Source organism: Charadrius vociferus, unplaced genomic scaffold, assembly GCF_000708025.1.
Source record: "Charadrius vociferus isolate BGI_N301 unplaced genomic scaffold, ASM70802v2 scaffold62, whole genome shotgun sequence".
NCBI classification, from domain to species: Eukaryota; Metazoa; Chordata; class Aves; order Charadriiformes; family Charadriidae; genus Charadrius; species Charadrius vociferus.
Window position 1 is genome coordinate 4,707,765 of NW_009647419.1, and position 72,089 is coordinate 4,779,853.

The 72,089-nt window shown below is 39.0% G+C and overlaps 1 protein-coding gene across 1 annotated transcript; it reads left to right on the forward strand.

The window, feature by feature from the left end:
- Positions 1–4,320: 4,320 nt before the first annotated feature.
- Positions 4,321–53,874, forward strand: ZFAND3 (zinc finger, AN1-type domain 3). Its single transcript, XM_009880462.1, has 4 exons — positions 4,321–4,528; positions 15,966–16,031; positions 32,685–32,855; positions 51,229–53,874. Exons 1-4 carry the CDS (start codon positions 4,321–4,323, stop codon positions 51,381–51,383), a joined length of 600 nt encoding a protein of 199 aa, XP_009878764.1. The 3' UTR covers positions 51,384–53,874.
- Positions 53,875–72,089: the final 18,215 nt, after the last annotated feature.

Sequence of the window (72,089 nt, forward strand, 5' to 3'; positions counted from 1 at the left end):
ACAAATGTATGAAGGAGTTTTGGTCCTGTGCAGAAGATGTGATTTCATGTGATGCTTCTGGTTTTATGAGTTACATTTGGAAGCTGAAAAAATAATGGCTTTCATTATCAGTGTGATTTTAGGAATACAAATGGACAAAAGATCATCTTTGCAAAAGAACTTGTCTTCTGAAAACCAATCTGGCTTCTTGCCTTTCTTTTAATCTAAACTATTTGAATTCATTGTATATATAGAATATGAAATGTTTGTATCGTGTCTATATATGCACATAGTCATTGTTTTGTTTACAAAGAAATCCTAGGTAATGAAAAAAAAAACCCCAAACACTCTTGCCATTACCATCCAGTGCAGGAGAGCCCTACCTGAGATTTTCTGCTCCTGCTTAGCTTGTTGAGATGCTGGGTCCAACCCTTAAAACTCAACAAAGAAAACAATTTTGGAGCTAGAATACTGGCAGCGTTGCTGCTTATACCTAGCAGCTTCTCTACCACGCAGTAATAGTTTATTGGATGTATTTCATGCATTTTATTGATAGATCTTTCCTTCTATTATTCCCCCACGCAGGAAATGGCTGATTTTCACATCTTACTTTGGTGGTGGTTCCACCTTGTACGTAACACCAGGACACCTTGCACTTTGGTTTGTTTTTTGGGTTTTTTTTTAAACACTACTACTACCACCACCACAAAAAAAAAACCAAACAAAAAATAACCCCAACCCCAAAAAAGAGCAAACAACAAAACCTGAAGGCAGTGGAGAAACGGGAACAGTGTTGAGAAGAAAAAGAAAACATATTTTCTGAAAAATGGAGAAAGAATGGAGAAAGTTTGGTTCCACTGAACCTGCGTATCAGTTGAAGATTCTGTAAAAAGTTAAAGTTGCAATTCATTAACTAGGAAAGGGGAACATGGATTTGATGGATTTTTGGGCAGTCGTCCCGCACTTTGGCATGGATTTTGCTAGCATAGTGAAAGTCCCAGTAAAAATGAAGGAAAAAATTAATTTAAATGAAAGTGGTTTGTATGCATCTCTAGTTAAACAGAAACTTATGGAAATTATTATTAATATCCTGCCAACTCTTGTTCTGTTTTTTCCTCGTTGAGACTACTAGGAGAGGTCATTCTTTTGTCAACAGAATTACATTCTGATTTTAATCAGAATAAAGCGTCCCCTTCAAAACGTGCCAGGGTCTTGCCTGTATTGTGTGTGTATTTTTGTTTCGTTTTATTTGTTAAGCAGTTAAGGCTTAACTGGATTTATTCAGACACAGCTCTCCTGTAATTGTTGCCAGCTTTTATTGTGCTTGGGGGAGATCAAGGTGATCTGCAAGTTATTGGTGTTAATGAGAGTCCTGGTTAACAGAAGCCAAACGCTGTTCACTGATACACAGAAGAAATATAATACAGTTCATCCATTATGTCATTGGATATGTATTTGTACCAGGTAAATACTGGACCACAAATCATAAGGCAATATTTTAGAAATCTGTTGATAATTTAGGTCAAATTGATTATATGAACTGTGTTACTGAATAGGTCCTGTACTGCTGTTGACACCACATTACAAAGGCAATTCTTAACCATTTGCTGTAGTGTAAGTGGTACAACTTCAGTTGCATTTAGTGTGTCTCTGGCACTTGAGTTCGGCAGTCGCCACACTTTCCTCAGGTACTCTTGTCTGCAGTGAAAAAGTGGTTAAAGGGGAAGGGGGAGCAGACGTGTTCTCAGTTTCCACACAACTCAGTAGGCTAAGACTTTTTTTGAAAGTTAATTGATTTGCGGTCTGAGTAAAAGTTAGTTCTGAACATGAGGTCCTGAATTCATGAAGGCAAAGAGAGTTTAACTGCTATGGTGGATTTTGCTGCTGTGTGACAGCTCTGAACTGTTTCACTAGTAAGCTTGTTGGGAAATGCTGTCACTGAATGACCTTTTTTGACAGCCTTTTATGCTCTTTTTGAAGTTGGAGAATTTATCAATAGGTTGCAAAAGTGAATAGCTTTTCAGGAAAAAAAAAACCACAACAAACAAAACACCACCTTGGTCAATGTACTCTTAAACTTGCAACTTTGGGAATCACAGTTTAGCACTAGTACTTACCATACCATCATTAAAGGATTGTTGGGACTTTTATTATATAGACCATTTTGTAAAAATGTTTTACTTTTCTCTGTAAATGCCTTTTGTGGATGACACTGAGATAGTGCAGCCCAAGTAAAGTATTTGCAACTACCCAGCAAAAAAAAGTAATTCACTGGCTGAGAATTTTTTAACTTGCTGAATTTTAATATATTTCATGATATCTATTGCTGTTCTGTGACTCTACACTTCCTTTTTTTAATGTATTTTGTAGATTCTTCATGGTGTATAGTATTGAGCATAACCATTATTTTTGCTCTGCTCCTTGACGACAGAGTTCCTCCTATTTCTGATACATGCACACAACAGCTTTGCTTCTGTGCACTGCCTTGGATACAATCTCACATAAAGCGCAGTCTTTGTAGCCACCTTATATTTGCAGGCAGCATGTAAGATTTTAATTCATTTTTCTGTACTGGCTATTTATAGGCCAGTGTTTTCCCAGAACATCTCCAGCTGTGGGCTCCCCTTCTGTCAGGACTGTGGCCTCAGTAGAGGCCTGAAGAGTTGGGTATCTTCTGGGGTGGTGGCTCCAGTTCTGATTGCTGCAGCTGTCTGATGGTGCAGAATCCCAAGTGCCTGAAGCTTTCTTGATTGCACAAACACACTAATAATATCCAGGAGCCCAACTCGGGTGAAACTTTGTTGATAACTAGTGAGGCCTGAGTAGGACGTCTTCCTGGGTCCAGTAATTCATCCCTGACAAAAAGCATCACACCAGTTTTTCAGAGCTGAGTTGTGGAGGTGGATGATTTCTTCTCTGCCGCCTCCTGGCTGAGTCCTCCACAGCAGAAGTTACAGCTTAGTTTCTCTGGCAAATCACTTAAATCCTAAATCAGCATTTAGGGACTGTTTGACTGTAGTGCTTCCTAATTCCAGTGAGTCATGTTGGGGACTTAAGACATCATCATCTGCAAATATTTATGGACTGCTCTGTATTACTCTCTGTCATGACATAATAATGAACAACCGATACTGATTTATGTATGTGTTTGCGCGATGAATAAATTCTGCCTTTGTATGTCATTTCTTAGAAAGATGTGTTTAGGGATACCAAGAGGTGGTGCACTTTGTCTTCAGCTGTCTCTTCACAAGGAAGAGGTGCCTTTGCATTGTGAGAGTAGCTAGATGTTAAGCAAACCAAAATCCACTTGGCTGGGAGGGATGTTCCCCAAGGGCATCTAGTCGCAGAGCTGTGCTGGACTGAAATCCGGTAGTGTAGCTAGTAGGAACTCAGACTACTGCTGTAATTAATCAGGTATCAGGAATGTGGGTTTGGGAAAGTCCCTGAGGGAGGATTTGCATCTAAAAAGGAAAAGAGTATTCCCCCTCAAACTGAATCTAGTTTGGAGGCAAGGTAAGCCTGAGGATGGCATCTATCAAAACATGGAATTTGGACTATGGGGGAAGTCTGGAGGCTTCACATGGCTTGGCACTGCTGACCAAAAAAAAAACGAAAGGAAAACTTTGAAGCCAAATCATTTGTCCATAGCTTTAATGTATTGTAGTGATTTGCTTCCCATATCTAACTCTATGGTCATAGACCAATGAGCAACTTTTAATACCAGTGCTGGAGTAAGTGAAGGAAGGGGGGGGACGGGGACGACACACGACAGGGACCTCACAACCACCACACACAGACACCCTCCCCCACATGCACCAAACCCCCATCAAACAATTGGTGCAAATCCCTCACCAGCTCCTCCATGCTAACCTGGAACCATAGCTGCCTACACTAGCTTCGCCAAAACTGTTACAGGTGGGATTTCATAAAACAGCAGTGAGAATTACTGTTTTTAGAAAAGTGTAACATTTCCTTATACTTGTATGATGTGCCTTAGTTCTTCCCTCATCCAATGTTTGCTCCTTTATGGCTTTGTATGTGCTTTGTGTGAACTATTTTTAAAATGATGCTATGTGCCGTGTACTGATATGCACAGTTGTGAGCTTTGGATGCTCTTGAACAGCTGTGGAAACAAGAACTTTGTGTAGTTCTGAAATTGTTTGCTGTTCTTCAACAACAAATAACTTTTAAGATACTTTACATCTGAAATAAAAACTTGAAGGCTACTTTAACTTTCTGTTGTATGAGATACAACAACGATCAGAATGATGATACCCTCTGGCAGTGTTCTGGGGTTCTTTTTGTTATGCTTAGGTTTTTTGTGTGACATTAGCAAGTGGGATGACGTATGAAATCTTGGTTTTGATAGATTTCCAGAAGAAGCAGCCAGATGATGACTCTACTCCCAGCACAAGCAACAGCCAGTCAGATTTGTTCTCTGGAGAAACGAACAGTGACAACAGCAATACCTCTCTAACCATGCAGGCCGCTAACTCCAACCAGCAACTTTTGACAGAACTGAATGTAACTTCACCGAGCAAAGAGGAATGTAAGTGCACAAGTCCTAAGTGACAGCAGAGGAGGCATAAACATTTTGTTTCGTTCTCAGACTTCTGTTTCACTGACTTCCTTTGGAAATAAATGGCCTGTGTTTTGGGGCAAAGGGAAAGGTTAGAAGTTATTCACAAAATAGACATTGATGTCGCAGGAGTTTCTGACTAACTTTACAGCTGTTTGAACTGCAGTATACAATTTAATTACAATTTTGAGGCACTCTTATTTTGAGAAACAACTTCTTGCATTACTGGTAAATTAATATATGCATTCTAGGATAAGCACTAATGTCTTGTAAATTTTCACTTTAAAATCTTTTGGTTTTTAATAATTGCAATTGCACATAGCATTGACTGTAATGCGTGTTTGTCTAGACCGCTGCTAGGTTACTTGCATAAAACTTATGTTTCATGTGGTAGTCCATCTCTTCTTTCATGACCCATCTTTCTTCTTCGTTGGACTCTGTAAGGCAAAAATTCTCCCTGAAGGTAAGTTGGTAAGATTAGCAAACACCGTGAGATAAAATAATCTTTTAAGTTATTCTAAACCTATATATATAATCTGCGTCTAATATATGGAGTTTTAAAATCTGTACTCTACAACTTAAGCTCACTAGTGTTACTTGTAGTTTTCATTTCCCTCCAACTAGCTTCTTTTGGAAGATGCTTGATGGAGAGAATCCTTCTTGAGTTGAGTTTGCTTGTGCCTCTTGGCTGGTAGACATGCACATTACAAGAAAACCATGCTGGTTTTTTAGTAGGGAATCTGCTAGAGCTGCTCTGGTTCTTCAACATTGAGGCAACTGCTGTAAATAGCAAGGCTTACAAAGCACTAGGACTAAAAAGTCTTTGCTATGCTACATTTGTTTTCAGTTGTGTTAACTGCTTGCATAGAATAGTTTTGCTGTGTTGCTGAAGTATTTATTCTGTTTACAGGTATGTAGACTTTGCATAGATATTATTTTTACTTTTGCAGATTTGCTGTAGACAACGCACGAAGTGTCATTTTGGGATTGTGGTAGTTTATTAAGTAAAATAAAATTTTTAAATTGAATTATTGCATTCTATCTGTATATGAGAATATTGTCAGAAATACAGCAGGGTTCAAATGTAACGTTCTGATGCCAGTTCTTGAAATAAGAGTGTAACTCTTGTCTGTGCTTCGCATACACAGTTGCTGCTGACCACCCATCATCTCTTCCTTCTGTCCAGCGATTCTTCAGGGGAAACCTGTAGTCTGCTGTAAAAACAAGGCCTTAGAACAACCTTCCTAGAGAATTCAGCAAAACGTTATGCTTCAGCAACACGTTTGCGCCTCCACAGGGTAGGGGGCTTCAGCACCTCTGCTGGCTTATTAGCCAGGTTCTACTCTTTGGTGTTACAGGGTGCTTCTCCAGTGCTTACTGTGTTTTGAAAATGTGTTCAGTTAGGAATTAAATTGCGTTACAACAAAGTGTTTCTGTTGTACTTGGGGGTAAGCGGGGGAAGGTGGTTATAGGGAGGGGAAAGAGCGAAGGAAATGAAATGGTGTCCTTCATCCTGAACTGCTGTAAGCTTGTGAACATATACTGAAGGTGATGGATATTAGGCTGCACAGCCTGCAGAGCATTTGAAAATACTACCCTTAAAAAAAATTCTTTATGACTTCCTGCTGGGGTGATTTTAAATGAAATACAGTGGAGAAATTTATTTACAGCTTGAGCTCTCTCTGTCTTCTCTCACATCCCCACTACCTCTCTAACGAAGCTTAATATCATTTGTCAGAAATAATTATTCGCAGATGGAGCTTTTCTGATGGATAATGGCCTCAGCATGGAAGATTCTTTCCCGTAATGAAGAATGCCCAAACTTTAAATGTCTTTTTGATTTTAATTTGAGGTTGTCTTTTTTTCTGTGCACTATTTATTTTTTTGCAGCAAGTTCTATAAAGCATGCACTGCTCTCATTACAGCTGTGTTCTTCAAAGACTGATATTTTGCAATGCTTTGTGATGATGTACAGCTATGTGCTGGTCTGAATAGAATTGTGATAATTCACCAGAAATCAATGTATGAGATCATTATGGTAATCCCTGTCAAAGTGTGGAAAGATTGGAGCGCTCGGGAAGGATTCTCATGGTGCATTCCACTCCCCTCTCTTCCCTTTAAAGCTTTTGAGAAGAGTCTCGCATCAAGGCATTTGCCATAGTACTTGGGTCCATGGGGTAAACAGATTGGACAGAATTGCAGCAAGTCATTTAGGCAATTAACAAATTCCATTCATGTTACGACAACTGAAGAGAACCATAGAAATGTCATGTGGTAAGAGTCACATTCTGTGTCAGAGAAAGTGAGAGGGATTTTTTTGGTACTTACTTGTAAGTAGCCATTTCCTTTTTTAACACAGAATGAATGATATGGGAGAAAAGTTCCTTGGACTGGATTTTGCAATCTAGTTTGGCAATATGCAAGTATTTCTGCCTTTTTTTTGTTACTGTTTTGATTTTCTGAGAGAGTTACATTTGCATTCCTGAGTGTCTTATATACACAACCAGGTTGTAGTGACTTGCCATCTCCTGACACCCTCAGTTCTGAACAGTCACCTACCCCAGTGGCTGCTTTGCTGATTAATATCTCTCCCCCTAGTAGATAAAAGGTAATTCTCAGTCTTACAGTCAACAAAAATATATTAAAAGATTTATGCCCAGAGACAGTGATGCAAACTTCAGGACTTTTTTCCTCCTTCACATTTGTTTTGTTTTTATGAAGTAATGCTTATCACTGATTTTTAAAAAAATGCTGTTGCAATTTGCAGGGGAGAAACATTCTAAGAATTTCCTTTTTTTTTTTCATCACACGTTTCTTGAGTTGCCTTTTTCTGTACAGAACCTTGAGGTCTTATCAGTTGCAATATGTTTTCTGAAATAAACTTTTGCAGACAAGGAATATATTGATAATGGTATAGCTTTACTAAGTCTAAGTATGGATTTTACTGATCTGTTTCTTAACAAACAGTTGAATCAGTCTAACTTTTGTTCTTCTGCTGCTTTATGTACAGACAAGTTTCTCTGTTCAGGTTCTTATATAGTTTTCATCTATTCTCATTTCTCCCTTTCATCTACTCTCTTCATGTAGGAGGTCTTAAATGGTAGTTATTTCAGTGTCAGTCACCGTATGAGCCGGTTGCTCTGTCAAAGATTTCCTTTTTTTTTTTTATATTGACTGGGCAGGGTCTTTGTTTATTTTAAACAGAGAGGAGAAAAGGGATTTGACAATGTCTCCTTGCTTCTCTCTCTCCCTACCTGTAGCCACCAGCACTCTTGAAAAAAAATTAGCTTATTAAGGAAGGTTCTATGTATTTTGGTAAAGAAAAGGTCACACTGCACTTGGAATAATTTTGCTTAGTTTCAGGCCTTTGTTGCTTTCTTTGGGGCTGTCATATTATTTTTCTGTCACTATATGAGTAGACCTAAAGCTGACACTGTGCAGGTTTAAAACTAACTGTGTTGTTATGTGACAGGAGATGTCAATGTGAACAACTCTGACTCTGGCAGCTGGATCAGATTTGATATTTTAGTAGTCCTCAGCTTTGGTTGACATGATTTTATTTTAATTATGTGCTTAACTCTTCCTGGCCTCCTTGAATTAGCAAGAACCACAATTGAAAAAGGACAAAAGGAATATCTGATGTTTCTAGAATAGTTAAATGCTCTACATTTCTACTTTGAAGACTTTATAAGAAGATACAGAAAGATCTGAGATATTGCTGTAGATGTCAAAAAAAATACCCTGGAGATGTCAGCCCAGAAAGAAGGTGATGATCACTGACTACACCTTACCTCTGCGTGTGCTGAATTTTAGATGGGATTTAGGTGAAAATATGAATTTTCAGGTCTGAATACCTGTAAATTTTGGCTAGTTACTGTTCACCCTCCAGAATTTGAACTGTTGCATGTCAAGCTAAGTGTTTAAAAACATACTTAGTTTATCTCAAACACTTAAATTTGCAAGACAAGTTTGACAAACGCTTTAAAACATTGTTGATTTTATTAAATATTTGCATGTGCTGCAAGCACAGAAATAGCCCTGATTATGAAGTTATTTTGGTGAAGTTACTTTATGTACATAAAGTACGCTACATCTGAGACAGAGATGCACCAGACTTCTCTAAAAGATCTATCACAGAAAGGTGAGAGGTTGTGGTGTTTTTTTTTTTACTACTGCACCTATTGATTGTTTATACTCTGAATTTCATGATTTGTTGACTATGTAAAAAGCCACATAGGCTACAGTACTAGAAAAGTAATGGTTTTTTTTCTGGTTTTGGAATAAAAAAAAAAATCTTAGATCACTTTTTTCAACATAACCTCATGAAAAATGGATAAACAAGCATGTTCATTCTTTTCTTTCTTTTATTGTTGAATGGCCTTCTCTCTGACACTATGCAAAAGGTTTCTACCAATTTATAATGGCTTCACAGTTTTTGCATTTTGCCTGGCTTTGTCAGCAGAGTCAGAGATGACAGCTTTCCTATGTATGCTCTGAAAATACTTCATATTTTGAATTATTATTGTGATATCCTTTTGTGCCTTTTAAATAATGACAGTGTGTTTTAAAATGGCAATTGCTCTTGGATGCTATCTGTTGTATAATTTTCTAAATGCCCTGGCTTTGAGAATTCAGTCACTCATTGCGGTAGGAATCAGTTTTGTGCATCCTGTCTTTTTTTTCCTAATTCTGGCTGTGGGGATCTTTGTTTCCTGGCTCATCTCTGACTGCAAGTTATGTGCATACCCACTTCTATAAAGTATTAGATGTACAAACAGACCAAGCTGGCTGCCTATTTTTGTCTGTCTTGTCATACGTGGTTGTAGACAGTAATTTTCTTTGTTGGTAACCTGATTTATTCTGATACCTATTTGTAGGTTTTTCTCTGATCCAAAAGAATGCAGTAACTGTTAAAATTATGCTGAGTTACAAAGATGGCCTACCTGACCCACATGATTTACTATTGCAATTAAACTTGGACCCAAACGTATCTGAGAAACCTGCAGCTAGGTGATGGTGATGATGAATAATTCTAATTTTCCTTATCAACTCTCAAGATTGTCATGAGTTCTTTCTTCTTGTACTCAATTTGGTGTGTCTTGTGTCAGAGCAAGAGGGGGCACAACTTTAATATAGAATATGCACATGGCTGGTTTTTGATATTACAGTCATCTTTGGATTTCTAGTCCACAGAATAGGAAATAGCTATTTTCTCAGGCTTTTTCTTTTATTAAGTTAGATAATAGGAAGAGGTGCTTTACATCTTAAGGGTTTTTTTTTTAACCTTGTCTTCATCAGATGCTGTGTACAAATAGCCTTTAGGTACTGTTTTTAATGTTAAAATTAACAGTAATTCAGTTTTTCATTTGTATTGTAATGAGATATGGATTTTCTTGAATATTCGTCATAAAATGCATATTTTTTTTTTTGTATTGATGCAGTTTTTCTCTGGGAATTGGCAAGAATGCTTTCAAGTGTAAAACCAGATTGAGTTGTGAGCTATTTGAGTCATCTTTTGAGAAATGCCGCTAGTACTAGGTGCCAGCACAGAACATACAGGCAGTTAGAAATCTGAACAAATCGGTGTCTAGTAGAAGTGTTGCTTTCAACGTCATTTCATGGTGTGAGGATCTTTCTGTAAGTTTCAATCTTATCCCTACAGTCCCAGTTTCATTTAAAGAACGTTTCTGGTTCTTCTAACATCTTAAGCAAAGATCTGGCACACAGATTTATGAAATGAACACTTCTTTCCACGTCTGTGGCATGATAATTTTGAAACATAATGAAGACCAGCAGAACAGTACCACTGTTAATTGTTCCATCTGATTTATAGTCGCTTCACACTGCAGAGTAGACAGTGTATCCCAGGGTCCCATTTATTAAAGTGAAAGCACCCCACAGAACATGAAACAGAAACACAGTCCCATAAGAAAAATGTGGGTTAGAGCAGCACAGCTATCAAGGTTACATAAAAATTATTTATAAAAATATAATTTAACTGCTGGTTTCAAAAGCACATTTTTACACTTCAACTTACCGCTGTAAAGTAGGAAAGTATCATGTCTATTTCACAAATGAGGAAACTAAGGAAAAGCAGGTGACTGTGAGACAATAGCAGGGAAAAAAGTGGAATCTGAATCCGGTCTCCGTTTACCTCGTTATAGTTGTTAAATTTACCAGCCAGCAGCAGCAGCAGCACAGCAGTCCAGTGGTACTTCCATCTTCAAAAGCTGCATGTAAATAAAAATCCGCAAAAGTAAATAATGGCAGATTTGTAAATCTAGAATTTAAAAAGCATGTGTTTGTATGTGATATAATCCTCTCATCTGTTTAGTAATGACATAACTTACATTATCCTGCAGCTTACACATTCTGCAGCAAACAAGCAGTTAAGTGCTGTAAAGTTTCTTTGCTTTTTCCGTTAAAGAGAGCGTATTCTGCCTGTGCAGACTGAATTTAGAGGTTTATGTTCCTGTTTGTTTATGTATTGGTGTTTGTAATCAATGACTCTTTTCAAACTCAATTGTGTAGATTAATTAGATTATGTCTGTACCAATTCAGGAAATGCACAACTAGGTTACTGGTTTGGACAGGTTTCCAAAGGTGGGGTCTTTCCTGTATTGCAAATAGCCATGAAATTCTCCCTGTCCTGGCTACAACACTGCTGTCCAAGGAAATTCGGCTCTTTCCTATTGCTGTCTTCCAGTCCGTTGCATGCAGGGAGTTGGTGTGCTTTTTCTGGGAAGGAATCATCACCACACCACACCGTCAAAGCAGCATTCAGGCATGCTTATGTCAGTCTGATCAAGTGTCACTGAGCTTCAGGCTCCTTCACTTATTTTTCATGTTTGTGCATTATCTGGCTTGCAGGTATTGTGTTCTCTGTAATTGTTTCAGTGTATTATCGTAATCTTAGGCTTTGTGCTTTTGTACAGGCTTGGCTTTACTCCATTCTGTATCTCTTCCTCTGCTCAGTAAGTGCTTCCAAGTGCTGTTCAAGTACACCTGACACATGTACTCTGGGTTCAAACTTAGTACTTCCTTGAACAGCAAAAAGAGGGGGGTTACCCTGGTATTTCACTTTTTCCTGCACAGGAAATTCTGACTGAGTGGAGTCACTTCACTTTACAAAGATTTCAGGAAGGGGAAACAAGAAGTTACCCTGACTCCAGGGTACATCCTGCAGGACAGGTGGTACTTGGCAATTGTTACTGTCTTTCAGGAAGGGAGGTGGACAATGCAGAAAAGCATTCTAAAGGTCAATTTAAATACACAGAAATCGTGATAGTCTATAATAGTAGATAATAACAATATTAACATATGTATAGAAATATACGTAATACATAGAATTTCACTACTTTAGAGAGTTAGCAGAGTAACAGGTTTTGAACCTGTTTTTCCAAATTGATATATTTAGAATACAGTCAACAGTAAGTTACAGAAAGCTGGGGATATCAGAAGCCAAAACCATAGCAGCTATGTTAACAAGACATTTTATTTTAATTATGGTAATGCAGGAGTTACAGGATCTTATTTTGTCCTTTATTAATTCTGTGTTTGAATTTGCAAACTCAGTGATTCTCACAGTTCTCCTGATTTCTTTGGTAGCTTTTAGTATTTTTGCATTTTTAATCATCTTGTCTTGGGATTACATTATTGCTGGGCAGTAGCTGCTTTTGTTTGGAAGAGGAGTTGCAAATGCTGGGAACCATACAGTGGAAAAAAAAAGGAGCAGAAGCTATTGTTTAATCTGTTAATTGGATATAGAGTAGAAAGATGTCTTCATTCTTTAATTTTAATCTCTTGTTTGTGCTGAGGTAAAAAAAAAAAACAGCAGTCTACAGTCCTGTGCGTTATGTTAGAAGCCAGGCATGTGGCCTTTCACTGTGCACTGAAGTATTTTCTGTATCACAGTTAAATTCCCTTGAAACACTTTTTTGGGGGGGATTGAAGGTGCAGATATATCACAGAACCACAGAATGGTAGGGGCTGAAAGGGACCTCTAGGGATCATCTAGTCCACCCCCCCTGCCAGAGCAGGGTCACCTACAGCAGGTTGCACAGGATCATGTCCAGGCGGGGTTTGAGCATCTCCAGAGAAGGAGACTCCACAACCTCTCTGGGCAGCCTGTTCCAGTGCTCCACTACCCTCAAAGTAAAGAAGTTTTTCCTTGTGTTGAGATGGAGTTTCCTGTGTTCCAGTTTGTGCCTGTTGCCATTTGTCCTGTCGTTGGGCGCCACTGAGAAGAGTCTGGCCCCATCCTCTTGACACCTGCCCTTTAGATATTTATAAGCATTGACAAGATCCTCTCTGAGTCTTCTCTTCTCCAGGTGAAACAGACCCAGGTCTCTCAGCCTTTCCTCATAAGAGAGGTGCTCCAGTCCCCCTCTGCTGGACTCTCTCCAGTAGCTCCTTGTCTTTCTTGAACAAGGGAGCCCAAAACTGGACACAGTAAATATCCTGAATCGGGCTGAGTAGTAAGCCTATCTTTGTGCATAGCCAAGAAGGACTGGTGTACTACTGTATCTGACTTCCCTTTTCTTTTCATGCAGAATTTTTATCAAAGCTGTGGGAAATATACTGCTCTGTTTCAAATAATACAAAGATGCCTGTATTAGCCATTATGTATACCAAAAGATTCAACACAATGACTTTCACGTAGAATTGCACGGTCAAGCCCATACTACGTAGTATTGAATTATGCATGACATTTTTAATGGGGGAACAAAAACAGTAGCAGAAGGAGGTTCTGCAAAGGACATGCCGCCTTCGCTGGTTATTAGGCAATGGTGTACGTGCATGCAAATCCCAAGATATTCTTTGTTGAAACTCTGGTACTATGCTATACTAATCAAAGCTATATGAAAGTAATACCTAATGAGGGAAGACTAAATAAAAGAAAAAATTCTTGACACAGGGAAGTGCAGAATATATACCAACTTACTGTACTTTAGAGAGTGAGAAATAAAGATCTTACATTTAGTTGGATGCTGAAATGTAAATGTTTAAATCTGTAAAGTGTAAATATTTACTGTACAATAATTGCAAGGATTAGTCATATTTGATAGTCCACAGTGATGGTGCCTGTCAATGTCTATTCAGTGAAAACTGGAAGAATATAACTAAAATTATTTAAAGAGCTGCTGCTTCTTAAGAGGCAGCTGTGGTCTAAAGCTCATTCACTGAAATTCCATACCCTGTTGTATATATTTTGATATATTCCACATCCCTTTGTATATGTTGTTTACCCAAATTCTATATGGAAACCAAATACTATATACTTGGTCTTTGGAAGTTGAGTCTGACTTAACGGACCTGCTGTGTGGTATTTTTGAATATCCAAAAGTTGCAGTGGAAAATTTGGCAAGGGTTCTGTTGCAGTATTGATTTTCTTCTCAAATGTGCTAAACCCTACACTAGGCATTTTTTTGAGCCTTTTACAATAGTGTTAGTAACGTAGATCAAGATGATATTTTCATTTTTCTAATATTCTAGCCTAGAAAAGGTGATGTCGTAAAAAATGATTTGAGTTTACTTGACCATTTCTGGCTGTTGCAAAGCGGTTGTTGCTTGCCAGTGCTGTCAGGCCTGGAGCGGGTACCGACATGGTGATACCAGGATGCTTGATCCATCCATCTGGGATTCTTCCCTGTTGGCCAGGGAAGGTGTCCAGTCCTCCTCCCTGCAAAAGCCAGCTTAGCTCCTTCTCACATGCAGACTTGTCTCTGCAGAGAGGTCTCCACCGCTCCCTCCGCTTACTTGTGGAGTTCAGCCGTTTCTCACCGGCTCCCTCCTTACCAGCCCGCAAACTCCAGCCGTCCCTCACAGCGCCGTCTGTAGCTTCTTCCAGCTGCTTAGGCTGTTGCCTGTCATCCGCAGCCATTTCGTAGGTCGTGTTCAGTAGCTTCCCCATGTCCCGTTCACGTCACTTAACCTCAGGGCAGGCCCTAACGAATGCCTAGGTGTTTGCCTGCAGGCCAGGCACTGCCTCCTTGGCCTTTGTAACCACCCCTTGCAAGATTACCTGTTGCGTGGTTATGAAATGGTGTACGTTGCCGGAGGGACAGAAAACTCAGGTTTATCAGTCCTCCTCTGGAAAACTGAAAGTGTAAAAACTTGTGACGTCTTTGCTCCCAAGTGCATGCCATTGAAACCAAATGCACCAAAATAATTTACTCACATCTTTCCCTTCCAGTTGCAGAAGTTTCTTTTCTTTTTCTTGTGTTTCAATGCTATGAGTTTTACAGGGTAGACAAAGTTACCCAAGACCTGATATTTACTGAAAAATAGAAATGAAAGAGAAACTTGAAGGGGGAGAATCGCAAAGAGAAGCAAAAAGAAACAGTTTACTACCAGGCCAGACTTGAAGATATTTGAAAAGAGAAAAACATTGCCAAAGCCCTAGTGCTGCTTTCCAGATATGCAAAGAATGAAAAATGAAAATACAGGGGAAAAGTGTTTTTCAGGGCATGAAGACTTATGTTAAAAGTTATCCTGCCATACTAAGCTCTGTTGTATTGCCAGCATGGTACTACTATATTACCAGCAGTCCAGTGCAAAGTTGATTATTGGTATTTTGATAGCCAAACTCTACTAGATCTAACTTAATTTCAGGCTCTCTAGCATCATCCAATTTATAATATCCAATTATCAAAGCTATGATATATTATTGCCACTGGTAATGCTACTGTCGATTTGTCTTGGCCTCACTATGTGGGGGTTTTATTTATTTATTTGTTTATTTTTACCTCATGTCGTTGAGTACACTCAACTGGTTGCTATTTTAACAAGATCTCTGGAGAACTTTTCAGCAATGATGCATGTTAAGAAAAAAGCCAGAAAGCAATTTACTACCAGGCAGATACCAGATGAGTGGGCAAGAGTCCAGAGTTCAACAAAAAAACCTTAAGCATGGAAAGAGTTTGTTAGCATATGCTTGTCCCACACTTTGAAAACTTAATGAGAACAAGATAAGAGGCAAAGTCGTTATCTCACTGGCGTCAGTGACAAGGTTTCTGTTGACATCAGGGAATCGATCACTTCATCCCATGCATAACTTGTGGGTTAGTTAGGTACGTTTCTAGATTTGTTCTGACGTAAGTGGTACCTTTGTCAGTGCTGGAAAAATTGTAATTACAGTGTGTATTTTCCTAAAACTGCCTCTTGAAATATTTATTAAGTCTAACATAACTTGTCTTTTTGTCCCAACTTCTCATCTATTTTTTCAGCGCAAGACATATTCGGATTTGACTGCGAAAGAAATACTGAGAATAGTAGAGTACTTCCATGTGTGCTTTCCAAAGACGAGTCCTCCTCAGCATTTTATATTCCTAAGTATAATCTTGATGAGGTTGTAAATGTTAAATATAGGTCGTGTTTTGAGACCCATGATCTTCTCTGTTTCCAGGTGGGCCATGCACAGATACAGCTCATGCCTCGTTAACCACACCAACCAAAAGATCTTGCGACTCAGGTATGTGTTTTGGGGGGGGTCAAGGAATTAGATTTTGCATGGTAGGTAGCTGTATGGCTATATTTTAATAGTCAAGGGTAATAACTATATCTGGTGAATGCCAAATGAAGATAAATATTGTTGCTTTGGTGTCAGAAATGTATATGTGAAAGGATTTGTATGGCAGACAGTTCATGTCAGAGTCTTCTTAAATGTAATTCCATAAATATACCATGTTTTCAGTTAATCGTTGTAAACGTAAGACATACAGGAGTAATGAGTTTGATTGTGATTGTGTTCTGGAAATTCCCCCTTTAAATGCGAAGTGTTGAGTAGAAAACTGTTTGGACTATATTGACTTCACTTTCCCGGATCAAAGGTGCAGTATATACAGCTGATGTTTGCATTGAGACTAAATTTTACCTGCTTGTGTCCCTTTGATGACTTTATTTCTACGTGTAGGATATAGATGGATAATCTCTCACAGAGCTAGTGTTAGTAGTGACATGGTAGGTCATTGCCAGGCTGAAGTTGCTGCTTCTACAGGTGGGTCTGTCACGAAGAATCGTGTGAGCGCTCATTCAGGCAGGCAGCCAAGTTACCTGCCCTGGCTCAGATCTCTTTCAGACTTTGGTTTTGCATGGATTAAGGAGAGCTCATACGATCCTTTCCACCAGCACCACTGTGGGAAGCCATAACCTCCTGTGGAGTGGCAGCCATCTAGGTAGTGGTAATGTTCTAGCAGTCTGCGTTTCCAAAATAATTTTTGCCTGTATTTGCATTTATATACCAATTGAGCTGTATTGAGCGTGCAGAAAGAAAAGGTATTCCTGTTTGATTAAGGGCTCTTATTCTTTCAGGAGTTCAAGCTAAATTTCCTCTGAAGTCGTTCTTTCAAAAAGTGTTTCAAGTTACTGTATGTTTAGCTGAACATATATTATTCTGTATATGCATGTTAGTTTGCAGTGAATGTGTGATGATGCGAGTTGGCTTGGTCTGCAGCGAAGGAAGGTTAAAGAGAAGCTACATTGCCTTGCACTTGGTGCAGGTGCAGACCTCTCAAGTAATGCATGATAATTTGTGACAATGCTGTGAGTATTGCTTGCCAGAGAACTTTGTTTGGCGCTGGAAGGTACTGGATCCAACTTCTGCAGAATAGGAAGGCTGGATTTTCTTTTCTACGTAGCTATGGAGGTGTACCTAAACACGATGGAATGTTTGCCACTGTATCCCTTGCAAAATAATCTGCTTTGTTCACGGTATTACTAAATTTATTTTCTTTATACGTTAGCTGTTGTAATGTTTAACTGTGGTTTTCATTGCAGGGTAATTCATAAGCTTTCTATGATGCTATAGATACTGAAAACTGAGAGTACTGTATGAGTATTTTAAAAAGTGTGCTTGTGGTTAGCAAAAAGGCAAGTAAGTCTGCTAGCTGAAGTGTCGAATGGCAACAGTAAAAGCTCCTTAGAATAAAGCAGACGAAGCTACAAGATGCGTTGAAAAATACTCATTAAATGGTTGGCTAACTTTGCTCAGTAGTTCTCTGATTTTTGGTTTATGCTAATGTTTGGTCCCTACATGCTTGTATGTTAATCATTTGGTGTGTTTAGCAAGAAAATAAGGATATCTTCTTAATTTGATGCCACAAGTTTCATCTCCAGTCAACTACACCTAATGATTTTATATTACCTCATTTTTCCCCAATGCTTTTTACATTATTTGTTCAGTGATCTGCATATTTTGTTTGTAGTCCCTTGCGTTAATAAACCTGTTACCAGGAGTTACAGTTTTCTTCTCCAGAGCTTGAATTTTGAACAAGCTTTCTTTTTTAAAATAAATTACTACGTTTTCAAAGTCTGCATTAGGGAATCCACATAAATACAGGAATTGACAAGAAGACATTGGCTACAAAATATTACCCAGAAACGGTGTGGCATCTCCAGGCAAAAGCAGCAGACTATGTAGGTGAATATTTCACACTACATTCACTTCAGCGTAGTCTCCTTTCCCAGGAAGCTATTTAAGTGATACAAGCAATATTTGTCAGTACTACACATTGCGTATAAGCTGCTCTTCTGTAAGTATTCTGCATTTCTTCTACTCTGAAGAGCTTTGAAGGAAGAGTGTTTTGGTGGAATTCATCTGTGTAATTTTTCCCCCCCTTCAAGCATAGTTTTTCCCTGCAGGCTGCCATGTGTCAGCATTTGAGACAGAAAATTAGAAATTTGACCTACTTATGTTGTATGCAGGTTCCCATCAGGAGGATATTAAGGAAGACATAAACCTTTCATATTTTATTAGCATTAATGTAACCATTGAAGAAAGATCAAAACAATAAATCTGCCTAGACACAGGAGAAGTTCTCTTACAAAAAAAAGTTTTTACCTCGTGCGCTTGTCAACTTGCATGCTGGAGGAGTTGTTCAGATAAAGAATTGTATTATGACACCGAATAGTGGGTTTTTTCCTCCTCCTCTTTGCCGGAATCATCACTGTGGTAAAAAGTATTTCTATTCCAAAGTATGCCCATAGGACAAGGATTATAATGAAAAGAGTGAATAAAGCCTTGCAATCATTAGTTTGGATGATGCCTCAAAGGTTTTTGAGAGCCAGTGGTCTGAAGATTTTGTAGGAAAAAGGATGGGACTGTGTGGCCTGGCGTATAGCTTCTTATGTATTTTGATTTGTTTCTTAATGGTTAGGTGATGTTATGATCGATGGCAGATACTTTGAGGCTTACTCTAGTCAGTAGGGCATCCAGATCCCATTTATATTGGGTGCTCGTGTCATGAAAGTGCAGTACAAAGTGGCATATTACTCTTTTTTTTTCTGCTGTGCAACTTAAAGAGGATTTAATACGCAATTCCAAACAGACAGACTTTAAAACATTTTCATGCAGCTTAAAGAAAGCTGGAAAAAAATGGGTGGAATTTTGAGTGCGCTCAGTTAATTTTTAATTGTGCGGTAGAGAAGGTAGTAGAAACAGGCAGATAAAATGCAGTAATGATACAATCAATTCACACATTATATCCATAAAGTCAGTGATTTCTGAAGTACTTTATTTCTCAGTAGCCGTTTGAGATACGTGCATCTTTAATATTTTGTATAGTTATATGTGCAGATAGCTCACAGTTTATGAGGATATCTGCCCTAGATGGGTGTGGTAGTGGTTATATTTTACAAGGTTACAGTGTAAGTCTCATTGCTCTATGCCTTTTCTAGTTTAAAATTTGAGTCTAAAAGATGCAAATAATTATTTCACTGGTTGAGCAAAGCAGTTAAGCAGGTGTATGGTCCTTTTTGAATTTTCGGGTTTATTGATGTTCTTACACTAAGGCGTGTGCTTGATTGTAGCAGTGCCAGAAATCTAAACACTTTGAGGCTGAACCTGTACAATCAAGAGAGAGGACAGTCTTTTAGGAGTTACAGAAAGGGCAGGTTGTGGAAATAGAAGTATATAAATTTTCAGCCAGAGCCAAAACCAAGAAATCATTGCTTTTTTAGGATCATTTTTTTTAATCAATGTTTGTGTTGAGTAAGGACAAAAAGACCTGGTACACCACTAATTAGATTTTATTTTTTTTAGTTGCTCTGAAGTGTTAATCTCCCGAGGAAAACAAAACAAAACAAAAGATTATTGAATGGGATTTATAACATTAAGACAACTTTGAGGTATTTTTTTCATTGGTGTTCCAAGGGACTTTTAAGGTGTTCTTTAGTGTTTGACTTCTGGAGGGCATTGTGTTAGAAATCCAACCTTCTTGGAGCTCTCTTACCGACAGGAAAGTGATGATAGAACAGCCTTTGAGCAGCATAATAAATCAGCCAGCCCTGGCAATAATAGTGCCCTTTAGGGACGCGCTCCTTTCCTCCTCCCCCCGCTCAGTTTCCAGCTGTACTAATAGAACAGCGCATCAAGCAAGGCTGTAAATAAAAGTGATAACCTAATAGGTGGGCGCTGAAGCGGAACAGACAGGAGCTGAGGCATGGAGGCCTTATTACTGCTCATCAGCAATTATAAACAGGATAAAGTGTCTGGGACTTGCACTGATGCAGCAAGAGCTAATAGAGGCCGGGAGATGACACTGTACCATGATCAAATGATATATATTGATGGGTTTTTACTATCTCATCTTATTGCCTATTTCTGTGATGTGTTGTATTATCTGTTCTGTGCTCCCATATCTATCTGGATGGACAGATTGGTTTCCTCTTCTGCTCAAAGGAGCTTGAGCACATACACTCAAACTTGCTTTTTTGCACATATACTTTGCATTAGTTGCCACTACTGGTTATCCAGGAGCCTTCTCAAAGTGTTATGATTATTGTAGATTAAAATCCTCCTAATGGTAAGGATCATAGTGGTCATATTTGTAAACAAACTTAAGGACTTGCTGCAATTCTAGGATTTATTTTCACTATCACCATGTGCAACTTCACCAAATCACCCTCATTCATTAAAAATAGTTAATATGGTTACCTGAACTATCTTTTACACTAAATGTATCCCATGCATTTTAGACTAAATGTTTTATAACCGGTGCAGTTGGAGAATCCAAAGAGATGAGTTTGGGCTCAATATATCAAAAAGTTTGTTACAGCTATAGCTGTGATGATCCTTGCCTCTGAGTTATAAAAAGTTCAGCTGTTCCTAGGAAGGTTTTTAAGAGCTTGTTAGCACACAGTAATTGGTAATATTCACAAAAAAGTCTTTCTTGATCTTTTATCTATCACAGTCTAGCACATTTCTGTGCTAGACATCTAAATCATCTCTTTACTAAACCATAGTGAAAAAAATGCCTTGAAATTTAGCCTGTACTTGCTTTAATCTAAAGAGAAGTTTTGCAAGCATCTTCCTAGTTCATACATTAATCACTCATGCTGTTTACTACTGAAGAGAATTTTCTTCCGAGTAGAGGAAAAAATATAACATTCAGAAATGAAAAGGTGTGCAGCAGCATGACAGCATATGAAAACAGTGTCTATTCGATACAGCCGGGATAAAATAAATAGATTATTTTTCTGTCATCTAATGATACAGGAATACTTACATCTGCCTGTGTTAAAGTACACTAAACTGAGATGAATGGAAACTCATCCTTTTCAGAGTCGCTATTTCTTTGAAATTAACTTTCACGCTTACTGGTTCCCCGGTGTCCCTTTCCTTTGCATTGTTCATAAAGTGAGGAAGCTAAGTACTTGAAGTGACCAAAGGGACAAAAAAATATAATGTGACTGTGGAAACCCTATTTCACGTGCTGTATAGGTGAATTAGAAATATTACAGACAATGTTTTCAAAATGTTTATAAAATGTGCTTGTAATTCCTATTTAGGCATAACTCCTTTTTCTAGTTAATCTGTTGAAGCCATTCACTAAAGGATTGCTGGCCTTAAGAAATGAAACAAAATTACTGTTATGGAATAGGATAAGTAGATGAATATGATAATTTACGTGCTTACTAATGTTTCCCATTTTATAACATTGTATTCCCCAAAATTGTACTAACTCAGATTGATTCTCTTAAGAGCATGCAAGGCAGTAGTATATGATCTCCATGTTACTAATGTGTCCTTTCTAAAGACAACAGGAAGACCTCAGAAACAGGATTTCTGCTTTCCATTGTGTGACTTGTCAGTGTATCTCTGCAGTTAGCTACCTTGTGCAGAAAGTGGTATTTGGCGTGTGCTAGTGTGGGTGGCAGAAATATGTACCGATTTATGTAGATTTTGGCTATGCCAGGGGTGCATAGGTTATGAGAAACAAGCTTTTCCTCCCTTGTGAGGAGGAAAAAAACCACCAGTACAAAAGAATTTTTAAAAAAATGTATATGTTAATGAAAATGTATATGTGGATGGGAACCTCCTGGCCTGTATAACCTCCCAGCAGGTGCTGAGACACACACCCCTGTGTACCTCCCAGTACTCCCACTATCTGAGATCAGTTCCACTTGTCAGTTTGTTCAGACTTAAATTTTCAAGTCCAGCGTCCTAATAGAGAATGTCTTCCAGGTACTTAAAACTGTTACTCCTGCTACCTTTATTTAGCCTCTTAAATCACCAAATTAATCATTTTTTATCCTTTTGATGTTCAAATATGCCCTTGAACCTTCCTTTTTCGTTCTTACTTCACCAAATAACCTGTTTAAGACTTCTCTTGATTACTTCTAAGTCTGTTCCTCAGTTTTCACTTGTCTTTACCTCTTTTTCCTGCTTTTGATTCAATTTTTTCATCCAGTTTCATTTTCATATCCTGAATCCTGTTATGAAAAAGACCACATTCAAAGTAGATCAACTTTAAGGAAAATGTGCTTAAGTCAAGAGGACAGGATGATCTCTTGAGAGGCATTCACATTGAATTGTTAGCCAGTAGGAAAATTATTTTGAATGTCAAATTAAAGGTACTACCAGATGATAGGAGAACAGTAAACACAGTCTCTGGATTAGCTGTGTTAGGAAAAGTACAGTCAGCAGATCAAGGGAAGGGTTTTTTCTCCTCTAGTTGGCACTGGAACAGGTACCCACAGAGGCTGTGAAATCTTAGTCCTTGAAAATTTTTGAACGTGGACTGGACCAGGCCCTGAGCACCCTGATCCAGCTTTGATGTTTACTTTGCGTCAAGCGGGAGGCTGGACTGGGTGACCCCCAGAAATCCCTTCCAACCTAATTTTTTCAGTGGCACTAACAAAAAAACAAATATGATCTCAGCGATTAAAGGTATTTAGTCTCACCTCAATAGCATTCATAGCACTTAATGACAGCCAAGGCAGGTAGGCTTCAGAAGTACAGGTGAGTGTGTAGTGCCTCAGGCATTGCAGAGAAGAGCCAGGAGAGAGATGCTTGGGAAGGTGGGAGATTTGGGATGGTCAGGGCAAAGCAAAGAGCCTAGGAGAATGTTCCTTGCAGCAGGGTTCTCAGTGGCCATGAGCAGGACAAGCCAAATGTGCTTTGGTAAGATACTCTCCTGTCCTGAAAAAGTGTGTGCTGCTGCCCTTATCACTGTCTCACCGCTTTTTCTCTATGGTCTGCTTGGTGGTTTTCAGTATGGTTGTCGAAACTCTTGCCCAATACAAAATGGTATGGTTTTAAGTTCACTGTCTTTTAAAATACAGGTATGACCACATCTTTGTATTAGTTTTACGGAATTATGACAAAGGATTTGTCCTCGGATGTTTTCAAACAGAAAAGTAAATATTTTATTCTTTATGTATATTTTGAGTAAAATGAAACAACTTAACCTTCAATATTTTTTTTGGTGGTTTCATGCCATGATTAATTTTCTGAACTATCAGGATCTCTGTGATCAGTTAGCAGACCTTTGACAGTAGATAACATAGCTGTTGGAGAATATGCATCTATTAAGCTTACTTGACTTTATGCTCCCACTAGCTGACATATATTTAAAAAAACATAGCCACTTACTTGCTTTTTAATCTTTTTTTTAACTGTCTTAAATTAAAATGCATGTAGCATGCAGGGAGCTAATCCACAATCCTGTTCCTGCTGTACTTCCATATGTGAGGGCAGTGCCCCAAAGGTTTCATCTGACTCTCGGAGAAGGACTCTATTCTGACTAATGATTTCGGTGACCATCAGAGAGCTTTTTAAGTACAAGTTTTCACTATTTTCTATTTAGAAATTAATTTCACAAGGACATTAAAAAAATGCATCAAAGTTATTTTAGAGTCTCTTGGAAGTATGCTTGAGTCCATTGAGCGTACACAGGGGAAAGTCTATATCTTCCTACAAAGTGAGAGTTTTATCAATATTTCTGTGTTCACTGAATTGTCATGCAAACAAGATATCTCTCGTTCCTATTTCAGCTCCAAATTGTTTTCCGTTACGTAAACTTCAGGGAACAACTAATGAGACCACCACCTTGGTTGAAAAAGAGCTGGATGTAAGATACAAGACAGTGCACGCACTGTTGCATCCTCTGAGTTTCACTGATCTGTTCTACCTCTCCCTCTGGTCTTTAGTTCAGGTTAGTGTAGGTGCTTCCCAAATATCCCCTTTCAAAACAGTAAGAACTGCCCAGGAAACCGGCCTGACTTCTAATGTGTTGCAGACAGCAATGAATTGTACAGATATTGTCTTCTATGCCAGGGTCAGTTGTTCTTTCCCCACAAAGATTGCGAGAAAAAGTAACACAATCAAAATATAAATTGATTTTTAAGCTTTATTTAAAATAACTGAATCAAAACCACGTGGGTTTTGAAGATAGATTAGCTATGCATTTCAGAACCTACTCCTAATGCGTTCAGTAAAATTTTTATCAAAAGACAAGAGCTCTTAGTTTTTTTTCTTAACATTAATCAGTTATAGTCCTTGGAATTATAGTCTCTCACTGCAAGACTTCTGTTGCTAATGGCGTCACTGAGGTTATACAATTAATGACAAATAAGTTTTTTGAAAGATAAATATTGCAAATTTTTTTTTTCACTGCTAGCAGGCGAGACTTCTTTACAATTCCTCTTCTCAATCTGTGTCTTAGCCTTGGAAAACCCTCATTATGCCAATGGGGGGGAAGGGTGCACTTGGAAAAACTCAGTGTATGAATGAAAAATAACAGAGCAAGTGGTTTCTATATAGAACTGGTTTTAGGCTATTAGTTTGAAGAATTACCTTCCTGAATACTGTATACCATCTGATTGATGAGGGCATAGCTGGAGTATACTACTAGGATTTTGAAGCAGAGCAGCACCGCTTATTTATGCACTCTTGAGCTGACTAGCAAATAATGCAATATTTATAGCATTATCTATTCTTGTTAATCCAATATTAGAGAATTTCACAAAGCATAAGAGGGTTCTCATTAAAGTCAGCAAAACCAAAACTACGATATTGCTGAATGCTTTTGAATTTCCCATTTTATCAGAACCAGTGTAACTGTATTTGTGTGTGTTTGCACATACATATTTATATATGTAAATATATGGATTTGAGTACTAGTAAGTAGTCTTCAGGTGCTGTGGAATGGCCAGGATGTTCATGATTTGCCTTCATAACTTTTTCATCATGTATATTCCTGTGTTACAGCTTTTTTCTTCCTTCTTGTGTTTCCATTTAGCTATCTGTATTTGTGCATTATTCCTTCACTTTAATAATCCTGTTCTGATTATTTAGGCCACTTATGTTATCATTTGTTCTCCAGCTTTAACTGTCACCAGAATCTGCCCCTGTCCATCTCCCGACCCTAACTCTACGCTGCTAAAACATGTAATTTAAAAATGAGAAAATAAGTTCAAATTGACACCTGTACACTTAAAAAAAAAAAATAAATAGTGTGTTTAGTGTTGTGGCCTTTTCTCTTTTCTGGCCTTTTTAAGGTTCGTTCTTTATAGTAGTCTGAGTATATGAGGGGCTTGAGATGCTGTGTGTCAGCTATTGATTAAAAAAAAAAAAACAAACCAAAACCACTTCCCTTAACATCCTTAGAATAGTGTGAAGCTTCTACACTGCATAAATCGCCCCCAGTAATCAAGGCAATGGGAATTCAGTCTCGTTCCCGCACACAGTAGCAGTCGCTATCTGCGTTATGATTTTGCTGTCAGCAGCTGTTTTTAAACATGTTCTTCAGCTGTTTACCCTTGTAGCAAGAGATGGGCAGCGAGCACCAGGCTGAGTGCTCAGCAGGACCGTCCCACCGATTCTCTCTTCACAAACTCATCTCATGTTGTGGGCTCCGGAGGTTTACAGGCTTTGCTCTTGTGATCCAGGAAAGGAATCCCATTCGCCTAGTCTTCTAGATAAACAAGGTCCTTCTTTCAGTCAGCAGCAGTAGGATTGGCCGTTGCCTTAGAAAGTGTTTCAACTAATTGAAATGCCCTAAGTAAATCCATCAAAGGAACTGTACAGTTACAGGTGCCTGAATACATTTAAGTATGTACTTGTTTGAGTCAATTTGGTGTATAAGTAAAAATGTTTAGGAAATAAATTAGCACGTCCATTAACTGAAAACATGCTGACATCAGCGAGTGTAGGGGGGAGTAATGCAAGAATTTAACTATAAAACAGATGTAGTGCCAGAGTGTAAATATGAGATGAAAACTAATTAGCTTTTTCCTTAATTTAGCAATTATTAAATTTATTGATAAAAAAGGATAATAAGCATTTTCACACTTTCTCTAATTATAACTTAGGCTACTACATGCATTTTAGCTATGCAGTTCACTATTTGTCTTACAATTTTCAACTTGCATCTCATTCATCTGGGTTACTGGCACTAGATTAGTCTCTTCCGTTTCATTAGAGATGGTAGTTAATAGCCTCATTAAGGTACACTGCAGTACACTATACTTCCTTTTTGATGGATGATAGTACCAACAATACAGGTTTAGAGGAAAAGAAAAATTGTGAGAGGTAGGAAGGAATTAGTATATAATTTGGGGTTTGTTTTTCCCCCCCCATGAATCTCAGAATTACAGAATAGCTGAGGGTAGAAGGTGCCCTGGAGACTGTCTGGTCCAACCTCCTTGCTCAGAACAGGGTCACCTAGAACAGGCTGGGGGCTGTGTCTGGTCAGGTTTTGAGAACCTCTGAGGATGAAGCCTCCACAACCCCCCTGGGCAACCTGTGCAAGTGTCGGGGCTCCCCCACGGTAAAAGGGTGTTTTCTTATGTGTAAGTGGAATGTTACTAGAATTACATGGTTATGTATGGTTATGCTCCCACATTCTTCCATTTTCCTGAAATCATATGCCAGCAGTAATATATGCATTAATACTCATTCACACACCCATATATATATAAAATTTTAACTAGAGTGGTGTTAATTTTTGAAGTTTGGTGATCAGAAACACAAATTAGGTTGATGCGCATAAACCACTGGGGGCAAAGGACAAATGCCTGGTCCCTAAGGAAATAAGGTCCCCATAGTTTGTCCCGCAATAACTTCTGAATATCTTGGATTATTTTAATCGAATTTCACAAAGTTATCAAGATCTTGAGCACACTGATCTCACATGCAGGTTTTGTGAAAACGGGCAGCTCAATACTTGGAGGGGGTACAAGTGTGACACGACACAAATCAGCGTCCGTGTTTGAAGTAACCTGTAGCTGTGGCTGTCAGCCCCTCCACATCAAGCCAGGTTGCTTTCTGGGGGGTGACTGGTGGCCAGGGGACCTACCTTGCCTTGCCTGTGTTTCAGGTTGTCCGGATTCAAGTCAGCTGGAGCCCCTAAGCTGCGTTCGTTGTGTTAGCTCAGCCACAGCCCTATGCTGTTATGCAGCATTTTGCTTAAGCGTAGCACTGTAGTTGTCACTGTAAGACATGCTGTCAGTTAGCCACATACACAAGTTTTGTGATGGGCTGGAGTTTTTTAGTGTTCATTTAAAAAAAAAAAACAACAAACAAACAAAAAAAAACCCCAACACTTTAAGTCACTGTAACAGAAGTCTTTTTCTTAATCTCTATTGCGAAGGGGGAAGGTGAATTTTGCTGGCAGAGTTTGAAGCCCATCAGTAATGTTTTGCATTTGGAATGTCTTGCAGCAGCTCTTTCCATTACATATCTCAAACAGCGGCTAAAAGTTGTTGGGGTTTTTTGTTGTTGTTTGGTTGGTTGTTTTTACTCATTAGGGCTGGAAAAAACTACTGTTGAATGATTTTGGTAATTGATGAGGAGTAATAACTTCTGTAATGCAACTTCTGGGGGTTATTTATAGTCTCCAGAGTGATTTCACAGGAAGCCTCCTGAGGCAAAGAAGCAGCTGACGGGACTTGAGTTCTATAGGGACTATTCCTATGCAGTCTCCCTACTCCCCATTGTATAGGTACAATGAATTGTAGTGCAATTGCTTTAAAGCCTATGGAGGAGGGAAAAAAAAATCGGTGAATTGGTGATGCTAAGGGCGCTGCAATGATACCAGAAAACAGATCGTGTGGTTACATGTTACCAAAGGGTTTATGTAGGAATTTTTAAGACATCAGTCTGCAGTGTTTTAAGAAAAATAGAGGTGAATTCACAAAAGAAATGAGTTTTTTATGAGCACGTGTGCTTAGATTTCTGATGGAGCTCTGAGAGGCAGTCTTGATTGTGTGAGGGGATGAGTTGTTCATCTCAATGGAAGTATCAGAGTTGCAAAATAACCGTTTCCACAGCATTATACAGCAACAGGGAGGAACTGAGGTGGTCACAGTTGTCTATTTTAGCTCATAAGATGTTAATCTTGAATTTCTGTCTCTTCATTAATAGTCAACAAGCAAATGGGATTTGGAACAACTGTGTTAATTTAGGTTCATTTGAAGTAGAGGAGATGATTTTAAATGATGATTCTGGTAAATGTGATAGGAAAGATTTATAAAGAGGCAGTTTCCTCTAGATGAAATTTCTAATGCATAGTCAACATGCCGGGGAATTAAGTAATCCCTCATCTAAAAATGGAATAATGAAGGGGAAAAAAAACCCAACCCAAACCTAGAAACTGGCAACAAGTTACTGCTCAAACTTTAGTTAATCCTTGTTATGTAGTTATTGTCTGTGACCGTGCAAGTTTCTTCGTGGACAGAGGTTTTAACAGCTCAAGCTCCTTTTAAAATAGTTTCAGAGATGGCAGTAATGTTTGAGGGTTCATTAATTATTGCTCTTACTGGCGTTTGCACAGGCAGCTGAGATTGTAAATGTCAGTATGTCAGTCTGTCAGTGTGATGGGTTCTTCATGAAAAAAAAAAAAAAAAAAGAGCGCTTCAAATGCTGTCATCAAACCGGAGACTAAAAAGATGGATCTCATTCATGAAGCAAGCAGCAGCAGAGGAAGGCTCCTCTTTCTCTTACTGCTCTTGCATCTCTTCCTTCCTTTCTCCTTCCCTGTTACTTTTTCTCAGCCCATGTCTCTGCTGCGCTTAGAGCTTCCCACCTTCCCCCCAAAATGTCATGGAAGAGCCAGCATGATTGTTAGTGAAGCCATGTGCACGCAGCCTGCAAACTCCTCCAAGCCAGGAGACTAAAAGAGTAGGATTCAGCTCTGACAGTCAGAACACCATTTAGTTGGAAAACTTTGAGGGGAGAACATGAGTAATGAAGACAACAACATTGACAGTAAAGAAAAAATTTGAGTTTCTGTCCAAGACATAACAGAATTTTTAAGAACACTACTCTGCTTGTTGTTTCCAGTCAAGCCTTCAGTTTCAGTCTGGCTCAGCTAAATTACTTCGTTCTCTCATTTCAAATGGGAGTTTGATAGAGTTAGAAGAGTCTCCGTCATCAGATACAGATTAGAAGAATCCTTATTTGTTAACTCTGAATTAAAATTGCAGTGGAAGAGTGTCAGTGGCAGTTACGGTGCTGAGCAATTACTTTGTGAAATTTTGTGGATGTCTCATCGCTATTGTTTTTCTTCATTTTTACAGAAAAGTTTTATGATTTTGACATCTGCAGATAAAAGTGTTATTTTCTCTCTCTCTCTTTTTTTTCTTTTTTTTTCCCCTGTCTCAGACTGACTATTTGTTGGTTTAGGTGTAATGCTAAAATGCAAGTTGAGTGTGGAAACTGTTTCTTAGAAGCAAGCAAGAAGCAATTCCTGTTGCACAAATCATCCTCCTAAGGAAAGCCACTGTCAGTCACTGGCTGAAAGAATCTTGTTCTCTGTAGCCTTTTTTGATAGTTTAATAGTTTCCCACCGAGAATTTACTCTTAGTTGCAGCACTTTACCCTGTTTGTAGGGTGTTTTTTTCTGAAATCCAGGTAGTAAAGCTATGCATGACAATTTCCTTTTGCTATCAGATCTCCAAAGTTTAATATTGCAAGATTCCAGGTGCTGGAAGATTTATTTTGCATCCTATATTGCTTGTGTCAGTATTGTGGAAGGTGAGGTGATCTGGAAGAAATGCATGCAGGACTGAATCTAAAAGTTCTGATCTCTTATCTGTGCTTTCTCCTCACTCCTTGTACTTGCCTGTAAGAAGACATAAGCATGTGTGCTGTTGGTCCATTTTGTAATGAGTATGAGCTTGTGCTCGTGTGTTCAAGCTGTGCAGTCAGTGATCAGAGAGCTGGTACTGTCCCTGAGAGTCAGGCTAAGTTTACCTCAGTGTTAACACCATTTAATTGATAGCAAATAGATAAAAGTTTTAAAAAATTAGATATCTAAATTTTCTTTTCTATCATATTGACCCTCTCATGTTAATATTCAATTAGTCATCACCAATTAACAGGAAATGTATAATTAAATATTTTAATTATAGGACTACTAGCCTGACTTGGGGTAGCTGTTTTTCTCATTACGGCACATGGCTTCATTAACTGATCAGACACTGTTTGACTGATACACATGAATCCCTTATTTGGACTTTATAATAAGCAGACCACTATGGTTTCCATCGGCTTAATTCAGAATGCCAAATTCATTTCTGAGAAGTACCAGAATGGTTTATGTTTCCAGAAGCACAGATGCGTGGGAGGTAGCTGTTTCAAAATAGCAGTGTATCTTTCCCTGAATAAACAAATGGTGTATTTCCCCATCTTTGGCAACAAGGTGGGCTGGAACAGATTTCTACCGAACCCCGAGTCAGGCGGGCTGCAGTACCTAAGCCACATGTGGAAGGGTGCACCCTACTGCATTCAAGGCTAGGCTGCTCTTCTGGGCACTCTGAGAACAAGTGTCTGTGTGTCAGGACTGTTGCCTTGGAGTATGAGTTGGGATCTCTGCAGTCTGTTCAGGGGATCTTTCTCTTGGATCATCTTCTGCAGAGATTTAAGACAGGACTAGTTCTTCCATAACTCTATTAATTTGTTATGCACTATTTTCTTTTCCTTGCCAAGGCTCCTGCACAGCCAGGCATGCAGAGGTGGAGTATGTTACATACTGAATGTTTGTTTAGGCCTGGTAGATGCATTTTGTAAGGTCTAAGTTGTAATCTATGACATTGATCAAAAATAAGGCTGTATTGAGACACACATCAGATAAAGTTATTGCAGCTTAATAAAAACTTATCACCTGTATACTGTGCAGAAAGCAGCTCACTTTTCTATGAAACGTGAGATGCGGGGACACTTACTGAAAAAACAGACCATTTTCAGCATATCTTAAAAGCAGTATGACAGAAAAAAAGTAAACCCAAGTGAGGTAAGTTGTATATTCATAATGGCTGTAATATTGGAGTTCAACAACTGAAAAACACTATGAGACAAGCTCTGAAACATAGGTAAGAAAAGTGGGTTAGTTTATATTGCATGTGAGGAACCAGGGAAAGTTAATAGAACATACCCCGGAGGGAGAGGCTAGCAGGTATTCCTAGGCTGACTTGAGTAGCTATTTGCTCAAGGAAAGCCATGATGTTGATAAGCAGCGGATCAGATAAAATCATTGAAATAACAAGGATACGGACAGTGGTTTAGCCACAGCAGTTATCTTTTCCTGGTTAATCCAGGACAGCTAACACAAAGTCACATGTTTTCCATAAGCATAGGACACCACGCAATGGAAACTCAAAATCAAGGTAAAAACATGTTCAATAGGCTGCTGTCCTGGCAAAAAGTTATGGTTATCTTGTTATTTGTTGGATTAATGTTCTTTCAAAATGGATTTAACTGAACTAATGCTTTTGTTTCTTGATCACCATCTTGCACTAGAACGCTGACAGACTGCAGTAATGGCTTCCAGCAGTTAATCTCCTTGCAACACAAACAGTTTAATTTTTAGTGCAGTTTGGATTAAATATATTTGCAGCTTCTATTAAAAAGAAACACAGAACTGATTCTGCTATGCACAGGTTTGGGAAGGGAAAATTTCTTTTCAACTCAGCTTGCAGAGCGGCAAATCTACTGAAATCCACTGTCTCTGACATGCCACAAAAATAAGGCTTGGGCATCCCACGTTCCAGTCAGTAATGTGCATTTCATACTCTAGAGCCCTGGTCGACATACTCTCCATTGTAAAAGAAACAAAAGAAAGAAAAAAAAAAAAGGCGCTGCGCTACCTGAAGGAACACTGTCCTGAACTTTACCTTAAGGTTTTCTACACACTGTTTTCTTGTAAGCTGAAATTTACAAAGTTATTAATGCAAATAGCATTCTGACTAATTCTTTAAAAATGGCTGAGAAGTTTGAATTTATAGCATGCATGTACAGATTGGGCTTATCTTATTTGGATTTGTATTGTTGGTATATACTAATTTACATTTAAATTGTTATCCATGTGGAAAGAGAGGAAAGCACAGTATGGTGCTTTCATGTACCACCTTCAGTCAGAAGAGATACAGTTTACATGCTGTGCCTTAAAAATCTCCCTTCTGCCCAGGGAGGAAATAGGTCGAACCCACGTTCAGTTGTTTTTCATCAGCAGCCTACTTCAGTTAGTTTGTGCAGGGAGAACGAAGAAGGCACATAGGAGAAACTAAATGAGATGGCAGATGAAGCCTGGAATTGTTTAGGATGGTGTATACTCTGTAAGTATCTCTATATGACCCAGCCGTGGCTGGAAGGAAGGTAATCAGTTCATTTTCTATTCAGTACTGCCAGCAGGAGGGGTTCTTACAGGGAAGAAAGATAATTTGTCCTTTACTTGATGCTCATTTTTGATTGTTAAGAAAATGTGTATGTGCAATAGAATGGGAAGTGTCACGCTGCTTGGTGGTGACCCCAGCTGAAAGCAATATACCTTCAAGCTGCCCAAAAGGATGCCTCAGCAAGGAAGTTCTAATATTTTTCCTAAAATATTTGTTGTGAATACAACAGATTCACAGTCGGAGAGTGAGGCTTCTCCTGTGAAACGGCCACGGCTACTGGATGACAGTAATGACAGGCCTGAAGAAACCAGTCGATCCAAACAGAAGAGTAGACGCCGATGCTTCCAGTGCCAAACAAAACTGGAGCTAGTACAGCAGGAACTGGGATCGTGTCGCTGTGGTGAGTACTGTTTGTCAGTAGCGTCCGGCTTTTTAATGCAGCCGTGCTTGGATCCGTATCAGAGGTGGAAATACAGAGAACACTTGCATTTTTTCTTATCTTTCAAAGATACTTTAAACAGAAGCTCTTGCTTCCACTGGTAGCAAGAAGTTATAATTAGTTCCTGTCTAATTTCCCCTTTAAAACTTCGGCCTTGATGTACTGCCTTGTCTCAAGAGATCTCAGATGTTAATGAATTTAGCTTCAGAAGTCCCTGTAAGGCAGGAGAGAGTCATACTCACTTGACAGGAGAAGAAACACAAAGCACATCAGTAAATATGCAAAGATGACAAGGGTTTTACAGAGCTTAAAGGAACATAGATCGGCATCTGCATTCCGCATCTTATAATTACATTATTATTAGCTAAAACCAAAAAAACCTCTAACTGAAAATGTTTTCATTCTCAGAGTTACTTGCAGGGGGAGGGGAAGACTTGTTCACCATACACTTAAAATCATCCAACCTGGCTTTTCCAAAGTTGATGACACGATGACACTGTTCATCTAATCAAATTTAGGGTGATAATCTAATGCAGACAGCTAATTTGGGGTTTCCTACTACATGCAAATAATCTTTCTGAAACAATAATTAATGTGACTAGATTCCACAGGAGGTGCTCTCTGCTTCATGGAACAATTGTGTTCGTAACTGATTTCATTGTGCTCATCAGACCCAGCGATAATGCATATCAGAGTTTTATCGGCTAATTATTTTTTTTCATATAATCATGTATTGAAAGCTTACACTTGTGCTCTCTGACTGTGCTTGTATTGATACATTTGGAGAAGTTTGTTTAGTTAATTCACTGTGTCTCACCAGGGGGATAATTTCCAAAGGATTTGGAAATAGACAATAGGTGCAATTCATGTTGCACCTGTGAAATGTAGAACATTGTATAAAATGTTTTCTGGATAGAAGGCAGCAGTCCTTCTGAGCGGCAGTGGGGAGAGAAAGGATTGGCTAAGCTAGTTACAAAGACCCGGTTAATGAATTCTATATTGAATACCTAATATCAGGTGAAGAGAAGCAATAGAAAGCTGCAAAGATTCCAGGTTATCCTTTGTCTTTTTCTTCAGCATCTATCTGTCTTCAGCCTTTAGAGATTACTATTGTGTTTGCTTTTTTGGACATGAGACAGGCTTTGTTTCAGATATTGGAGCGTTGCCACAGAATTAACATACGTTATCTATGAAGCCACCAGACATGAAATCAAAAGCTGTAATGTTGAAATTCTTGTTATGGAAATCATGTGTCTGGATACTTTGAAGTATCCAGTAAGATTTTTATCAAACTGAAGAAATGTGGCACTATCAGTGACATGGTTTGGTATGGCTCTTTCTGCTCAGCATGGTAGAGACAGGAGTTTCTGCTCTTGGTCTGCTGCTGTCACATATCAAATGAGTGAGGCTGATTGCAGGTACTTCACTAAAATAGAATACTCCCTAATATTGGGAGCAAGAGAGTTTTACAAGTTTGGGGAGAATTGGAGAAAAGATGACTTAGTGATTCTCCAAAGTTGCAGCTATGTAAGAGCAATGACGTTGAAAGCAACTTTCTAAAAGTCCTTCCACTGATCAGTAATTTTTTAAAATTAAAAAATAAGACCTGCCTTTTTTCATAAGCTGGATGACAAATACATCTAGTTGGTTCCTCTCAAGTTTTCTTGAAGTAGTTCCATAATTCAATGTTGTTGCAACATAAATGTTGTTTTCTTTGTTTCCACTGGATATATATAGCTTTATGGAAATACTTCTTTTAAAGTTCATAAAATGTATTAGTAAAACATGAATATGAAACAAAAAATTCTGAGTTCCTCAGCAATAAGTGAGAAAATGGAAAATTTGCATTCCTAAATTACCTATTACATCCTATATAGTTTAAAGAATGTATAATAAACACTTATATTCCACACATTTAATGAGAGAAGTGGGAGGCGGGAGTCTATTTCCATGTTTACAACAGGGCTGAGAAGGCTGGAGATCTTTGGTTTATTTGTGCAGCTATAATGTTTCATTAATGCTGTATTCAGTACGTGTGTTACCTATAATGAAATGCTCTCACGTTATGTGGAAGTAGGCATACTGCACTACTCATTTTTAATAGTAAGCAAACAAACCCCTACCACTGAGCAACGCAGGTCATCCCACCGTCACGTCACCTAAACTGCTTTACCAGTGCTTGTCAGCATGTGGCTTTTGTCACTTGTAAAGAAGCTGCCTTAAAACCATTCTCACTACCTTTGCCCTAAAATTGGGTTGCTTTATGTCATGAATGACAAGCCAGATCAAAAACCCTGGGGGGGTGGGGGTGGTGGGAAATGGCACAGAATAAAGACATTCAAATTCTCATTCATTTAAAATGTTTTCTAAATCCATACGTGATCAGGTTATCCTTTTTTATCATAATGCAAAACATAGGTTATGAGGCATGTTTAACTGGAAGTGTTAGAAATATAATCAACTGGTGTAAAATAAGCATGTATATTCTTCAAAAGTAATGGTCAAGGTAGAACATTGTTTGACCTTGAGTTTGGACCACTGCTATTAAATTCTTGGCATCTTAATCCTTAACTGAAGCAATAGGAAAAAACGTGGAAAAAACCTTAACTGTAAACATTAAAAGAAATTTTGATAGTCAGAATCGATAAAAAGGCAGACATGATCTTTAGAAGGACAACTCTGTGTGTTTGCTTGGATGTAAGGAAAAAGCTGTGTCTTAAACACTGTTGTTAAAATCCAAATTAACTCTTTAATACTCCACAGAACAGTAATTTTATTATTTGCTGTTTCACATCTTCTTATCCTAACGTTAAAAATACTGGAAATCACCCCCTTTTTTGCTGATGTGTTATGACGACTCTTCTAGTGAGATTTTTAGTGAGACATAGTGGAAAGAAAAATCTATATGTACTGGACAATGTTTTAATATGGACTTACCTAGAGATATTAATCTAGCATAACCGGGACTTGTCCAACAGAGCGCAGCCCTTCTAAAAGGGGACAGAGTGAGTGGGCTGCTTCTTTACACCTAAGGCTTTACACCAAATTCAGAGATATTTGGGTGACTGCTGTATTGGCTCTACTGTCTCCTGTAAGACCTGTCCAGAGAGAGGTGATGCTGCTGAGCTCGTTCCCTTGACACTGCATGGAGTTTTAGACAGATTTGACAGTGCTGCAGGGCTTTGCCATGAAGAAAAACAATTCATTACTGAGAAGGGAGTTCCAGTGAGGGTTCTTCAAATTCAAACACAACATTTTTCAGCCGTAGAAAGATTATTTTTTTTTATTTTCATACACACATACACGCATACTCTCAAGATCTTTCTTCATTTTGCTTCCGCTCTGTACAAGTTATTAACTGCTGACAAGAAATGCGCATCTCTTAAATAATGCTTAAGAGCCATTGCTATATAAATTGAATGTGTTATGAATTGTGATGGGCCTTTTTGTACTGTTCTGTGCCTGGAGCAGGAAGAACAGAGGATGTCATTTTCATTAATTTCTAATGAGGTGCCAATTAAAGGCAAGGAAGGAACTCAGAAGGGAAGAGTCACAGAGCTCCCCTGAATCCTGTACCCTGGGGCTGTCAAACGAGCGTGCTGCCAAGCCTCCTCTGAAAGTTCCAGTAAATTACAAACTCATCCAGAGCACACAGAGACAAATTCGGCTTCCCTTTGATCTTCAAAAGAGCAATTTGTAAGATGAGTTCTGAGCCTTTTCACACGGCAAACTGGGAGAAGTGATAGGAATTGCTAATTGCTGATGCACTTTGCGAGCTTTAGTGAGAAAGGGAAATTTTAAAATGAATTCTCATTTTGTGCCTCTCTGACTGGATAACCTTTAAATCAACACTACTGGAACAAAACCAGCTTCCTGTGAAACGTTTCTAGATGACGGTTACACTACGCATGTTTTCCAGGCAGCAATGTTCTTTAGCTTTGGGTGGGCCTTTCAATACTTTAGTGTCTTATGATGGATAATGACTGTATTGAAATAATGTATTTATTTAATACTAGATTTAGTAGGCACTTATATCATCAAGGAATTACAGGAATCATATTCTTCAAGTTAAATTCCATTACAGCATTGCTGCTGGAAGTGTAAACAGTCCAAAATCAATTGCCTATGATCCTTGATGTGAAAATTAAGTGTCAGTTCAGTGATGTGATAAGCAGGTGGTTACCACAGACTTGCTTTAAAACTTTGGGCAGCGAATTTGTGAGTGAAAGTAGCTATATAACACAGAGTTCCGGAAATGTATTTTAGAAAACCACAGGTTGATTATTTGCAAATTATACCATAAGTTTATGTACCTTGTGTTAGTTACTTGACTAGATGTATATGGCTACTAAATAATGTTGTGTATGGTTTTTTAAAAGATACTGAGCTGTGAACTTCTAAGCCATACATAACAGGCCCTGGTAGAAAGCCGATCTTTAGCTTCCAGTAGCAGTGCCTTAGAGGGATGTTGCCGATTTGTGTGCTTCTCAGATAGGAATCTCAAGTTTTTTTGCGTTCTTTGGCCAGAGTGGATGCTTAATAGGATGGGAAGGTGCCGAAACCTTCCAGTTCGATCAAACTCTACTAAAAAAATAACCACTCAGTTGTGGTGCAATCTGATCAAACGGTTGTTAGCAGTATTTCTTGCCTGTGTGGACAGGAAAGATTTTCTTGGAGTTTTCCTGGCTTAGGTTGTGTTGTAACAAGTTATCAATTCCCAGAATGTGGGCAGACTGGAACAGTTATGTATTCAGTGGTGTTCTTGATGTAGACTTTGCAGTAACTACTAACCCCAGGCATGGGTGAAGGCACAATGTGTTGTTTTGCAACTTTTATTTGTGAGATGATGGCAAGTATTGATGTTTGTCTATTTCTTGATTTGAAGTGATGCACGGTCACGAGCAGTCTCTACAGCAGTAAGAATTTGAGTCAGGAAACGAGAATCTTAACTTTACCAGTTAGCCAGAGTGCTGCCTCGCTGCGCTGCACGTGTGGCGTGAGGGCATAGCACGTTGTTGGAGCACACCACAGACTGCTCCTTCACAAGCACATAACTTTCCTTCCTAATTAGTTAGGGACTTTATGATATAACTATATCCACGTAGATCGCTGGCCACCGCTCATTGTGATTGAGATCTAACTACAAAAGCATGTCTCTAGAGAGAAGACACAAATTTTATTTTTTGCAGTATACAATGTGCTGGGTGTCTTGGAGGTGGTGCTGAATGTGACTTTAATGCAAACTAGATAAATGCTGTGTTACATTTTTATTAGAAACTGGTAAAGTGTCTCTCAAGATGTGATCAAAGTCGGTAAGATTGTCTTGATAAAATAGTTTCTAGTTCTAACAAGTTTAATAGCAAGCTGCTTGCTACAGCTTAGCAACACAGAAAATCAACATGTCTGAATAGTTGATAACGCAATTTGTACCCAACTACTTTGTGGCTTGTTTTCTCAAAGGTTAATGCATAAAACCACTTAAGATTCTTCATTCTTTGCTTAGATTACAGGAGGGGACAGGAAGAATGGAAAATAAAGAAGCCATAATAGTACAAGAGGTACATGTTGCTTAGTACAGTTGGCTCAGATGACAAATTCATTCATATAGGTAAATGAAAGATAAAGGAGAAGCTGAACTGTGAAAGAGTATAAACTAGGGAGGTAGAGCAACAAACTAAGTATTTGAGTAATCTTAAGATTACTTGCCTAGAGGGGAAAAAAACATGTAAATGAATGTTTAACTGCATTGATTGAAAACAAACAGAAAAAATAGGGGCAATGGGACAGGCAATTATAAATGTCTATTAAGTAGATGAAAGGAATCATTGACAGAAACAGAGGTACTCTGGTTGATTATTACAATAAGAAAAAAACTCATTTAAGACAGCTCATTAAAAAAGCCTGTCCAAAAAATGCATGTGAAGTCTTCATATTAATTTCTATACAGGTATCAGGGCACCACGTTCCTTTTATGTGAACAGTGATCATGAGGGAAATTACTCATGGGAACAAAATTACAAATTTGAGAAGTAATTTGAAAAAAGTAGCTCAAAGGAAAGCTCATAAGGAAGTAAACCCATGGGGAACACATTTATCTTGCACTAGAACAACATTAAAAACAAACTAAAAAAACAAAACAAAACAAATTATATCTGTCACATACTAAACCATCTCCTGACTTTAGTCTGGTGCGTTCTGAAGATAATGTGGTGCTTGCCAAATTATAATAAATAATAAAATAATAAATAATTAAATACTAACAATGGAAAGGACTTTGAAACATTAATGAGTAAATTAATATTAAAGGAGATCCAACCATCATGAGAAAGCATTATAAACAAGTTGTAAAAATCTGTAATCTTGGCAGGGGCAGGAACAAAACTTTCTTAAAATATTTGGCAAACATACCTTCTAAACAATTTCAGAGACTTGTCTCCTGTATATATACACATAGAAACATAGTAACATACTATACACACAAACACATAAGCATAGTTAAAATGTATAAAAAAGAGAGGTCTGGTATGTTACTATGCTTATTTTTCCACATCCTTGTTATTAATTGAGTTCTGTATAAATCTGTAATACCCTGGCGGAATTCTTTCCTTGGCATTATTTAAAATTTTCTGTTGCGTTATTTCTGTTTTGGTCTTCCACTAAGCAGAGGGGTAAGAGGAAGAAAAGAACAGACTCGTAAAAAGCACTGAGCGTTTCTGTTAGCCATCAGAAACAAAATGTGTCCACACAGAAGAGACTACCTTTTTTACAGATACTGTGGCAGCAAGTCTCACTGTAATTCAGTAATAAAACAGGTGGAATAAAAACAGCTGCACATTCTTAACTTATATAACAGAGCTGCTCATTCATAAACACAGGAGATGAGGCACTTGTTTGGATTGTGCCAGAATAAATTTGGAATGATTTGATTTACTCAGTTAATTTGGAAATTATCTGCAAAAGGACAGGAAGAAAGAAACAAACTTGAATAGATAAGCAAAAAAAACCCAAAAAGCTCTGACAAGTTTTTTATCTTTGTACAAAAGTAGTCCAACATGGATTGAAACTGATGTTTCTCTTAAAACTCGGTGAAATATTAAATCATGGTTCCATTTCTATGGAACCTTTTTCTGTGGAGAAGAATTTGTAATGGCAGTGGTAAACTCACTTTCTAGATGAATAAGGTTTATCTGGTACCAACCAAAATGGCTTCAGGACATGATTATGTATTGGTATAACAGATGTACTTTCATTGTTTAAAATTTAATATGCGCACTGCTTCTAGAGATTGAGTCAACCAGTTCAATAAGAAGCACTAAAGGAAAAATAAATCTTAATAGTAACCGGTTACATACTATAATTCTGGCAAGTCTTCCTGCCAGGCTTTAATATATGCCATATTCAGATGTCTTCTGTTGAGTTTTCTCCTAAGATAGCTGCTCCCAGTACAGTACTTTTGCTTCAGCCATTCCAGTAATGCCTAGCATCTTAGTTTACATTGCTGCAAGTATTTAAAAAAAAAACCAAAAAACAAACAAACCCAAACAAACAAACAAAAAACCCCCAAAACCTATTGAAGTTTGAATTCAAACTCAAATACTAGAAATTGACCAGTTAAAAGCAGTTAACTAATTTCTCCTTCTCAAACTCCTTTTCAAAACAAAACAAAAAAAAAAGAGGTTTTATTTTGAGACTACTGATGTGGTGAGTCCTTCAGTATACAGCCTTCAGGTGGTTTTCGCATGGAAACTACAGTATGGGGAAAAATAAGCATTTTGTTGGTGTGCCACATTAGGTCTCTTCTTTCATACATACCTCTACGGTGGTTACAGAAGAAAGAAGCATATGCACAAAGTAAAAGATTATGCAATTTTTAATTGTCTTGTATCCACAAGAGACACATGGCCTAGTGAACTTGAACATAAAAATCTAGCTGAGACTACCTTATTTCTAATTCCATCTCTTTCAGTACCTTTAGGGAAGTAATTTGCTCAGTCTTTGAGTCCTTTTTTTTTCTTACCAGAAAAAGGAAGATAATAGCCACCTACCTGCCAGATATTAAAGGAAACATTTTTGAAGGTTAAAGTGCTCTACCCTTTCTAATCAAAATTCTTTCTTTACAGTGTTCTTATTTATCCAGAGCCTCACAGGCACACGTTATAGCTTCACTAGGACTGTGCACTTAGAAAACTTCTGCTGGTTGGCAGGAGGCTGCTGCAGTCTGTCCTCAAAAGGAAAGATACTGCCTAGAAGGCATCCCCCTCAAAATGAATTAAACATATTTGTCCATATGTTAACAAATAGCTACCTAAGTACTGATTTTAGTAATGCGCTTGATAGTTGAAGTAAACACAGAAGGCCCAAAAATATGCTATAATCATCTGACAAATCCTGAAGGAATGTTAGCAGCTAGTTCAAATGACCATGAAGTAAGGCTGAGGAAGGGAGGAATGATGCCCAGTGAATTTTCTTGGGGAAAGTTTAAATTCTTCATAGGAAGAAGGGGGGGAAAAATGTCACACCAATTGCTGCAACAGAACTCGGAGGCGAAAAAGGATATTAAAAGGCATTGTCAAAATTTGCCTTGAAAAGTCAGGATTCTTTCCAGGAAATAGAGGGGTTTTTTTTCCCCTACAAACTAAATAAATATAATGTTACCTAGAGGAAAATGCCACTTACGGTCTTAAATTCCATATCTAAGGTATAAGAAAGCATTAAAGCTCGGTACTGGGACTTGAGACTACCTGGTTCTCTGCTAGAGTGCTCCACTAGGTTGCTGTGGGCCTTGTAAGGAAATGGCATAAAGATCAGTGTGCATCAGTTTTCACGAAAGTTGAAAGAATAATATTAGTCTGTGTCAGGGGCTTTTGATATTAACTATTTCTGGCCTTGGAGGAAAGTTTCGAGAGATGAAAAAAAAATGTGTTTATGGATATTCTAATCATTCAGGTATAATATTTTCTTCAGTAGGTTTTTTTTAAAGTAGTACATTTATTTAACCGTATCTTTATACGTATTGAAATGGAAGTGTTTACCTACAGAGGTGTTCACAGCTGTTAAATGTTCCTGAGTTTGCTGAAAGTTGCTCAAATCTGTGCGTAAGTGGTGTACAGGGGGTCCTGCCATATTCTGAACAAGCAGGAGCAGGCAATGTTGTGTAAGTCTTTGCACCCCCCGCCCCAAAAAAAGGGGGAAGGGTGGAAGTGTACATCGGTCTAAGCATTTGCTTTCCTTTATGGTATATATAGAGCTTCTGAATGGAGCTCTATTTCCCTTTGGTTAGAAGAATCGCTCTTGCCATAAACAGCAAGAGGCTACAGGAATAGATGTCTTGCATGGAGCAGAATGTGTAATCTAAGAGACCCTGGACATAAGGTGTAAATAGGGGATAAAGACATAAAATAAATTTCATTTAGCTTTAAAAGAAATAGAGCTGCTTCTCTCCAGTGATTTGGCCAGCAAGCTTAGCTGTTGTCAGACTGTGGATCAATATGGTGCAACCTCTAGAAAGCTATTTAAACCCAAGACGTAAATAATCTAATTCATGAAATATACTGAAAGTGAAACCTGGGATCATATTCAGCATGTTGATTTGAAGGCAAAATACATGCAAGATCCAGGAGAACAGTTATAGAAGGAATACAACACATACAGTATGTTAGTATAGACCCTTTCATTATTCATTCCAGTTCTTTATTAGTAGCCTTGTCTTTCCTGCATTTTCACTGGGCTAAACAAAATGATACACATACATTATTGAATCACTGCTATTGCTTGCTATTTTAATTAAATTACTGTGTACGCTTTGGCTTTTAATTAAATCCTCAGCTTCTGGCAGAAGTGTATTAGCTCAGGTGGGCTTGGTGTGGAGACAATTCTAGAAGTATTAATACTCATCTAGCTCCCTTGAAAATGTCAAACGCCCTGCACAGAGCCCTGAACTAATGCTAGGGTAGCTCTGTCATCCACCTGCCCTTTCTCAGGAGACTTTTTTTTTTTTTTGAGATTTTACACTACTCTCAAATCTAAATGTTCTGGGTAGGAAACAAATATTTCCTCGTATGCTGCTATAGCCTATGGAAAATCTTATTTCATAAGAAGTACTACCATTTACTAGTGTTAGCTATTATTATGGTTTACCTCTACTTTGTTAGGTGTCTGCTCTTGGACAATAGGATGCATCTTTGGCTTAATTCTGCTTTTTTACTGCATATCCTGTTCATTGTATTCATTCTCCCACATCCTGCAGGCTATAACTTTGTGAAACCAGGAATGATATGGGAGATGCAGTGCTGTTTCAGTGTGTTCTCGGCCCTGCAAACATGGCAGTGAACGTTCCTTTTACAGGTGCAGCAGTGATACTAAGTCCTCCTGTATATATCATTGCTTATAATTAGGTCACATGATTATTCAGAAAAGCAAACTCTCTTCACCTACCTTAAGTCCAAACTTTTAATTTTGAACCTAGCTTTTCCTCTCCCTCAGGTTAGTCATACATTGGTGGTCACTGTCTGGCACCACTGGTGATGCTGCAAGTTGTTGGGAGCAAAATGGTTCCTTTGAAAAATTCTCTTGTTAAATTAAACTTTAACCATTTTGCCTTTGTGCTTCAGCAATTCTGCAAGTCTTTTGGAGAAAAATGTTTCTTTGAGTCATGTTGAGAAAGTATGTGACAAATTAAAATGCTCATTTCTGTGAAGTTACATCTATCACCATAGATGGACTGGGATCATACCCCAGTTCTGTAGGCGTTTCACAACAGTGGTAACCCACAATTTGTGCTAGCTGGTAAGTCAACTTGTAGTGTCACAACTACTGCTTGTGCCTGGCTGCGGTGGATTGCAACTTAGACGAAAAATTGAGGATGGTGCGTAAGGTTGGAAGGGGAGTCTACAGAAGAAAGGTGTAGGTCAGTGACTTCTGAGGTATAAAACAGTTTAGAAATGAGTATTGCAAGCTGTATCCGAGGGAGTAATCGTATATCTAAGTTGCTCCGTTAGCCTGCCTCTGATAGATGTTGGCCTTAACTCATGAATCCATAGTGGGGTGAAGAAGTTGTGATGCACATCTTATGTGCATGTGTTCTGTAGAGCAAGAAAAATATTTGGTCCAAACCAAAAGGTTTAACCACTGTTTTTTTGTGGTACATGGTGGAACTGAGATATGGTCCTGACTGAGACCTGCAGTATTTAGTAAGACCTGACCCACAGTTTACTATTACAAAGCAGGTATTCTATATTTATCACTTTGATTCATTGAGGAGTCTTTGAAATTCAGAAATAATTTCCTGAAAAACCTCAGTTCTGTTCCTGAAAATGCTCCCTACTTCTGTGGAGTTGGTAGCCACTAGAGCAAAAGCAGCACTTGAACCTAGGAGAATGCCATTTCTTAATTTTTCCCCACTCCAAATACACTGTCTTCAAAGAACAAGGAGGAAACTGTTTGAGTTCTTCTTCTTAGTTCCAAGGTTGAGGAGTAGAATAGTGTCTTACTTAGAACCTCCTTAAGAATTGTTGATTAAAAAAGAAAAAAAACCTAAAAAATTAGCATGTGCTCTGTCCTCAAGTGATACAAATTCTCTGTTTAAAGTTTGTGTCACATTTAATGTATTAAAAAATAGTTTGACAGCTTTCTATGCAAGTAAAATAGTAAGATAAATAGGAAAGTGAATTTGAAATTAGCACAAATTGGGATAAAAGGTAGTTTGTTTGCAGTCTCCACAGTGCAAAACTGTCTCTTGCGTGCTCCCTAAAGCAGCTTCCCAGGCTTACAATCTTCAAGAAAATAGACAGAAGACACATTGAAACACAGGTTATACGTGACTGAACTTGGAAATACAAAGTCTTCTTTAGGCCTTGCAGCCTAAAGAATTCTTGCAGAATCTTTAACCATACCTGTCCAGTGACTGTTACAGCATTAAGACAGTGTCATCTTTCTTTTGTATACAATTTCTTCCATTCATTGCCTGGACAGGTTTTTTTCACCGATAGTTTTTATGTCTTTAATGCATGCCCATACATACTGCTTTACCCTCATTGTGGTAGACAGCAAAATAGAGCAAGAAAGAGAAAAAAATTCTTTGTTCCCTTCTTTTCTCCTAAGCATAAACCCAGTAGTATAAATGCAAAATGAATCTGCAGCATCTAATAAGCATCCTTAGCCTCAGACATCAAATTTTATGTGACATCACAGATGTCACGGAGCTGTGTGCTTCTCGCATGGAAGCTGAGATTATGACTGATTTAAGAGCAGGAGGGAAGTCCCAAGTGCCCATCCAGTCCTGGGGACAGAATGGCAGATTGAAAGAAACATTCTAAGGTGTCTTACACTACCTCTTTTCTTCTCCTTTTTTTGATTCTGTTATTGATCATCTTGATAGTCATGAGTAAGTATAGACGATCTATACAAAGAAGAAAATACTGAAAGGCAAGTTGCAGTGACCATATCAGATGGCTAGAAAAACAAGTTGATAAGAAAAGTACACTTCTTCCTGCAGCTTGTTTCCTGACTCCTTTGCAGCTGTGCTCTTTGTGAAGGAACGTGGAACTGAAATGCCTTGAGAGGGCAATTTCTAAGATACTGTACATTAATATTTAGAGACTTCTAACTTTGAGCACTTAGAGGTTAACATTCCCAATCCAGTCTTCTTGCAGTGGAAATGATATAAAGGACTGCCTCAAGCTATGTTCTGTGGAGTTTTAATAAATACATCTATTTGGTTAGAAAGCTTCCCCATAATGTGGCTTACTCCCTTTTCCCCTCGGGAAGGAATGACAAGATTCCTAGCCAAGTTATTTTGAACTACTTAGCACTTAATCAAAGTCCATGACATCTTGCAAAGCTGGGAAAGGGAAACAGGAGAATAGTTTAGCTCGCTTATTTCCAAAAGCTTGTTGGTTAGCTTGTTGGGGTTTGGTTTTGTTTGGTTTTATAGAAAATGTCAGTAAAACTGAATGTTCTTGAGTTGTGTAATGAAAGCTGACAATGCCAATGCAGAGCATTCCCCACTGAAGAAAGAGAAGAGATAATTAGAGTATATGCAAGAACGGTGCAGTCTAGAAGGAGAATAATTAATACAAGATATCAGCAGACTAGAACATTTTTATACTGTAAAATAGCAGTACATAAACAAGCTGCACTGGAAGTTTTGCTAGGCTGGACTACAGCACACTTCTACTTCCTTCCATTGCTGGATGTTCTTTTCAAACAACCTCCAAAACACTAGGGGAAAAAGCTGGATCATACTAAAATCCAGAGAGGAAGTGTTTTCTGAGGTACTCAATGCACAAGCCTTTAGGATCTTGGCTTTGTATCTTGGTAGCTATTTGTTCTACTCTTACACGCAGTTCTTACCTATTCCATGTCTTGAAAAGAGAATAAAAGATTTCCTTCTTGCACTTTTAAAAATAGCTTTATTGTTAGTATAATTTACAACGCATTAAGTCATCTTTACAGTTGAAAGGGATGGGCGAGATGCATAAACATTGTTTTGGGGATTAGTAGATGCTTTTGAGGAATGAGGTCCAGTTATTCTGAACAGTGCTGCAGCTGTATGTATCACTGCATGAGCTAATCTTCTCTGCTGGCTAATCTCCCTGGCTTTGCTGTGTTGTATGATATCCTGTAGCTACGTCCACCTTTTAAAGATATGTTAAAATCTGTTCTTGCACAGAAGTCTGCATATAGACTCACACATACCTTGTTAGATAATGCACCTTTGGTAGAAAATTTTTGCAACACCGTCATCTCTTAAGGTTACAAGGGGTATTTTTAAGTTCTGTTTGAACCTCTTGTTGATTAGAATTGCAAATTAGCAAGAAAAGTAAAATTGCTTGTGAAGCACGTGAAGAAGGCAAAGCATACAGCACAGAATTCTGCACAGGAATAAGTCTGGCCCATTTTTAAGACTACTTTTGAATAGGCTTTGTAAAGGGGAGCTATACAAACATGAGGTGTTTATTAAATAACATTTGGAAATGGCTGCAAATTCTGGCAGCTTTTTCTGCCTTTTGACTTGGGAAGGAAGATGATAAATAGCAGTACTAGGGGGCAGGTAAGATGATTCTGAAGTGTCAGAAGCTCTGATTTTATATACCATATAATTGTGGCGGCATGCAACTACTTTTTAGGTAATAACACATCAAGATGTTTCAAGTAGGGACACTTTTAAATGTTTTTAAGCCACTTAGTAAGTGTGTAAGCTGTATAAACATTTTGTAAGCTTGTTTGGCACTTCTACCACTTCTCAAAACATGCTCACAAACAAAACAAACAAATCTGTCTTCCTTTAGCAGCTTTATAAATGTCTTATCAATGAGCTTAGGATGGGGTGGGAGAAAAAGGAGCTTCCTTTCTATCATGGTGCTATTCCTGTAACAGGGGATCACTATGTTTGTTATATGTCTTATGTAACAGTGTGATGCTCTCCAGCAGTACATTAGAAGAGTCTGGGACTCTAATAATCCAATTATTGGACATTTGTGCCATATTCCAGAAAGTCTGACCACTTCCTGTTGACTTAGGAAAAAGAAATTTAACAAAATCAAGGACCCTCCAAAATTACAATTTGGCTTTTGTGTTTTGGATTATTATGTCATTTTTCATTATCACCCACACACAGTGAACTGTAGGTCTGTGGTATTCTCTGGTCTTGAATATGGAAGATTATTTTGTTTTCTGTCCTCTCCAATTGCTTTTTCCTGGCAGATTCCTTGGGAACGATGGAAGCAACTTCAGCGTTGCTTGTGTGCAATCTTAGACTTCCCTTGAATAAAATTTTTTTGCATGTCCTATGCAAAAGACTCATCTGTATGGGTACAAGTAAGGCTGAGACAGTACACTGCTTTATGACTTTGACAATTTATGCTCTAGTGATGAAATTGAAGTGAATTCTTGATGATATATTGTGAAATAGTTTGTGGGGTGCTTAGAGGAGCTCAAAGGTTTGCAGGCGCTATGTAATGTTTTTCCAAGATGCTTGCATTAGAGGCCTGAGGAGTAGGTGATTCATAGTTTACTTCTTACATCAGAAAACGACAAGTGCAATGCTGTGAGATGTATTATTATATTTACCAGACTGAAATTTTCTGTGCTTGGAGTGGAAGTCTTTCCAATGCTCTTTCCCCTAGCAGAAAGTTATTTATTTTGTTTTTTAGTTATGGTGTGTTAAAACAAGCATTTCTGCAGTAAAATCCTTTAGGGGAGACAACCTGTATTTGATATCTTCCCATAATTAACTGTAAATACACTGCAAGAGTTCCTTAATCCAACTTGTTTTATAACCATAAAAGCAGAGATCTCGGGAGAAGAAAATTCACCTCTCAATCTGGATTGGTTTTAAGGATCAAAATAGAAGTACATATATTGGCCTTCTGTCTCAGTGCACATAAGTTAAGAATGGAACTGTTTTAAAACCTGATGGTCTTGATGTTTCATCAGGCGATTGTGCACATGGAGACCACAGAACCTCCACTCTGATTTCCAGACCAGTGAAGAAGCAAGGAGTGAATATAGCAGTAATAACTTAATTTGAATATATCCACTCTGAATGAAAAAATGTTCAGAACTACTGCTACTCAACTAGCTACTGTATAACAGCATTCAAGTCCTTTAAATTTTAAATAAAGCCTACAAAAACCCAAGTTCCAATCTTTAAAGTGACTTAGGTATTTGGAGCGATGGGACTAAAGATCTGAAGTGTCTTTTGGAAATGAGACTTCCAGAAGTTCTCCGTTGCTAATTCAATAAGAATAAACGCTGTCCATAACAACTGCCAATGTATGCAAAACTATCTTTAGGAATGTTCAAAATGTGCTTAGGCATTCTTTCAATAGGTATTACAAATTAGCAGTACATATTTAAATAGATATATGAACAACAGGTTTAGATCACGTAGTTGCTGAAATTAGAAATACTTTTCCCATAGTCTGGGAAAATGAAAACCACCTGCCGTTCTTTATAGGTGGTTATTGAAATTCTGTTCAAGAATGCATAAGGAAATACATGACAAACAGAAAAAACCCCACTTTTATCTGGAATAAAAATTGCATATAGTACAGCTTTTTTTACATGAAAACAGGTGCTCTAAATAGAACTAAAAGGTGTTCAAAAAAGAAATAAAGATATGGCAAAGCACAGAATAGATTGTATTGGGGGGGTGGCAAGGTAGAAAGAAATATTGTTACACTGGTCTAGAAAAGCAGGAGGCTTTGTAGAAGGTGAGGAGATGGGGCAATTGAAAGGTCATGTTCAAAAGTGATAATGCAATTTGTATATGTATTTTGTTATTAGATTTATAGAATTGTCAAAAGGGTCTTGCTGAATTTGTGTAGAAGATTGTATACATGTTCAAGATCTCTTTTAGATAACATTAAATGGGTTTTCTTGTTAACCATGTGGAGAAGATCTGTAAAACCATGAGGATTTAAAACCATTTTTTACCTACGAGGGACTGAAATGATGTCAGCCCAATCCATATCTGCAGGGTTTCTTGTATCTGCTTCTTAGACGTGCATTGCAGATCAGATGACAAACTTGATTTTTGAGCTCATGTAGTCAGGTATTTATGTATTCTTTTGCCCAAAGCGGACGTTGGTTCAAAACTTTGAAGTCTTATTTCAAGAAATAAGAGAAGCCTTCAGTCCATGCTTTCTGTAAGAGAGAATTGAGTGAAATGCCTGTTCAGTATTGAAACTATAGTCCAAGGATGCTTTTATTTTAACAACCAGACCTTGACTTTTTGGCACCTCAAGAAAGATATTTGTTACGTTCAAGTGTGGTATGACCCAGACTGAGATTGAAGTGGAGGCAATGATCACAAGGGGTGAGATATATATGAATTCAATCTGCATCTTTCCATCCATATTTCTGAATCACATATACCAATACAGAAAACTTGTCTTTTTTCCTTTGTTCCTAGAACTGAGTTTCAAAGCCAGTCACAGATAATAGACATGTCTTTTCATAGCTGGAACTATTGAAACAAAGAGCAAAGATAAATCAGTTTTTCCTCACTTTTTTTTTTTTTTAGTAATTCCATGCGTGATACTTTTTCCCTTTCTGTTTTCTTAACAATCACACTAACATAAAGGTAGCCTGTTGTTCTCTCCTACAATTGATGTTTTATAGTCCAGGAGCTTAAAATACTTTACAGACATATTTTTATATGCGTGTGTGTGTATATACGTTCTCAATCATTCACTCACTTTTCCATCTCTCAAATATCACCACTTTGTGGTTTTAATATCTTTTGAGTGTTCAAGGAGCAGCAGTAATGCAAAGCATTCAGCGAGAGGCAGAGTGATGCTCTTTGCACCATCAGGCAGGAAAAATACTGCAGCATAGGTGATTATCATACTGTGTTTCATATATGGTGGACTACATGGACCCTGTAACTGTGTGACTCTTTTCCCTCCTATATCATCTTACTACTACTTATTGCTATGTAACATTCATTTTAGAGGTAGGAAATTTGAGGCAATTTCTTTGCTATTATAAAGCGTTAGGGCCAAATAAGAAGAAAGCTGATTTTCTTTATAGACTAGAAAGAGGTGGCTACTGAAGATGCCCTCCTCACCTGCAGGAAGAAGTATTGCCACGTGTTTCTGAATCACATGCTCCCTGAAAAACTGAATAACATTGACTAGTTTTAGATGAAGAGGCCATAACCTACAGATATCTTTTCAGCTACAGAGCAAGACGATGTAGCATAACATGTTCCTATGTCACATGCTTGTTCAGCCCCCGTGGTTAGTGGCAGAACAGTTCATGAAGAGAAGCTTCTGAGTACTGGAGTAGTAGCGGAGCTGTGAACTCTCCTGCAGTCGCTGCCAACTTGGGGTGCTGGCAGTAAGGAGGAAGCGAGGTGCTTAGATTTAACAGTTCTGACTTGAATCCCTGCTTGGGAGATAAACCTGAAGTACCATAGACACGAATTTCAGAAATGACAACCAACTCCACGTACATTAGAGAATGTTTCAGTGAAGGTGGTCAGCATTTTAAAAAAAACCAACACATCAGCTTTGTTACTATGTGGGCATATCTAGTTTAGATGATTTTGGGGGCTTCCTCTGTAAGATGAGAGGATGGCAAAAAAAAAACCCCAAACCTAATATGACTTGAGCTTTGATACCGCATTGATAAATACTCAAGAAAATGCAGTAAATAAGTAAATATTTATTAATACCCGGTAAGGCAGATAAGTAAAAAAGCTGGCATTTAATTTTTGAGAACTGAGAAATCCTCCAGTAGGTGATCGTTCACTTCTGATTCAGGTAAGATTCTGCCACTTTAACCAGGTCCCTAACTGTATTATTTTTTTTCTCCCTTTCCGTGATAGGCTATGTGTTCTGTATGTTACATCGCCTGCCTGAACAACATGACTGCACATTTGACCACATGGGACGTGGGCGTGAGGAAGCCATTATGAAAATGGTGAAACTGGATCGGAAAGTAGGGAGATCTTGCCAACGCATCGGCGAAGGATGTTCCTGAGTGCAAGACTGCAACCAAATGCTGTTCTCTTAGTTCACTAATGTTAGCCTTATTTAGGACAAAGTCAGCCAGACACCTTGTACTAGGCAAGTTTCAGACTACAGCCAATCAGTTTCCTTTCTTTAGCCAACCGTCCTGGTACTGTAGTTTAGGGGTTGATGGTGGTTGAAATTGATTTCTGGCTGGTTACTAAGGTGCCTGCTAGCCACCGTATAAAAATAAAACATGAAGAAATATTATTTTTTAGCATGGCTAGTGGATTTAAAAAAAACCAAGAAAAATCCAAAGGCTTCTGTTATTGCTGGAGTCACTCTAAAAGCCTTATGCTGGAAACATTCCAGCTGCAGAGTTAAAACAAATAGTTGTATAGAAGCTGGTGTAAAAGTTTGCTATGCACATGGCTTTCGGACAAACTGTTTAATGTGCAGCCTTTCACCTCTTCATTGCTAGTCAATCCTGAGGAGGTGAAATACTACTAAGAGCAGCATCTGCAGCTGCTTAAGCCCAGAAGACCTGACTGGTCACTCGTGCCTTCATCGCGTGTGGCTTTTGAGTTGGGCAGTGTCACCAGCATCAGGGATTCTGTTGGGGTAGGAACATCTTTCTGGTTCTTCCCAGGAAGCCAAAAAGAAAGGGGGACAGAGATTCTTATGAAAAATTTTTATATCTATCTTACTATAAAGAACCTATCAGGGTTTGTTTTTTTTTTTCTTTCTTCTCAGTTAAATTATGATCTCACTTTAAAGCCAACTCCATCCCAGAGCAGTAAATGGTGCATACTTTTTACATGGCATCCACAGAGATTCTACGAGTTGTGTGAACAGGTTCCATGTACCTTGAACAGTGCAGCCATTCCCACCAGCCGAAACTTGATTGGCTCTTGTTTGCCTTTTGCTAAGTGCAGGTATCTGATAATTGATCAAATAAGGCTAATTCACAGCACAGTAGCCATGGCTGGATTCTACAGACTGACTTTCTGTAGCTAGACTTATATATTGGGGAAAAAAAAAAGGACATTTTGTAGCAAACGGAATTCAGTAACAGTATTGGGGAACAACCGGTAAAACACCCTTTATCAGATTGAGTTTGTGTTCCTCGCTTCCAGAGTGTCAATGAGATAATCAAATGGGCTACATCAGCCCTCTTTCTATGCAGCTGAGCGCTCTCATGAAAATCTCTGCCCGCATCTATTGCAAAGCAAGTATAGCAAGTGAAATGTGAAAAGCATTACATGAGTAGAATGTTTTGGATCTGTTTAGACCTATGGTTCTGTACCACGGTATGTCACGCTGAGCTGAGCTGAACTGAATTGCACCGGTCTTGTCGGTTTGGAAACAAAAAGCAAACATAATAATCAGCATGTCTCCTGCTGCACACCGGGTTTATGCAGGTAAAAAGGATTTGTACCAATATGGCCCAGCTTAATCCTGAGTGAATTTAGCTTATCAGTCTATTAGGAAGGTATTAACAATCAGGTAAATTTGTAAGAAAACCTGAGGGAGGGAAAGATTTTGTCTCCTCTCCAAATACTGGGCAGGTATAAAACATCCGAGGGGTGAAGTAATGTGTGACTTAAAAAACCCCGGCGTTTTGGGAGTAAGCTTGTATGAGTCATCCTCCATTCTACTTGTTACAGGTAACTAACTCTTTATAGGCCAAATTCTATTGTTACTTTGGTAGCCAGCTAGGAGCATTTAGCAAGGAGACAACTAATTTGAAAAAAGGAAGATATATATGTCTCTCCACACACACACTCAGCATCTGACTGTATTAGCATTAATTAACCATGAAGCAAATCAGAAGTGTCCCATCATTATAAAATGCAAGCTATCCAAAAGGCAAGCTGGATTTTTTTATTGTTGTTATTATTCAAGAATACGAAACCACAGCAAAATCTTCTGTGATGTGCTACATTTTCAGGAAGTGGTCCTGGTGAGAGGGACTGTCCAAGGATATTATTTACATTTGCAGTGAGGAGTTTAAAAAAAACATGGATTTTGGCGGCTGCTGTGATACGCACTTTCTTTTCCTACAAAATCCTATCATAGCTTTTGATGGGCATTCTGATTGATACACAAGACTTTTCTGCATTAATACTGAAGATGCTATTTTGTTCCTCCTTAATATTCTCTTTAGTCTCGTTACAAGTGCACAGACGGTTTCAAGGTAGCTCTTGAGAGAACACTACTTAAAGTTTATGTGAATTATGGACAATGTTCACTTTAAACAAAAAAGTTGGGGAGGGGGTTGTTCCTTTGCAGTATCTGTTCTGTGAAGTTTGTTAAACGTAAAGAAAGCTTAAGTTCTTGTATCTTAAAAGAAGATCTTATTTAACCCTTTTGTGTTCTAGATTTACTTACACATGTAGCCTAGAGCTCAGTTTTAGTTTAACATTGTGAAAATATTACAAGAATCTTGTAACTTTATTCTTTTTCCTCCTGCTAAAAAAAATTAAACCAATCAGATTAAAGTTTGAATTCCTTTCTGCCTATTCCAACAAGTCTTGCTATTTTGCACCGCTTCTGCTGCAAGTTCATGTAAGAAATATGAATGGGGAAAATACCAACATTAGGTCAGTAACTTCAGACGGAATTTACAATTGGTGAAAGGTGGACTATTTTCTGCCAGTTTGGAAGGGAGGGTTAATATTTCTGCTGGGTTCAAGTGGAGTGATTTATTTTCTAAGCAAATCTGGCTAAATCTGCTGTAGCCTGAGTATTGGTCAATTTAATTTTGAGGTTAGATACAGTAATCAAATGAAGAAATTGTTCATACTCTTAAGTCAGATGCATACTGTACATTGTATCATCGGCATCAAAGTTTTGAAATACCTAAAATGTTCTTTCATGCATTTTGACAACTTCTGCACCTAGAGTAGCTGTATTCCAAATCATAATGGGCTGTATTCCTAACGGATAAGTATAGGAATAACTATTGTTTCTTAATCATTTAGATGCTAGAAACACAAGGTTAATTAAAAAACAATGTACTGTATTGGAGGGAGAGAGAATATCATGGCAATTATTTAAAAACAATTTTGAAAATTGTTTGGAATTGAAATTGTGCCTGATTCATGAGACACGTACACCCATTTTTTCCTCAAATTCATACAGTACTTTCAGTTATAAAACTGTGCATGATTCTTGGACGCGATGGCTGTGTTATAGTAAAGGTAAGTTATGCAAAACAGCTCTGCCTTTTCATCGTTTCAAACCTATAGCTGGGTGCAAGCCAAGGCTTCAAGGAAAACTAAGAATTGCCCATGAAGGTTGCTATGCCAGAACTTGTCCTTAATTGCACTGGTTTCTGTTTTGAAGCAGTTTAATGTCTTGAATGAGAAGCAATGGAACTGTAAAATGAGATACCTGAGAACATGAACTATTCTTCAGTAATGCACAGGCAACAGGCTCCTGGTGCAATTATAGCAGTCCAAAAGTAATATTAACTGCTTTTGTCCTACTCCACAGAAGGCGATAAATACATTCAAAACTTGAATTTTGCATGACTTTCTTGTTTTGGACAAACTGTAATCCCCTGGCCTCTTGAACACAATGTCCTGTTTATATTGAACTTTGTACTCATTGTGGTGTTCAGTTCATTCTACAATCATGGCATTCCTTCTGTGACTGCTACAACTTAGATATAAATCTCTAAGGGATAAAAGCACTTTGTTTAATCTTGCAATGACTATTTCAGTACAAAGACTTAACAGCAAAGAAAACTGATACTAATAGTGTCATAAAAATATACAGGTTTTATAATAGACTCCAAGAAATGCATCCGTGGAATAACTGACAGCACCTATGCTCACCGTTGATGCGTACACAGTTAAGTGCCCAGACAAATGAATTAACATTCTCTTTGTTGTAGTGTAGTTACTGAAATTGTCAGTCATCAGTGGAACAGCAAAGAAAAGGTCTAATCAAAGTAATCCCTTAATGTCACAATGAGATGGTAGCCAATTCACACTGGAAATAATTTTGTATGCTCCTGGGAACTTTTATACCTAGAAAACAAATGGAAACATTTAAGACAACACTGCTTAAGATGAACTGTATTTATTGGCACCAGATCTTTATTTCATCACTCAAATACCTGATTGGAATTCTGCACGCAGAACAAAAATAATAGAAGCAGTAGTAAGCCGTGGTTCAAAAGCTGATGTGGCAGGAGCTGCTGTAGAAGAAAAACAGTTCTAGTGTAACCTGTTCATAATCTTATGCTTAGCTGAGACTGTGGCTGTACGTACTTTGCTACACAAAGGACCACACTGGAAAACAGTGTGTAAGATTAAACTGTTCAAAAGTTCACAGTGCACATTTTACATGGTGAACTTGTGCAATAGTGGGCTTTATCTCTCACTATCAGCAGCTTTTCCAGGAGAACAAACTTTAATGCTGCTGGGAAGAGCCATTCTTAAATAACAGTTCTTAAAGATATCAGTAAGAAGGACATATTTTTCTTTCTTTTCCTAGTCTTCATTTTTCCTTTTTGTTGAGGCAGTCAGCGTGTGCAGCTGGGCATTTGAAAGTAGTTCTGCTTGGATGCTGCTCTTTTTGGCTTTTCAGTAGTCATCACAGGAAAAAAAAGCATCAACTTTGTTTTCATTGCAAGCCCCTGCACTTTAGTTCAAGCAGATTACAATATGGACAGTGGTCTATAGAAGTGATAACCTCCTTGTGTATTTTACTTCAGTGATAGGCTATTTCTTCAATTAACTGAAACTTAAGGCAGATATGATTTACTTGTTCTGGATGTTAGGCTATGGGGTTTTTTTAAACTTCAGTTCTGTGAAATTGTTCATATATAATTTCCCATAAACTCTGCATGCTTCATCTTCCAATCTGAAGTTGAGTCAGGAGGAAAGGTGGCACAAAGGCAGGAGGCAGAGGATGCAAATTGACAAGTTCTTAGTGATCACATCCACCACCTTCTTCAAGTCAAGTCAGCTCAGATGATAAATAGTGAAGAGGCAAATAATTACTTGCCAAACAGCACCAACTTTCTTGACTTGGTACTACAGAAAACTGTTTTGCTTTATCTCTGTGAATATACCTGTGTAGAGTTTGTCTGAGTCAATTCTGCAACATTATATGCAAAGAAATGAAACAGGACTGTCAGACAACATTTTTGATGGATTATTTAGTAATAACTACATATTTTGCTACAGGACCTTCCTATTTCACAGTATGCTGCTATTTTCTTTGGAAGAAAAACAAGCAGAACTTTGTAAAACTAACCGTAAACGATTTCAAATTCAATACATGCATCTGAAGCACTAGGAGATTACCAAAATTATATATAGTTTTTAAAGTTGATGACTGCATCCTCTAACAAAAGGGGTTTGTTCTTCAGATAGTAGCAAGTGTTAATGGGGATGGTTTAACCATAAGCAGAATGTTCCTTTCTGCTAGGTTTGTGCAAAGCTAATACCATGCAATAGGATGCTGTGAGTTAATAACTTGTAGCACGGTGCAGTGACTGTGTAAGTACTGAGAATAAAATTATAGAGACCTACTCTTGTCTGTTGGCTCTCCCTTCACACAAAAGGATAGGAGATGGGACCCACTATTTCCTCATGGCTTGGTTCCATTTATTCTTTTCCGAGTTGCAGAAGGCACTTTCATTCCCTCAACTAAGTGTGCTCAGGGAGGATGGGAAGCCATAACTAGAGCTCTAAACACTTCAGGGGTTGGTGGGGTGTTTTGGTTTTTTTAAAAAAAGAAAAAAAGTTGACATCTCTGAAAGCAAAGTGTTAAAGTTATCCTCTGTATCAGAGATGCGACACCAGAAGGAGCTCTCTTTAGGGTTCTCAGCACACTTGAAAATGGTGGGTTTTTTTTTCTTCCTTAATTGTTCAGCGTCTCTGAAGCAAAGTAGCAATCCTTAATGCCATGCCTTCATTTTTGGGTTGTTTTTTTTCTTTTTAATCTTTTGAAAGGAAGGCCTTCGTGATCAGCACTTCTGCATTAAGAAGCCTAAATGAAAGGTTCATTGTTAACTTCTGAAATGCTCAGTCTCATATCTCTACTTTTCAAAGGAGCAAATACATGCAAGAGACTTAGAGGAGGGAGAAAAGACTCTGAGCCCTCTGCTTGATAAGTTCAGAGTTCATTCTTCATTCTAGCAATACTTTGTCTTTCCCCCTCCCACTTCTTTCCTTCTTCTGCAGTGTTTAAAGTACACTACACTTGCTTTAGATTCCTGAAAGCTTTAGCTAGACCAGTTTCTGGAGACATCTTTTAATATACTACATTTAGCAGCAGCATGAGGACAATGATAAGCTCCAAGAATAAGTTAAAATTCAAGTTAACCACTGTTGGCTAGCACAACTGTTCTTGTCTAGACTGGAGTTTTAAAAAGACAGCTAGTTAAAATTGTTCTAACAACTGATCCACCTGTATCAGCTTTGCATGAATCGTGCTCCTTTGGATAGTCTGTCACGTGCACAGCAGCCAGAGGTGTAGAGGTGTTACCTATATGCTGGCTGGATGCAGACTTCCCCCTTTCACTATGCTACACCCCCCTCCCCCCCCCGCCCCATGTTTATATAGATTAAATACTCCTCATCAGGTAAGCAGCAGTTAGTTACAAATTCTATAGCTATCCAAGTTATACTGCACACCCATTGCTTTCTCTTTTTGACTGTTTAGTCTCAGGTCTTGTCAAAAATAATAGTTCCAAACAGATCTTTCTGTACACGGATGCATACACACACACACACATACGTCTGCTGTAACATCACATGGATGAAGCAGAATTATGCTTCTGGGCTAAAACCAGCTTTCAGTTTCTGCACATCTACATACATATTATCAGTTCTTGTCTGGCTTGTCTTCTGGGGAAGTGTAACCTGTCCCAATATCTCCATTTGCCTGTTTATTAGCAGCTGTAGTTTAATCATAATCAACTCAGTTACTCCTGGGGACATTCTGACTGGACACAAGAGGAAAATTTTTCACAATGAGGCCAATCAGGCATTGGAATAATCTCCCCAGGGAAGTGGTGGATTCCCCAACATCAGACAGTTAAGATTCAGCTGGACAGGGTGCTGGGCTATCTTGGCTAGACTGTGCTTTTGCCAAGAAAGGTTGGACCAGATCATCTTTGAGGTCCCTTCTGTGGCAATTGATTGGTATTCTATGATTTTATGAACTACCTTGACTTAGTCCTGGATGCACCATTATGCTCATTTGCAATTCTGTTAAAAATAGTCCCTCCTCACAGCTGAGAAGTTTGAGTGAATGCTAACACTTGGGTTAGAGATATTTTTCAATAGCATGTTTCCATCTTTCACTCTCTGTGAAGGGGTGGGTGAAGGGTCCGTGTGTGTAGGTGTAGGATCAAGTAGGTACTGCTGACTGTATTCCAGCTTAATAGCAATACTTTGACTCCAAGACAGCAACACCTGCTAAATTAGTAGGAGCAGGGAAATATGTGCTATTTGAAACTTATTATCCAATACCTCTGTTAGCCTCTCTTCTAGCCCCCATGCAGGCCTTCATTTCTCTACTCCTTGGCTTCTCTGCTGTAATTTCTGTAGGCTTTCTCCATCATCCCTTTTGCAGAATCTCCCTCATCAACTACAATGCCCCCCCACCCCAAATTATCATGTTCAAGCACAGAGCCTATGTGAAGACAACATAACAGTAGAGATGATCACGTCTAAAGGTATTGAGGCCTGTATTGCCAGTAGCTGTTTCCATCTGTAATGAAAATGTTTTTAAGTGTTAAATGACTGCTGCTGTTTAGTATATGAAATCCTTAGAGCTGTCTTAATACACTGTAATAACATTGAGGCTGAGTTGTACTTGCAATTTAAACCCCTTCTTCATTGCTCTTAACATTCTCTGTGGCCTTTCTCAATACAAGAAACCTTAAGGCTAGCTTGGTACTACAGCCACTAGAGATGTACAAGCAGTGATTAATAATACCTCTACAGGTACTGAATACCCATCCAGACCAAGAATAAAGAATTTTGTCTTCGTTCTGCCTTTAATTCTTTCTTTCTATTGTTAACCCAAGGTTGTTATTCTGTGGATAAAATAGAAAGCTATCACTCATTTGCCACGTAATGCTAAATATTTATCAATCACACCGATTGATTTAAAGTTATTAGCATGTGATTGATACTATGAGTTGGTTTGGTTTCTTTACACTGAGCTTCATGAACACAATTCTCAACTGTCACAACTACTGAAACAGGCAGATTTGATTGACGTAGAAACCATGGGTCAAGTAGACCTAAGTCAAACTTCTTACATAAATCAGAACCACTTCCTTGCTTTTGCTGTTCTCAGTCTGCATAATAAAGGTAAAGCCAAGTATGCCCCCTCAGCTGCATGCATGTGTGAAACAATGTGAAACATTTTTTTATTGTGTGAAACAATAAAAATGTTTATAAAGAAATATAATGATATATTAAACAAGACAGGGTATCATCCATGAGTGCCTGATGGCAATCCAGTTGTATATTGCACCTGCTTTTTCTAACCACATTTGTTGTGTGAAACAATAAAAATGTTTATAAAGAAATATAATGATATATTAAACAAGACAGGGCTGATCTGTGATTGAATTGCGCTTTCTGGGGCAGCTTTCTTTTATCAGCCTGTGGCTGATAGCAGAAACATAGGGAAGGAAATTCAACAGCCTATGGAACTTGCATCACTTCACAGGAACTAAAACAAGCATTCAGCCCTATGAAACTTGCATACATCCAGCAAGGCAGAAAGATTAATGCAGACTTTAACCATTTGTTTCACACCAGCTCTAATTCAGTCACTGAACATGGATCAGTTTTCCTTAGCCAAAGTTCAGCGCCTTTCTAGAGTAAAGGCAAGGCAGATCAATTATTTTGAGAGCAGTCTGAAGCTGAGACATATCAAATAGAGCTAAATCTCTACTGTAAGGATTAAACAGTTTTGTGTAAAATGTACCAAAAGTGAATTCTGATACTGAAATGCGTTTTGAATACAACATTACATTTCTGATTTCTCAGAAAGCACCATAGGAGCTGATACTGGAGCATTAACAGCAGAAAGAACAAAAGGCAATAGGCTTTCTGCACCATATAATTCTTCATGGTAAGACAGTCTGACCCATGCTGTTCTTACCGTTTATGGATTTCTTGCTGTAATTTTCTGTTTGAGCACGCTTAACTGAACTACTCTTTGTGGATACTGTGTAATTCCATTACTAGGTAACTGCTACTCCAAAACATATGAGAAGAATGAAAGCATTAAGTCCTAGAATGGCTAATTTTTATCCTTTATTTTAGAGCATATGGCTAAGGGGTTGATCCCCTAAATATAGAAAAACAGAGAAATCTAAAGTAGTAAATTCTTCCAAGGAAGCTGTGTAAACTCTTCCTGCACAGAATTCATCAGCATGTTAATTCAGAGCTGCTAGGTAGATAGTCTTCCGTTTAAAAAAACCCCAATGATAAAGTGACTTGCTCACTTCAGCCAGAAGCACATTCTTCATGCCATGCTTCTATTGCAAACAAATTATTCAATCTGCTACCCATGACTACTGGGGCCCTATCTGTGCCAGCATAAGCAGACAAAAGTACAAGCATCGCACGCCAACTCTTACAGACAATGAAGGCAGCTGAACTTCAAAGGTTCGCAACAGATAAAGGGTTTACATGATGCTGTTCTAACCGGTCTTTTTTATTACCTCTCTGGTGCTACGTAGGCCATATGGAGAAACTGTAACAATTTCTTTTGTGTTGGTGAGGCACCGAGCAAACTAAGACTTAGTCAACCACCACACACACACACACAAAAAAAATAAAATAATAATCAACAACAAAATCATTCTTTCTCAAAGATATGGAACCTGGTCGCATTCCTCGAGTTGCACCAGGCCTAGGACACTCACAGGATAGTCTCACACGCAGGTATTATTTGATCAGAGATGACAGACTATGCAACCTTCACCTGCAGGCAGTTCCGCAATTTGTTCATGTAATCTGGCAAGGATTGAGAAGTAATACTGGGCTCTAAATTATTTGAATGTGGTTACACATGATGCAATACAGAGTTACAGTCCAAACCCACGCACCTACTACAGTCGAGCTCTGTGTATTTGTCCATACTGACTATGCCAAACCAGTAAAAGAAATGTCACCCCCAATGTGACTGGCACACAAGTTCCTCACACTCCAAAGTCATAGGCAGTATCTGGAAGTTCAGAGTCACTGGGCCAGGCTGCGTCCTATGCGCCTATCCCTCTACAGAGAAAAGAGTTCAAAACCCTGGTACTGTGGAAGGAAGTCACTGTGCGATGTCCTGCACAGTCTTTGGTAGACAGGCAGGAGAAAAGGGTAGTGATCTGTAAGATACTGACAGTAAACTGTGTAGCGCTGGAGCTAGTGAGGCACCTCCTGTATTAGTTTTGTGCTTTGCCCCTACACTGCTTGGCCACAATCTGCCTGTACTCTGCAGACCCTCTCTTCCAGCAGTAGGAAAGGGCTTAAGACCTCCTCTGTGATAACATCCACTTGTTTTCTCAGACAAGTGGCAGATCAACACTGTTGCAAATAATCAAAAGCTCTAGAAGATAAGCAAAAAGAGTAGCATTCCCCACGCCACCTTGGACTGCTGAAGTCCATGATGAAACCTTTCCTCTCTGCATCCCCCAAGTCTCGTTCCAGGTCCTGAACAGTTGGCATGCAGAGATCAGTGAAGGGACACATGCTCCACACAAGCCTCCTTCCTACATCCCACCAACTCATGTCCAAAGTTGCAATGGTGGCTTGGTATTTAATGGTACTGGGGGGCTTGGTGGGGGTGGAGAGGGATGCAAGACTTCGGTGGAATGTCCTCCTCGCATGCAACAAGGGCAGTTGCTTGGCTGGTTTTTAGGATTACTCTCTTGGTAGCCAGGCTGTGAGCAGAATCTAGCAGTTCATTTAGTGAACAGTCAGTGCTCATTTCACCATCTTGGACATAGAGCTTCCTGCAGTATCTACTTTAGCTACTGACCCAACCTGTGGGTGCAGCAAGACCAACCTGCTCCTCATGAACAGAAACAGTAGATCTCTCTGCCACAGTTTCATTCTCTGTTCGCTCAAGATGAGCCCCGCATCAGTGAGCACACATGACATAACATGTGTGACTCCATGCCGAACTAATGCTTTGGCTCAGTATTTGATTTTCACAAGAAATGAAAAACAAATAGACATGGAAGATTACTGAAAGGACAGGTCACTCACTAGGGTGACTGGGCTCTACACTGCACTGAATTCTTCTTACAAGCCATTTAAGTTTCCTAAGGTTAGCTGGAGTACAGTTCTTGTCTGTCTTGCGCTAAGAGGGTGTTTGATTTTGCTTGTGATGTTGCAGATGGGGCTGTTTCCTCTCAGAGGCATTTGCCCTTTGGGAAAGGGATCAAAGCATGCTATCATATTTGTAAAGCACCGAAATACTTGTAAAAAAAGTGTTCCATACAGACTATTAAGAGGCTGTCTGTCAGTCTTAATTTCAGAATAGCATAAAGAACCTTTTCTACCAGAAAAAAAGCTGCCTGTGTATAGGAGAAAGGGTCACACACTTACTTATTTTGCTGAGTATAAATAAAGCCAGTCTGTAGCTCCTGAAGGAGAACGTGAACAAAGTCATCCCAAAAGCTGAAGGTCAGGGTTTAAGTGACTTGCCTTTCATTTAAGTTTTAGCAGCCTTGAAAGCAGAAATTCTCCCCATCTGACATGGCTACCTCTTCCATAGATCAGGTCTTTGGTAGCATTCCAATTTCACATCTATATTTATCTAATGATCAATGGACAAAATTAACTGAACTGCAGCATTTAAGAGCTGAGAAGTAAGAGAGATTATAAAATAATTATGAAGACTTCTGGTATCTGGCTGAAATGAAACTTCTTCCTAGATAAACCTGCAGTTCCTACAGTTTGACCATTAAGATTCCTTCCCCTTCCACTGATACTTAAAGAAAACTTCTCTGGGAATGCTGTGTCATCAGAGAAATTGCACAGGGCTTCTGTAAATTTCTGGGCTAGTAGTGAAAACTTAAAAAAACCCAACAAATACTAAGTGCCATGAAAATGAGTTTGCTACCATCTCTTTAGGCAGCAAATGCTGCAGACAATGTCACTCTTCAAAAGGTTTTAGTTTGATATTGCTAATAACAATTCTGTAGACAGAAATTAAATGCATAGAGTTATGCAGCTGTGTTAGAATGCTTCAGTGTAAGTAATTCTACTTAAATGCTGTGGGAAATAAAGTGAGCAAAAGAAAAAACACTTTTTTATAGCAACGAGAGGATCTGATGCCAGGAGAGAAGCAGCACAACAGAGAGGACACAACAACTGTGTAGGTGTGGTTGCACTGACCAACCTTCCACTCCATGCAGATGAAAAAGCAGTTTTATACTTCACTGGAATATTGCTCAGTGTGTATTGCTTGGCTTGCAAAGGCATTGATCAAGCTAGCTTGCAAACTTGGCCAACAATGTTAGGGCTGTACTTGTCTACAATAAGTCTCATTGAATCCTTGCCAATCTAAACCTGTGGGTCTTGAACAAGTCCAATGCTTAGGTCTGGCTGCAAATTTGCTAGCCATACAGTGCTCAACACCTCAGTATCAACGCACTACCACCATGCAACAAGGACATCAGCAGCAACATAAAAACTTGCATTATTTCTTCTATTTGGCAGAATTGGCACTTTGGCAGCTAAACCGTGCCCAACCTTGCCCTGCTGAGCCTCATGGCCCACTCTCTGACCTCAGTATGGCCAATGCTTTGGCATACAGACTATTTCCTGTTGGAAACTGGGCAAGGTGTCTTCTGCTCTAGGATCACCAGGCCACACTAGCCTGCAGCTGCTGAGCTCTGTCATCATCTTGGCTTTTAAAGCATTCTGGACAACCACGATGCTGTACAAAACACACCCATTTATTTAGCCAAATGACATTAGCTCTGCCTATTACATTGATGCAGCCAAACTGACATTTTTATTGATCCAGGTAGCCCGTTCTATGTCCTCTCTTCATTATTTTCCATTTGTCCTATTAACGTAAAAGGAGAGAAGAAAAATAGGTTGTGACAGAACCCTGAATCAGCTAGAGTACTCATGTGGAACTACTCCCTACTTTTTCTTTCAAATAAGCACAAAGTAAACCAAGAAGCTCTCAAACTCTGAACTAGAATATGTTCTAGTTTATTAGGCTCTAAAATAAGCCCTCTCTTCAAATAGGTAAAAAACTGAGAGGTGCATAGTAAGGCAGTCCATAAAAGTTTCAAAGCATATCCTCCTATCCTCATCACTATCCTTATGGAAAAGAGAGAAGGACTGTCTCTTCTGCTGGAGTTTCCCTACCCATGTTGTTGCTCTTCTTTCCCTCTAAAAGGTTTTCCTAACTGAGATGAATGCCTACTTTTTTTCTGAGAGAAGGTGCAAGTACTTCCACGGTATTTCACCCGAGTGCAGCAGCTACAAGATATACGAGCAGCTCTTCCTCACTGCTACTCAAGTACAACACACAGCACTTGAAACAAACTGAACAAACCAAGCAGCTATACCGTTTGCTGCATAAGCCCTCTATCTGGCACCATTTGCATCCACTAAAAAAAAAAAAATAAATAAAATAACTAAAACAAAAACAAGAACTTCCCTAGCACAGCTCAATTGACGTTCCTGAAATCAGCATTACTACAGTACACCCAAGATAATGAATTTCCTGCAGCCAAGGGCAACTAAACAGTCATTTAGCATGAATAGAAGACCTGGGAACAATGCGCTAGCTAAATTTAATTTAGCGTGTTAAACCTTGATTTTGCTGTCAAATTTGATGCGCAACTTAAAAATAACCCATAAAGAGCTGCAAAGACAATATTCTTCCCTTTACAAAGAAGAAACCAAACAGAAGGCAGCTGGCAATAAAGTAGCATTTGTTTTAGTCACATAAATAACATCTTCCATAACCTCTATTTCTTGATGTCAACAGATGACAGTAATAGAGAAACTGAGATAACAGCAGGTCTCTGTGAGCCCAGAGGTAGCACTGGGTCTCAAGTGATGGACAGTTGAGCCCTGTGTGCCAGACGGCCTTAAAACCTGTGTAGTGGCTCTGCTCATTTTGAATGGCTTCTCTTTACGGTAAAATGGTACGTGTTTACTAAGCTGTGTGGGAATCAGAGGGAGATGGTTTGTGCAACAGCTCCATTTTTTTTGTTTTGTTTTTAAATGAGTTGTGTGAACCTGTAATCCAAATGTTTTTAAAAAGCTCTCCCTTTTTACAGCTTCCTTTCCCAGCTGTCAACATGTTTTATATCTACGAGCTTTGACAATTTTCATGATTGTTTAATGTAATAGCTTCAACAGCAATTGTAGGGGTTTTCAATGTTTATAGATATATCCAATTAGTTAGCATGGGGATGGCTTTGGTGCCTAATTTGTTCCATCTCTGTCTTCTCCAATACATTTCCACTGAGATCAGAATACCAGAAAGAGTCAAACTGCACAAGCCAATCAATGTCAGATGCTAAACCCAGCAGATGAAACTGTGAGAAGAGCCTTTAGAATAGCAAAAATAGATTTATTTTTTTTTTTAATTACGAGAGAGAGAGGGGTGCTGCATAACTGTATCTCCCCACCATCCAAATAGGACATCCGAGATGGTATATTTTGGCTAGGCTCTTTTCTCTCATTTGGAATAATTTCACTGACTTTGTAAAACAGGCACCCAGCAGGTAAAACAATTACCCAAAATATTTCCCATTCAAAGGCAAGATAGGTTACAACGGTAATCTTGGGCCCCCACTCTCCATCTCTCAAGCAATTCTGTCATTCTAGATGCAGGTGAGAAATCAGTGCAATTAGTACATATTTCTCAGTGGTAGTTGAACTGTCCTACCTTGTATATGCCATTTTTCCTCCTTGTTCAAAGTGCATAGCAGCATCTTACCTTCAGCAGTATAAAGGAAAGATCAAGTCAATTAGTTGTGAAAGGAAAAAAAGCAGTTCCTCTTGTATGTAAGAAGGGGACAGCAAGTACTGCACAGATTAGATGGCTCATTACATTTTTTTTCATCTTTGATTTTAAAAGGCAGCAAAAATGCTGAAATATCATCAGAAGTATTTGCTACGAGTCTCTACAGTCATACCAAAGTGTAAATGCAAAGATGTGTGAGAAATACCACACGAAGCCTAGGTGCCCAACAATTCCAGATCAGAGAACTGAAATGCTTCACGTGGCATTTAGAATGCCAGAAGCATCAGAGATACGCCCTTTGGAGATGATACAAGGCATCAGTACATCTCATTATCCTTTACACTAGAAAAATCCAAACACTCCACTACCGAAATTTCACCGCTAGACTTAGCCTCACTTGCAAAGGGCCCAACCAAAAAGGATTTGTTCTTATAGAAGGAAAACCTTGAATATGAAGTGCACTTTATTTCTGCTGAGATTCCTACATTGAAGTAAACAAAGCCAAACCCTTTTCATGCAGAAAAATCACCAAATGCGTGGATTAAACACAGATTAATCACTATCCCTCTAAGCACACTGGCAACACTACACAATTCTTTGGCATGGAAAAACCCAATCATGTTCAAATGAGATTGCTGTCTCCATCCAGAATAGAACTGCAAGTGATTGAATTACCATGACGCATAGCAAATTACAGCTTGTCCATTGAGCAACAGTAGCCAAGGCCATGTATGCCCTTAACCCATTGTAAATGCAAAGTAAAACCACTTCCACCTGGTTTAAGCTAAAATCTTGTACTAAGTTACCATTTATCACCAGCACTTCAGTAACACTTCACATGCATCCTCCTCCTCTTGCAAACACAGTCCTTCACACACAGTAGCTCAAACATTTGTTATCATATGAACGTAGATTTAGGGAGGCAGCACTGAAGTTGTTTACATGGAAATTTGAACAGGCATGCAGAATAAGACTCTCAGTGCCTTGGGAAGTTTTCAACTGCAGCATAAACTAGATGCAATTTTCATGTCATGCATGAATGATGGCACTTCCAGAAGGACAACATCCCCTGTTAGCACACCAAAGTGTTGTCTGCCCTTGAAGAGAGAGGAACGCCAGCTCCTCCATCAAAAAAAATGACACTCCTTGCAGCACAAGATTTTCCCTTAGCTTTCTCCCACCTAAGAACTGACCAAGCTTGAACCTGCCTTACCTCACAGAAGTTAGCAGAATCACAGGCTGTGGCAGTCTGCCAGCATGCCAAGTAAAATTGTACTCTGATCTGTGCAGTCAGAGTGTCTTTTTTCAGCCTTGGCTGATTGCCTTTGAGCTGGATCCTCAGCTCCAGTGACATCTTCAAAGAGACCAACAGCTGCAAGGTATTGCACTGATTACCACAACAGACTAGCACTAGAATGGCTATGAAATCTCACTGCATCAGAATGAGACAAGATATTATAACCCAACCTGGAGATGTGAACTGGAATGGACAAACGAGACACACAAAAGGAACACAGCATTTGTTGATGTTAAAGGGCAGTTACCCACAGTGTCACCCCTCTTTTCCTTCACCCGTGCAAGTCTCTGCCAGATCTAATAGCTTTCTGTAAGATCACTAGTCAGGATGAGAACAAACCAACAGTCAGTGTTTCTAAGTCAGCATGACTTCTTACATTCAAGGCATAGCCCCTTTGGACATTATATCATGTCCATTATCCTTGGGTTGGAAGACATCTCCCTAGACCACAAAGTTTCTGGGATTCTAGATTAAAGCCAGAGATGACATGGCAGAACACCAGGAACACAGACTTCACAAGGGGATGTTCTTAAGCACAGCCATTTTATGAGATACAGAGAATCACAGACCAGGATTCACAAACCCCAGCTCTCTGACACAGCAGCCACCTAAGCCTACCAGTGATGCTAAGGAAGAGCATGAAGAGCTAGACCTGCACAAAGATTTCAGCAGGTACATGTTCTGCCCAACTCACAGGCTACAGCCACTGAGGCACGCCTCGGCAGTAAGGTTCACCAGCAGTAACGGTGTGGAATGGCAAAGGGGCCGATGCCAACAAACTTGAACTAACAAGCTGTAACCAGCACTGCGGGAGTGCGGTGGCAGCAGCCACAGCTACAGTCGTGGTACAAAGGAAGCCTAACATCCTGTGGGAGTTCTGGGTGGCGTGGAGGATGGGAGAAACAGCGTGACACGTACCTAAGAAACGTCTGGAATCCAACAGTCTGGATGGCAGAAGCATTGTGAGGGCTCTGAGGGTTTTCTTTTGTTTTTAACACAGATGCTTATAGTCTACAGACACTTGTACTTTCAATGTTACAGGTTTCTGTGCATCTGTGCTCTTACATCAGGGATGACCTGGGCCTCTCTACACTGCTGAAAGGAGCTAGATATTAGAGGCAATCTACTCAAAAAGTAGACTGCTGTCTAGACTTGAACAACGAACCAAATTCTGCTTCAGCTTTACCAAGAACAGCCAGGTGATCAGAAAACAAATGAGAAAAAACAGAGGTGGGGTCACAGGATGAAACTAGAGAAGTAGGGTCTAGTCCAACAGAAGCTGCACACAGGAATCACAAACACTCTCTTCTTCTAGGTGTTTTCTGTACTCAAGACTCAGTAGCTAGAAGCAAATGGAGGTGCAGTCTCTGCCCTTTATAAGAGCTAGGCATGAGCACGTGCATTTCAGAAGTGGAAGAACAGATCTCAGGGTAAACTCAATAGCTCTGTCGTAGATGCTCCTCAGACTCTGCACCCTGAGAGACTTAAGCAGGAAAGTTTAACTCCCCATAGCTCTGTAGTCTAACTCTGCAGTAGAGGAGCTGTAAAATGAGAGATATTCCACTTATTTACCAGCTTAGCAAGTAATGGATGGCTTAGCACAGCATGGATGGCTCAGATGCACCTCGCCCCCCTGTCTGTAGGGGTCAGAAACCTATGGCAATTCCTTAATTGTCAGTGTAGGGAGCGCTCCAAGCTAAGCACTCTCCCTACTACCCCAGATGTTAACTGCCACTGGGCTAGGAGGAAATCCTAAAAGCAAGTTCTTCCTTCCCCCAAAAGCAGTGCCAGGCTTGCTAGACTACACAAAGAATGCAAGTGTAAGCCTGAGTGACGTGCCAGACTTCAAGAATCACTGCACAGATCAAACATGCCAGACATTGCTTCCTAAAACTGCTTCTCCAGTTGTTGAACCATCAGAAGAGTTCTCCTCACACCTGCTGCAGTTTAATTGGTTTGACCACAGGTGACCAGGCTGTATACAATATTCTACATTCAGTGGTACAGTCTTAGTACTTCCCTTTTCCTGCTTAAAATTCCTCACTAAGTATGTCTAGAAACAGGAATACAAAATTGAGATCATCACAGGGTGCACGTACAGCAAGCTCTGTCATAACACCCACTATCCAAATTGAGTTTGTTGAGAGGTCTGTTAGGGTAAGGGGCTGGCCACTCTGTTTTCCTCTTTGCCTCACCCCACTGGTTCCATTTACATTTCTACCACACATAAAGCAACGGTCTTTACTCCTTCACAGTTCACTTACCTCCATGCTACAAATTTTTCTCCTAACATTGAGACAAACTTAATCGCTCATCAAGTCCAGTGCACCTCAGACATACTTTTCCTGTGCTGCCCTTTAGACATTGAAGCAGTCGCACAGTAAAATCCAAACAGCCATTGAAAAAAATACTTCGGTCTCATCTTCACTGCACCACCTACAAGATACATGACAATGGTTAGACAGACCATGCTGTTCCAATACTGATCACTTCCTAAGTTGCATTTTTTTTTTCCCCTTCTACCGTTACCCTGTTTTCCTCCAGCCTCTTGTGTACCTCTCCTGTTTTTCTATAATTGTTCTAAAGGCACAGGACTTAATTTTCTATTATATACACAGTAGAGTCCTGAGTCTGATTGGAGCTCTTAGATCACAGAATCACAGAATTTTCAGAGTTGGAAGGGACCTCTAGAGATCATCTAGTCCAACCCCCCTGCTAAAGCAGGATTGCCTAGAGCACATTACTCAGGACTGCATCCAGGCGGGTCTTGAAAATCTCCAGAGAAGGAGACTCCACCACCTCTCTGGGCAGCCTGTGCCAGTGCTCCACTACCCTCAAAGTAAAGAAGTTCCTTCTCATGTTAAGATGGAACTTCCTATGTTCAAGTTTATGCCCATTACCCCTCGTCCTATCACTGGGCGCCACTGAAAAAAGACTGCTCCCATCCCCCTGGCATCCTCCCATTAAGTATTTGTATGTATTAATAAGATCCCCCCTCAATCTTCTTTTCTCTAGACTAAAGAGACCCAAGTCCCTCAGCCTTTCCTCATAAGAAAGGTGCTCCAGTCCCCTAATCATCTTCATTGCCCTTTGCTGGACCCTCTCCAGCAGTTCCCTGTCTTTCTTGAACTGGGGAGCCCAGAACTGGACACAGTACTCCAGATGCGGTCTCACCAGGGCAGAGTAGAGGGGGAGGATGACCTCCCTCGACCTGCTGGCCACACTCTTCTTGATGCACCCCAGGATGCCATTCGCCTTCTTGGCCGCCAGGGCACATTGCTGGCTCATGGAATTGAGCCAGCAATTCCCATTGCCCCTCGTCCTGTCACTGGGAACCACCGAGAAGAGTGTGGCTCCATCCTCCTTCAACCCACCCTTTAGATATTTGTAAGCAATAATAAGGTCTCCCCTCAGCCTTCTCTTCTCCAGGCTAAAGAGTCCCAGCTCTCTCAGCCTTTCCTCATAAGGGAGATGCTCCAATCCCTCAATCATCTTGGTTGCCCTTCGCTGGACACTCTCCAGCAGTTCCCTGTCCCTCTTGAACTGTGGAGCCCAAAACTGGACACAGTATTCCAGTTGTGGCCTCACCAGTGCCGAGTAGAGGGGGAGAATGACCTCCCTCAGCCTACTGGACACACTCTTCCCTATACAGCCCAGGATTCCATTGGCCTTTTTGGCAGCAAGGGCACACTGCTGGCTCACTGACAATTTACTATCTACCAGGATCCTATCTACCTATCTACCCCAAATCCTTCTCCTCAGAGCTACTTCCCAGCAGGTCCACCCCTAACCTATACTGGTGCCTGGCATTCTTCCTCCCCAGGTGCAGGACCCTGCACTTGCTTATGTTGAACCTCATTAGGTTCCTCTCTGCCCAGCTCTCCAGCTGCAGAATGGCAGTAATACTCTCCAGTTGCGATGGGCATGCTGGAAAGATTACTTGATGTTTACAAAGCTCTTTGAGACTCTTGGATAAAAGTCAAGCTAGTGATGCACAGGATTTATTATTCTATTCAGCACTTCAGTATCCAAGGCTAGCATCTATTCTAGTTGAAAAAGATTTTTACTGTATTGTAAAATGGAAACAAAATGAAATATATACAGCGCATAGTGCTTTATATATAAGGCACATGCAGCACAGAAACAGAATTTCATTATTGAAATGGATGTAGCTGAAGCTGTTACACACAGTAGGTAAAAGACCAGATTCAGTCACCTCTTATTCCATTTAATCAAAACTGTTAGTATATGGTTTTCCAAAGGCCAAAGAAAATTTCTGGGTTTTTTTTCTTTCTTTTGTTCTTTATCAAATATTTCATCAGTTTGTAATAAACCTTTGTAGTTGCTTATGATGTGAATCTCAAGCAGATTTGACCAGCAATGAAGTGAAAATAAAGTACATGTATAACAAACAAACCCACAGTTCTTCTGTAATACTGTGCATTTAACCAC

Excerpts from the sequence above, each read along its gene's own strand:
- ZFAND3 (XM_009880462.1), top strand. The coding sequence starts at position 4,321 with ATGACGTATGAAATCTTGGTTTTGATAGATTTCCAGAAGAAGCAGCCA. Across the intron at positions 4,529-15,965 it reads TTCACCGAGCAAAGAGGAAT|GTGGGCCATGCACAGATACA; the intron begins GTAAGTGCACAA and ends CTCTGTTTCCAG. Across the intron at positions 32,856-51,228 it reads ACTGGGATCGTGTCGCTGTG|GCTATGTGTTCTGTATGTTA; the intron begins GTGAGTACTGTT and ends TTTCCGTGATAG.